General features: G+C 47.4%; 2 protein-coding genes and 1 long non-coding RNA gene across 5 annotated transcripts; 2 read left to right on the forward strand and 1 right to left on the reverse strand.

Annotated features, from left to right (window-relative positions):
* The first annotated feature begins 21,798 nt into the window (after positions 1–21,798).
* LOC122364241 lies at positions 21,799–22,513 on the forward strand. The gene is made up of 2 exons (XR_006253525.1): positions 21,799–21,874; positions 22,410–22,513. It is a non-coding gene; the product is annotated as an uncharacterized LOC122364241 (long non-coding RNA).
* Positions 22,514–25,406: 2,893 nt separating this feature from the next.
* On the reverse strand, positions 25,407–36,477 carry LOC122364257. Of its 3 annotated transcripts, none has more exons than XM_043334467.1 (3): positions 35,623–36,477; positions 35,189–35,341; positions 25,407–25,730 (listed from the first exon to the last, which is right to left on the reverse strand). In XM_043334467.1, the coding sequence occupies exons 2-3, from the start codon at positions 35,273–35,275 to the stop codon at positions 25,584–25,586; spliced, it is 234 nt and encodes a 77-aa protein (XP_043190402.1). In that variant the 5' UTR covers positions 35,276–35,341; positions 35,623–36,477; the 3' UTR covers positions 25,407–25,583. The 3 variants fall into 3 exon arrangements, 2 of the variants coding, with proteins under 2 accessions (XP_043190402.1, XP_043190401.1); XM_043334466.1 differs by lacking the exon at positions 25,407–25,730 and adding an exon at positions 34,111–34,831 and having other exon boundaries at positions 35,623–36,472; XR_006253529.1 differs by lacking the exons at positions 35,189–35,341; positions 35,623–36,477 and adding an exon at positions 26,430–26,472.
* LOC122364258 (lectin BRA-3-like) lies at positions 31,330–59,794 on the forward strand. Its single transcript, XM_043334469.1, has 4 exons — positions 31,330–31,435; positions 32,837–32,972; positions 45,525–45,639; positions 59,512–59,794. Exons 1-4 carry the CDS (start codon positions 31,390–31,392, stop codon positions 59,635–59,637), a joined length of 423 nt encoding a protein of 140 aa, XP_043190404.1. The 5' UTR covers positions 31,330–31,389; the 3' UTR covers positions 59,638–59,794.
* The last annotated feature ends 11,904 nt before the right edge of the window (positions 59,795–71,698 follow it).

Consider the following 71,698-nt stretch of genomic DNA (forward strand, 5'->3'; position numbering starts at 1 on the left):
TCACGTGACCAGTACATAATATATGATTTTCGTGACCTAGGATGACCTGGCCTTGACCTGAAAAATTCGAAGTAAAAGTTCGGTACCCTCAGGGTATCTAGGACATATATGAAGAAGTGCGTAAACCAAAAATGAGCCTGATCGGACTTGTCAGCCGGCGGTCAGAGCCTAAATTGTGAACAAGCGAAAATGCCGATAATTTTAACTTCGACCTGACCTGTGACGTCATCGGTGACCTTGAGGTCAATGAAAATGGGTTTCGTTCGACAGTTTTTGCAGGGCTATCAGACGCCGTTTGAATTTTGACGATCGGCCCAGTAGTTTCGGAGATAGGGAGGGGGGCTCTGAAGAGCTCGCCCCCCCCCCCCCAGTCACTCGCGTTATGGAAAATACCCCAGTCATGCGCGGGCTAATCCGTGATCAAGGTGGAAGTCCATTTAGGGCCCTTCATCGTGTTTCGGGATCTGCGAAGTTGAACTCATGATCAATAAACTTACAATGTCATTAGCTTGGCCAGTTTTGCACCCTGGTGTATGCAAATGGGGCTTTTGTTGCTACTAAATATGAATGTCGACCGGACGTGCATTCAGAGTTACATCATGTTTGGCAGTTCATGCAAAAAGTTCGACGGGAAACGCCATCACGGGCATATTTCTTTAGCTAAAACTACTTTTCTCATGTGAACTTCCAGAATGTACAAGGCTACCAAATGGTTGAACCTGTGAAATATGATGTTATTTGGAACTTGGTGACTTTTTGTGACCTAGCCTTGACCTTAAACACGTTACTTGGTACAGGCGTGAAGTCTGATGCTTTCAAGCCATGCTTGTCCTCGACAGTTACTCCTATGCGTGGATTGACCTGCAGTATTGAACCCGTTCTGATTTATTTTGCCCGTTCATTACTTTGACCTAACCTTTGAAGCCTCCAGCGAACCCGATATCAACGACAGTGACGTCCAACGCATTTCCGGTGGCATCGAGCGCCGATTGAATTATGAAAATTGGATGAATTGTTACGGAGGTTGTAACAGGGACCAGCAGGTAATCGCGTATTGGAAGATACCGCTATATGGAGCGTATGACAAGGTAAAGGTAAAAATTTAACCTCAGTTCAAGTTAATAAACTGACCTAAAAAATGTCATGCTGCGTATCAGTGGGATCAGAACACATCCAATGGGGTTTCATTGGTTCTAACAATAAACAACTTGGATTCTTCATGGATGTTAGAGCATGAACTCATTATTTATGCTCTAACCCTTCCACTCTGTGGCGCTGGTGATGGTGAATGTGATTGGGGGTATCAAATCATGCTTTCGGGACTTTAAAGGTATTGTGCCACCTTCCAATGATTTCCCATTTTATTTTTCCTAGGATAAGAAGCTTCTGTGTTTACCTAAAATCGCAAAAAAAATCAAAAATGGGCCTAAAATAGTGCTTTTTTCGCCTTAACCCGCGCCCTGGTGGGGTCTGTTTATAACGCGAGCTGGTGGGGGGGGGGGGCTATTTTTTGCCCCCCTCGTATCTCCGAAACTAATGGACGGATCCGCAAAATTCAAACGGCGTTCGATAGCCCTGTCAAATTTGTTGAGGGAAACCAAATTTTATTGACCTCGGGGTCACCGATGACGTCACAGGTCAGGTCAAAGATAAAATGTTTCACCGTTCACGGGGCTTCTAGGGAAAGCGCTATAACACCGAGTAAAACGCATTTTGTCGAAAATCAGCGATAAGACGTCAGTTGTCTAGTACATATGTTGCTATTAGAGGTCACTGGTCATACCAATCAGGTCACAGGTCAGGTCACCAAAGGTCACCAAGGGTCACCACATGAACCCAACTTTACTAAGGTTGTGCGATGCATGTTTTATGGCCAGTTTTTCATTTCCAACCCAATGGTGTTGGTTATAAGCCCATCAGGTACGGTTTAGGTCACTTTCTGGTAGAGGTCAGGTCAAGGTCAGGTCAAAAAAGGTCAAATTTCAAAGTTGATATTTTTGCATAAAAAGGGTATCGATTCGATGCAGCTCGTCACGGGGAGTCTAATGGTGGTCTTTGTTTTGCACTACGAGGTCTAGAACTGCTAAAAATTGAGTTTGAAAATTTGACGTCATCAATTTTGAACAGTTTTTTCGCTATAACTTCGCCAAAAAAAGAGGTATCAATCTAAAATTTGGTATGTGGATGGAAGGCGGTAAGGACTATCACATATATTCCGGTTTTTGCGAAATTCAAAAAACTTTTTGGATTTTTTGACTATTATATCCCAAAAATCTATTTTTTGATTTTTGGGGGTCAAAATCAAAAAAAATCAAAAATCCGAGATAGCAGTTTTGTAGCCCTGTCAATTCTACAGCTTTTATATCCTAAACATTTTTCTGTATTTGCAAAGCTATAGGCCTGACAGCTCTTCCCGCGAAACCCTTTTTTAGGTCGAAAACGGCAGAACATGACGTCACTCTGACGTCATTTCCGGCCAACCTATCATAGCTTTTGGAAAAATTTTTGGTCACAATGTGTAAAATTGATGTCCGGGAGGGTACTGAAAGTTTGGTGACGATCGGCGCAGCGGTTCTGGAGATATATCGAAAAGTCTGGAGGGGGGGGGGGGCAAAAAATAGCCCCCCCCCCACCAGGTCGCGGGTTAAAGTTTATCGGTTTTTCGATATGTATAACAACTGTAGTGGGCTGACCTGCAAACAGGCGTCGGCAACAATCGCGAATGCGGCGCACATGTGACAAGCAAAGGTCATTATAGAGTTACGACGTACGGGAATGAATTATCAGCTGTCTAATCGTAGACAACACAATGTCAAATTTAAACTGTAAGCCTGTATTGGTATTGTTTCTTTAATTTGGCTGTCGAACATTAATTTATGGTTTGAAATATTATTTTATGTAAAATAATTGATATGAAACAGCCGTCTCTAAAGTTATGGCCCCATCTCACCACATGAAAGTGGCAGAAATGACAATGATCAGCTGACGCATTTTTCTTGGCCGAAGTCAGAGCGCGCGGCCCGACGCACCACCACCGCACCACAAAGTATGAGCAGAAGCCGCGCCCAAAGCCAGGGCCCCGGTAACGTGAGGTAGCCGAGTCGGGGCAGCGTGCGCTGACCCAAGCCGGGGCCGCGGCTTTGGGCGCGGTCTACCGCATCCCCGCGGGCAGCCCCGGGCCCGCGGGGACAGGACACCGGGAGGACGCGCGGCCCCGGCTTGGGTCAGCGCACGCTGCCCCGACTCGGCTAGGTACCTCACGTTACCGGGGCCCTGGCTTTGGGCGCGGTCTACCGCACCACCTAACAGGCGTGTTCGAAACCGCAGGAGATGATGATGAACGGGTTTATTGAAACTTGATTGGATGAGCCTATCGGTAATAGCGATTTCAGTGTGTGCATTTATTGTTCATAGTGGTGTGAAATATGGTTGGGGTACGACCGACAACCCGTCGGGGCGAATTTCGCACTGGGGTACTCAAAATTTGAAGAATTTAAGACGTTTCCATGAGTTTTGAAGGTATGGATAAGTTCTAAAAATCCGGTTCTCCTTATCTGGGCCATTAACTCCATACGGTCCAGGAAAGCTGGCACACTACCTTTAAGGCTTGGGGGAGGAGGGCCCTGATCATCTGATCATTCTCACTTTGTTACTGCGTGGCAATGGCGGCCAGTCGTACCCTTCTTTATACTCACCCTAACGTCTGCACGACTTATACGCTTCAGATCACTATTATTGCTTAATTTTCACCTGCGAGCAAACATCTCGGCTATTTATAGACCTAGTTACACTCTGCAGCTCATAGTCATGCTCATGAATTGGCATGACTTTGGCCGTTTTCACGACGGCCAGCTGGTACACATTTGGTGCAGATTAGATGCAGATTTGGTGCAGAGTTGGTCAAATTAGATGAATTCGCCGGATAGCCCGTCGTGAAAACGGCTGTTATTTGTTGAATACATATACAATTGATTGGTCGATCGGTTTAGCGGCAGCGCCTCATTGGTCCATGATAAACGCTCACTGTTGTCAGCTCGACCTCTTATGAGATCAGTGATCAGTATCACTGGAGTCAGCTCGAGCGAGACTATTGGGTCAGACCAGACGTAACCCATGTCCGAAGTGCTCAAATGGGATTGCATCACATTCTTTGGGGATTCCTTTTTGCTGCGGGAACATTAGTTGAACATTTTCAAAAATGTCATTTACACTTTTCTGCAATATTGTATTCGAGAATTGGAATTTTTAATTATGCTTAAAGGTAGTGTGCCAGCTTTCCTGGACCGTATGGAGTTAATGGCCCAGATAAGGAGAACCGGATTTTTAGAACTTATCCATACCTTCAAAACTCATGGAAACGTCTTAAATGCTTCAAATTTTGAGTACCCCAGTGCGAAATTCGCCCCGACGGGTTGTCGGTCGTACCCCAACCGCATTTCACACCACTATGAACAATAAATGCACACACTGAAATCGCTATTACCGATATGCTCATCCAATCAAGTTTCGATAAACCCGTTCATCATCAGCTCCTGCGGTTTCGAACACGCCTGTTAGGTGGTGCGGTAGACCGCGCCCAAAGCCAGGGCCCCGGTAACGTGAGGTAGCCGAGTCAGGGCAGCGTGCGCTGACCCAAGCCGGAGCCGCGCGTCCTCACGGTGTCATGTGATAGCCCGGGGCTGCCCGCGGGGATGCGGTAGACCGCGCCCAAAGCTGCGGCCCCGGCTTGGGTCAGCGCACGCTGCCCCGACTCGGCTACCTCACGTTACCGGGGCCCTGGCTTTGGGCGCGGCTTCTGCTCATACTTTGTGGTGCGGTGGTGGTGCGTCGGGCTGCGCGCTCTGACTTCGGCCAAGAAAAATGCATCAGCTGATCATTGTCATTTCTGCCACTTGCGTGTGGTGAAATGGGGTCATAACTTATGAGACGGCTTTTTCATATCAATTATTTTACATAAAATCATATTTCAAACCATAAATAATGTGCGACAGCCAAATAAAAGAAACAATACCAATACAGGCTTACAGTTTAAGGCTCGACATTGTGTTGTCTACGATTAGACAGCTGATAACTCATTCCCATGCGTCGTATGGTCGTAACACTATAATGACCTTTGCTTATTGTCACATGTGCGCCGCATTCGCGATTGTTGCCGACGCCTGTTTACAGGTGAGCCCACTACAGTTGTTATACATATCTAAAAACCGATAAACTTTTAGGCGAAAAAGGCACTATTCCAGGCCCATTTTTGATTTTTTTTGCGATATTAGGTAAAAACAGAAGCTTCTTATCCTAGGAAAAATAAAATGGGAAATCTTTCAAAGGTGGCACACTACCTTTAATGCTTATTTAAATATCCATTTGACTAGGATTTGGGGTTTTTTGAAGCGCTGAGTTTTTGCAGCGAGCTTTTTCTCTTAGGGCCTGCGAGATACCCGCGGAAACACATATCTCTTCAGCATTGCGCGCCACACAGGAATGCGGCTGATTCACGTGCTTTTGTGAGCGAGGTGCTTCCCTCCGGGAGAAATTCGCCGTCCCCATATGCTTAACACGGAGCCGAGCGGCGGCTGACAGGTGGCCGGCTCTCGGGAGATCGGCAGCCGACACTCGAAAAATCGACAACCCGCCGCTGAATGCGCGTGCGAAGATGAGCGGGGTGCCGCCGTTCCGGAGAGACGGCTGGAAAATTCCACCGGCCGGCCCGGCGGCAGTGTGTTGGGCGGCGGGCGGCGGGGCGGGGTTTCCCCGTCCAGCGGCCGGCAGCGCTGAGCCGAGTCGTTCCCACGGTCTGGCGGCCAGCTGGGTGGGGGCGGGGTGGGGAGTGGGGCGGCCGATTGCCAGCCGCTTCTCCACGGGTAGGTGCTGCCACCTGCGCAGTAGTTCCACTGGCGGCCGCCAGGCCCGTGTGCGGGCCGTGCGCGGTAGTTCCGCCAGCGGCCGCCAGAGGTCACGCGCGTCGTGTCTAACCTGACGAAGCTACAAAAAGTTAGAAAACTTTGATAAGAGGGACGGTAAAGCCACAATTCCAACGCTGAATGTTGGGCAAAAGCAAAGGGATCCAACACAGCCATCTGTATTTACTGTATTTACCCTTTTCTGTCAGCGATAAGCCCCAGCAATCGCACCGCTGTAAAACTCGCAAGCTGTTCACCGTGCAGGGTATTGCATTATAACCACCCACCGGCTCTCTCTACGTATGTGTAATCGCTTAATAGGTAGGACGCTAAAACAAGTTAGAAATGATAGGTAGGTGAAACAAAATACAAATTGGGAACAAGTATAATTCAAATTACAAATAATTCATTGGAACAAATCAAAATTATCTGAGATCAAGGCAAATTCGCAAAGTCTTTGATCGACTAAAGACGTCTGATTTAAACGTCGGAAAGGAACAAGTTCTTTGCGGTATTTAGGCAAGTAAATACCAAGTACTTTGGCAGGTTTTCAGTACATTAGCAAGTTTTCAGTACATTACCAAGTAGCAGGTGATACAGCAAGCTGGCAGGTACTTTGGCAGGTTCAACAAGTTTTTCGTGAATATCTAAGCTTCTAGACGTCCGATTAACACGGGACGAACACCAATCGATCCCAAATTTTCTCCCTCATACTTTGATTGCCAAAGCGACGCGGAGCGAGCCAAGATATCTTGTTTAAATATCCATTTGAGTAGGATTGCGGGTTTTTTGAAGCGGTCAGTTTTTGCAGCGAGCTTTTCCTGTTAGGGCTTGCGAGATACCCGCGGAAACACATATCTCTTCAGCATTGCGCGCCACACAGGAATGCGGCTGATTCACGTGCTTTTGTGAGCGAGGTGCTTCCCTCCGGGAGAAATTCGCCGTCCCCATATGCTTAACACGGAGCCGAGCGGCGGCTGACAGGTGGCCGGCTCTCGGGAGATCGGCAGCCGACACTCGAAAAATCGACAAGCCGCCGCTGAATGCGCGTGCGAAGATGAGCGGGGTGCCGCCGTTCCGGAGAGACGGCTGGAAAATTCCACCGGCCGGCCCGGCGGCAGTGTGTTGGGCGGCGGGCGGCGGGGCGGGGTTTCCCCGTCCAGCGGCCGGCAGCGCTGAGCCGAGTCGTTCCCACGGTCTGGCGGCCAGCTGGGTGGGGGCGGGGTGGGGAGTGGGGCGGCCGATTGCCAGCCGCTTCTCCACGGGTAGGTGCTGCCACCTGCGCAGTAGTTCCACTGGCGGCCGCCAGGCCCGTGTGCGGGCCGTGCGCGGTAGTTCCGCCAGCGGCCGCCAGAGGTCACGCGCGTCGTGTCTAACCTGACGAAGCTACAAAAAGTTAGAAAACTTTGATAAGAGGGACGGTAAAGCCACAATTCCAACGCTGAATGTTGGGCAAAAGCAAAGGGATCCAACACAGCCATCTGTATTTACTGTATTTACCCTTTTCTGTCAGCGATAAGCCCCAGCAATCGCACCGCTGTAAAACTCGCAAGCTGTTCACCGTGCAGGGTATTGCATTATAACCACCCACCGGCTCTCTCTACGTATGTGTAATCGCTTAATAGGTAGGACGCTAAAACAAGTTAGAAATGATAGGTAGGTGAAACAAAATACAAATTGGGAACAAGTATAATTCAAATTACAAATAATTCATTGGAACAAATCAAAATTATCTGAGATCAAGGCAAATTCGCAAAGTCTTTGATCGACTAAAGACGTCTGATTTAAACGTCGGAAAGGAACAAGTTCTTTGCGGTATTTAGGCAAGTAAATACCAAGTACTTTGGCAGGTTTTCAGTACATTAGCAAGTTTTCAGTACATTACCAAGTAGCAGGTGATACAGCAAGCTGGCAGGTACTTTGGCAGGTTCAACAAGTTTTTCGTGAATATCTAAGCTTCTAGACGTCCGATTAACACGGGACGAACACCAATCGATCCCAAATTTTCTCCCTCATACTTTGATTGCCAAAGCGACGCGGAGCGAGCCAAGATATCTTGTTTAAATATCCATTTGAGTAGGATTTCGGGTTTTTTGAAACGCTCAGTTTTTGCAGCGAGCTTTTTCTCTTAGGGCTTGCGAGATAGCTGCGTGCACACATATCTCTTCAACATTGCGCGCCTCACAGGAATGCGGCTGATTCACGTGACAAACTCGGTGGCGGTCCCTCCGTTGCGGAGATTCGCCGCCGACCGCCCGACGACGGGAAAAACTGCCGAGTCTGCCGGCAGCTGCTGCCACCTGGACCGCAGTTGGGGCGGCCGGACCGGTGGCTGCTGCCACCTAGCGGTACAACCGCAGTCTAGCGCATACAAGACCGCAGCGTACACTTATCAAAGCATACATGGAAGTCGTAACATACAACGTTCAAAACATACAAAACAGACCAGGTAGTCGAAACATACAAAAGTGCAGTACCAAGTACATTTGCGAGTACCAAGCACTTTCGCAAGTACCAAGCAAGTACAAAGTACTTTTACAAGTACCAATCAAGTACCAAGTACTTATGCAAATACCAAGCAAGTACCAAGTACTTTGGCAAATACCGAGTGCTTATGAAAATACCAAATTTAAATATCCATTTGAGTAGGATTTCGGGTTTTTTGAAACGCTGAGTTTTTGCAGCGAGCTTTTTCTCTTAGGGCTTGCGAGATAGCTGCGTGCACACATATCTCTTCAACATTGCGCGCCTCACAGGAATGCGGCTGATTCACGTGACAAACTCGGTGGCGGTCCCTCCGTTGCGGAGATTCGCCGCCGACCGCCCGACGACGGGAAAAACTGCCGAGTCTGCCGGCAGCTGCTGCCACCTGGACCGCAGTTGGGGCGGCCGGACCGGTGGCTGCTGCCACCTAGCGGTACAACCGCAGTCTAGCGCATACAAGACCGCAGCGTACACTTATCAAAGCATACATGGAAGTCGTAACATACAACGTTCAAAACATACAAAACAGACCAGGTAGTCGAAACATACAAAAGTGCAGTACCAAGTACATTTGCGAGTACCAAGCACTTTCGCAAGTACCAAGCAAGTACAAAGTACTTTTACAAGTACCAATCAAGTACCAAGTACTTATGCAAATACCAAGCAAGTACCAAGTACTTTGGCAAATACCGAGTGCTTATGAAAATACCAAACAAGTACCAAGTACTTTGGCAAGTACCGATACTTTGGCAAGTACCAAGCAAGTACCAAGTACTTTTGCAAGTTCAGCAAGTTTTTCGCCAATATCGAAGCTTCTAGACGTCCGATCGTCACCGGGAAAACACCATTCGATCCCAAATTTTCTCCCGAATCTTTTTATGGCCAAAGCGACGCGGAGCGAGCCAAGATATCTTGTTTAAATATCCATTTGAGTAGGATTGCGGGTTTTTTGAAGTGCTCAGTTTTTGCAGCGAGCTTTTTCTCTTAGGGCTTGCGAGATAGCTGCGTGCACACATATCTCTTCAACATTGCGCGCCTCACAGGAATGCGGCTGAATCACGTGCGATTGTGAGTGAGGTACCCCCAGTTGGAAGATTCGGCTGTAGAATATGTAGTTTTAAATACGTAGTTTGACGTACATCTCGGAAAAGTGAGATACGGCCAGAAATGAGCGTGGGTCCCTCCGTTCTGAAGATTCTGATCGACGCCGATTGAAATAATTCGCCGTGCATATCTCGGCTTATTGACGACCGATTGACACGGGATAAACACCGATCGATACCAAATGGCTGTGGGGGGGGGGGGATAGAGTGGCAAGTTTTCCTGCCCGACGAACCCGGAATTATCCCGAGGGGGTAGGGATGGGAGTAGAGTCGGGGGAACGGGGGGGGGGCGAGTATTTAGTTATTCATTTGAGTAGGATTGCGGCTTTTGATTGACACGGGACAAACACCTATCGATACCAAATGGCTCTGGGGGGGGGGGGGGGGGATAGAGTGGCAAGTTTTTCTACCCGACGAACCCGGAATTATCCCGAGGGTGTAGGGGTGGGAGTAGAGTCGGGGGCGAGTACAAGTACCAAGCAAGTACCAAGTACTTTCGCAAGTACCAAGTACTTTTACAAGTACCAAGCAAGTACCAAGTACTTATGCAAATACCAAGCAAGTACCAAGTACTTTGGCAAATACCGAGTACTTATGCAAATACCAAGCAAGTACCAAGTACTTTGGCAAGTACCGAGTACTTTGGCAAGTACCAAGTACTTTTGCAAGTTCAGCAAGTTTTTCGCCAATATCGAAGCTTCTAGACGTCCGATCGTCACCGGAAAAACACCATTCGATCCCAAATTTTCTCCCGAATCTTTTTATGGTCAAAGCGACGCGGAGCGAGCCAAGATATCTTGTTTAAATATCCATTTGAGTAGGATTTCGGGTTTTTTGAAGCGCTGAGTTTTTGCAGCGAGCTTTTCCTGTTAGGGCTTGCGAGATACCCGCGGAAACACATATCTCTTCAGCATTGCGCGCCACACAGGAATGCGGCTGATTCACGTGCTTTTGTGAGCGAGGTGCTTCCCTCCGGAAGAAATTCGCCGTCCCCATATGCTTAACACAGAGCCGAGCGGCGGCTGACAGGTGGCCGGCTCTCGGGAGATCGGCAGCCGACACTCGAAAAATCGACAAGCCGCCGCTGAATGCGCGTGCGGCAGTGCTGAGCCGAGTCATTCCCACGGTCTGAAGTACCCCAGTTTGAAGATTCGGCTGTAGAATATGTAGTTTTAAATACGTAGTTTGACGTACATCTCGGAAAAGTGAGATACGGCCAGAAATGAGTGTGGGTCCCTCCGTTCTGAAGATTCTGATCGACGCCGATTGAAATAATTCGCCGTGCATATCTCGGCTTATTGACGACCGATTGACACGGGATAAACACCGATCGATACCATATGGCTCTGTGGGGGGGGGAGTAGAGTGGCAAGTTTTCCTACCCGACGAACCCGGAATTATCCCGAGGGGGTAGGTGTGGGAGTAGAGTCGGGGGAACGGGGGGGGGGGCGAGTGCAAGTACCAAGTACTTTCGCAAGTACCAAGCAAGTACCAAGCAAGTACCAAGTACTTTACGGCCAGGAATGAGTGTGGGTACCTCCGTCCTGAAGATTCTGATCGGCGCCGATTGAAAAGTCGCCGTACATATCTCGGCTTATTGACGACCGATTGACACGGGACAAACACCGATCGATACCAAATGGCTCTGGGGGGGGGGGGGGATAGAGTGGCAAGTTTTCCTACCCGACGAACCCGGAATTATCCCGAGGGGGTAGGGGTGGGAGTAGAGTCGGGGGAACGGGGGGGCGAGTACAAGTACCAAGCAAGTACCAAGTACCAAGCAAGTACCAAGTACTTATGCAAATACCAAGCAAGTACCAAGTACTTTGGCAAATACCGAGTACTTATGCAAATACCAAGCAAGTACCAAGTATTTTGGCAAGTACCGAGTACTTTCGCAAGTACCAAGCAAGTACCAAGTACTTTTGCAAGTTCAGCAAGTTTTTCGCCAATATCGAAGCTTCTAGACGTCCGATCGTCACCGGAAAAACACCATTCGATTCCAAATTTTCTCCCGAAACTTTTTATGGCCAAAGCGACGCGGAGCGAGCCAAGATATCTTGTATAAAGTCCAATCGACTAACTGGGTGTTGTACCTACCCATTTTCATAAAGCGACTTTTGGTGGGCGTGCCAAGAGGGGAAAATCGACCATCCGTAGGCTGGGGTTGTGCATGGGTTATTGTTACTGAGCTGGCGTCATTTTTGACGGCCACCTCCACATCTTATCTCTGGCACAGATAGTGACTTTAAATAGCCAAACTTACGAATTACCATGTACTGTGTTGTGTGTAGTGTGTAATATGAGGTTAATGACTGATGATGATGCTAATTACTTTAGGGGCGGCTGCGGGAGAGTTTCATAATTAATCATTTTAATCATTTTCATAATTAATTAAGTTTCATAATTAATCATTTAACATCCTTATGAGTTAAAAAAATAAAAACGTCTTAACATTAATATTACTAAAACAGCGCTGTTCCTTTTTTATATATTTGAAGGGAAGTAAATAGTCCCCCCAACGTATGTTTCGTGTTTACTAATGCTTAGGATAAAATTTTGAAATAAGTGCAAACAATGCCTACAATTGTTTTGGCCTAAGAATGTAAAAACCACGAATGCTGAAAATAGAACAGCATTTTTTATATATCCTCGTTCCTTTTCTTGTTATTGATACAAAATAATTTCCCGAGACTGTAGCAATGAGATTTTGACCTTCGGGTCAAATAGGGTCTCGACTTAGTTTACGCAGCTCGCAATCCAACTCTTGCACCTTAGCACCTAGCGCTAAAATTTGCTTACGTTATTTCTGGCCGTCATTTAAAAAGAATAGAATGTCCTCGTTGGCATGTGCCAATTGAATATAAGATATACGTCATTCCAATTTGGTGATGCCATCTTCATGACTTTAGAAGGTGTTATGCAAACGTGGGTGAGGAAAAATGGCCCTCCGGTAAGCTGTTGTTGCTGGATTTAGGCGCATAGCCTGCCCAAGTCACCACTAAACTGCGAGTTTAGCAGCAAATGGCGATCGATTTCCTTCGATACAACAGCGGGCTACACCACCATGGACTATAGTGTAACTGACAGTGATTGGGGTGACTGACACCTCTGCTTATATACCGATGGGTGCTGGTGGCTGCGCGCCCGCATATCTGCGTCCAAACTGGAAGGGAAAACATCCTCGATTTGAATTTCTTGATAATCGATTGCAAAGCATTGTGGCGATGTATTTCCTCGCATCATTAATGAATGTTAAATTCTTTTTGTTTTGCTCAGAACTTAAAAGATTGTGAAAGCCATCCGCCATACATGCACTGCACCGCAGTTGTTGCAAAATCACTCCAAAGTGTTTTACGTCTATCTAACAACATTGATACTAATTAATTCCTACGAAGTTAAACAATGAGCGGGGCACGTCGTGTGTCTGTTTGGCTGACCTTTCCGGGTGGGGGTCAGGGCCCGTCTTGTCAGCTGATGTTTGACAATGGTTTGATGACTCAGAGAGCGTCACCAGCTCATGTGGGCGTACCAAGAGGGGAAAATCGACCCACCGTGCACGGCTGGGTCGGTGCATGGGCTATTGTTATGAAGCTGTGGTCATTTTTGACGGCAACTGTTTTCTGGTTAGATCCATTTGTACCAGAAGTCATTATTGTTTGCAGAATAGTGCATATTGCATATGGCTTTTATATTTGAAAGTCGTAAAACGTAAACGATATTTACTGCTATTGAATAGGCAATGATAAGCACACTGAAGCTGTCAGGAAAATGCGATTATTATTGTCAAATATGATTTAGTTATCTAGAACATATGGTCAAAGGAGAAATTTTATATTTCTTCCAATAAATCAAATATTCCCGATCGGACGTTCAGGAAGGCCAAAGTCTGTGCTTTCTGGGCTCTTCGGAACGCGGACTACACCATTTTCGATGCATTTTAAGACAAATGAAGTCCGATTTAAAACAGTTGATTTCTGAAATAAAACAATTGACAGGCGGGTTAAAACACGTGACATTCAGCTTAAAACAACTGACATGCTATTTAAAATAAATGACAAGCAAATTAATATAAATGACATGCAATTTAATCATACAATTATACTTCTTAAAGCTATGTTGAATAATCACGTTTTGGTGCAAATAAAATAAACAAAGTGTTCGACTACATATTTGCAATTGACAGTTCGTAGAACTTTAACATATGCTTCATTGGATTAAAAATTCAAAATGACTGATTGGCGTTAGAGCTCCCATACGATGACATTGAATCCTACACTACACTGTCCTTCTCCGTCTTAACCCGCGCGTCCCGCTGGGGGTCCTGGATTTCCACACCCTGCTGGGGAGGGGGGTGTTTGATCACCCTTCCCCTTCTAACTCGGCTCCTGGGCCACGTAGCGATACGCGGAAGGCAGTGTGCGAGAGACCGACAAAACAAAATGACGGAACTACTTCAGTCACTTTTTGCTCAAAGGTCAGTCAGGTCACCAGAGGTCATTGAAGGCCAAATGTTGCAGATTTTCAGGTCAAATGTCAACAATTTTTAGAAGCCGACACATAACTCGGGAACCAAGAGAGCTACAGCACCGAGGAAAGGCGCATTTGATAGCCCACTTAACGCTCTCTCTGAATATTTTTCCCATATTTGATCTAACGTCAACGTTCTAGCCTGCAGGTGGCAAAAACTGCCAAAATGGACGATTTTGGCGGATTTTTTGCACTTACTTTTGACTCAAGCTTTGCACGAGCTAAACTTTACCTGCATCGTGTTCCTCTCGTCAAGACGCATCGAATGAACTATAAGTTGACCTTGAAACGTCAAATTGAAAAAAATGACCTCAGGCCAAGGTCTTGACCTGACCGGAAAGGGTCATGTTGCGTATCAGCCGATTCGTATGGTGGAGCTTACAAATCTAAGGCGTTTTCATGACTCTAACATGCCTCTATCCAGAGTTATTGGCTAAAACCTGCTAGATACCCTTCGTGACCTGACATGACCTATGGGCATAAACAGGGGTCACGGGTGCTATGTATTTTTATGTTCATTGGGTCAACTGTCAACGTTATTTGTAAATTGTAATTCGGTGTTTGAAAGTGTTTGGAATGACTTTCGTCCAAAAGAGGCGTCTTTCAATTTTCTCCCTACAAATAATCATGTAGTAGATTGTCGAACACAATATTTTTGTTCATTTGCAGTAAAACATAATTATTCAGCATAGCTTTACGTACCTATATTTGTATGATTGAATTGCATGTCATTTATATTAATTTGCTTTTCATTTATTTTAAATCAAGTGTCAGTTGTTTTAAGCTGAATGTCACGTGTTTTAACCCGCCTGTCAATTGTTTTAATTCAGAAATCAACTGTTTTAAATTGGACTTCATTTGTCTTAAAATGCATCGAAAATGGTGTAGACGTCACTTTGTCTTTCTACCATTGAATTTTACATTATAAGCTCGTCGACTAGTAGAAGATATGTAAAAGATCACTAACGTTAAAAATGTAAATTTGGTTAAATATTAGGTACAATAACAGAAGTCCGTCAGTCGCTAGCTGAATTTAAAGGTAACGTCAAGAAAAGTACGCAAAAAATAAACTGTTTAATGATAATGGAGTGATGTTTGAACTTTGAATACATTTTCATTTTAACATCTTTTGTCATTTTCTTCTATTATGTTTACTGTACTCGTATGTTCAACTATCTTGCACAAATTTGTGTTGTGCAATGGTTGACTTTTGTGGCTCCTATCACATCAAAATTGTTTGCAAGAAATTTTCTTTACAAAAGCAGACGTCGCACATGAGCGAGTAGTGAGACGTACTACTTATATATCTATGTGACATTAACGCAAATATCAAAATTGTATTGCATTCGCCTATTTAAAGTTATTTATCGGTTTCACTAATTGTTGTCGGCGAATTCAGCGTCTTTTCCATTTCATTCGTTTTGTCGTAAATCATAAATGAAGGACATGGGTCGTCGGTTACATATGATGTGTATGACTTTGATTTGCGGGAAAATAATTGTAGAGTTCCTCGTTTCCGACGAAGAAAGCCAATCCGTCGTGACCAGGTAGATCCGGTAGAGACCTTTTTGACTGGTGTTTCCCAATAATTATATAAGGTAGGTTGATGTCATTTCTCGCCAACTTTTTACGTTTTACGAACACTCTCGAGTACTACTATGATAACGGTGAAAGTGTTTTGCGTCTTAAATGCATATGCAATCGAATATGTTTGGCATTGTCGACTATGTACGACTAGTCTTCCTAAAATATGTACATCCTTGTAGTAGATATCCTTTCATAGTATCAATAGTATACGCTTCTTACATAATGAAGTGCGTTGTATTCCAGAATCGCCTTTTCTATTCTAGAACTTCTAACTGCTTTACCTGGCAGATGCCTTGTCCTTTAGGTCACACAAGGCCGTTTATTAATGCTGTCTTTGGAAAAAATGTGCAAAAACCATCGGCGGATTACTCCTAAGAAAGCTTATTACGGAGCGAGCGAAGCGAGCGGAGTCTTACGTAGAATAACGGAAATTTCTGAGTATGAGCGGCCGGCCGGCCGGCCGGCCGGCCGGCCGGCCGGCCGTGCGGACGCTTTTGCGAGGCTTATATCTCAGCAACCACTTGACCGATTTACACGCGGTAATTTTTGTAGGGTAGCTTCATTCCTTCTACCAAGTATTGGACTATTCCCGATGCATGTGGGTGACCCCTTATGCACGTGCCACGTGCAAAACGAAGAGGTGTCAGTTTTGTAATTGTTGCAATATCTCGGTAACTACTTGGCCGATTGCGCTGAAACTTGGCATGTAGGTAGGCACCCACTAGGCACTGCATATCCATGTGCCAGAGTTGGGGTGCTGTTGCACGTGCGCACGTGCAGGGGTCGTTTCCAGATCTCGAGAACGGCTGGACCGATGGCGCTCAAATTTGGTACACGGTTAGGGACCAGTTAGTAGGGTGCCGTGCACAAGTCAGTTGGGACCCATTTTGCACGTGCGCACGTGCAGGGTGTCGCTCTCAGATCTCGAGAACGGCTGGGCCGATTGTGCTCAAATTTGGCACATCGCTAGAAACCGGTCAGTAGGGTGCCGTGCACAAGTCAGTTGGAGGTACCCCCTCGAAATTTCGCACGTGCAAGACTCACCCCCTCGCTCGCTCCGTTAGTCGCCCCAAAAGGCGCTATACTGGTTTTATTACGGAGCGAGCGAAGCGAGCGTAGTCTTTCCTTAGATTAACGGAAATTTCTGAGTATGAGCGGCCGGCCGGCCGGCCGTGCGGACGCTTTTGCGAGGCTTATATCTCAGCAACCACTTGACCGATTTACACGGGGTAATTTTTGTAGGGTAGCTTCATTCCTTCTACCAAGTATTGGACTATTCCCGATGCATGTGGGTGACCCCTTATGCACGTGCCACGCGCAAAACGAAGAGGTGTCAGTTTTGTAATTGTTGCAATATCTCGGTAACTACTTGGACGATTGCGCTGAAAGTTGGCATGTAGGTAGGCACCCACTAGGCACTGTATATCCATGTGCCAGAGTTGGGGTGCTGCTGCACGCGCGCACGTGCAGGGGTCGTTTCCAGATCTCGAGAACGGCTGGACCGATGGCGCTCAAATTTGGTACACGGTTAGGGACCAGTTAGTAGGGTGCCGTGCAAAAGTCAGTTGGGACCCATTTTGCACGTGCGCACCTGCATGGTGCCGCTCCCAGATCTCGAGAACGGCTGGGCCGATTGTGCTCAAATTTGGCACATCGCTAGAAACCGGTCAGTAGGGTGCCGTGCACAAGTCAGTTGGAGGTACCCCCTCGAAATTTCGCACGTGCAAGACTCACCCCCTCGCTCGCTCCGTTAGTCGCCCCAAAAGGCGCTATACTGGTACATATATGTGGATTGTGGAATACTAATTTCACTAGGAGAGGAATAAGTTTTATCCCTTTCCATGTTGTTCCCGGAAAAACTATTTTGTAAATAATTCTTTTTTAAAATCCATTTGTTGTATATGAACGTCTGTTGATCTGCTTTATCATATTTTGACATGATATTTCGATTTATGAAACAATTTCCTTACTATTGATCAATTTAAAGTTTAAACAAAATTGACCGAAAATTGACCGAAGTGATTTCGTCATTATTTTTGACGCTCTTTCGAACGCCGCCTTCCGCGTATCGCTACGTGGCCCAGGAGCCGAGTTACAAGGGGGGGTGTTCAAACACCCCCCCCCCCCCCAGCAGGGCGTGGAAATCCAGGACCCCAGCCGGGCGCGGGTTAATGCACGTTACAGGGTTCGTAAATGAGAAGTTACACGTATTTTTTATCATGATCTGATGACTCGTGAGTCTGATCTGAGTATATGGATAAAGATGACGCCAGAGAGACATGAGGAAGCACCATTAACATTTTCCGCGAATGTCCCGCAATTCACCTGTCTTTGAATCTTTTGAAATAAAATCCAAGATGACACATTTGCTCCCGTGTCAGGCCAGCTATTTCTTTTGCAGTCGGATGATGTCAAAAAAGAGGTAGTCGATTTATAGAAACAGTTTATTTTCAAAGACTATTGATGATATGGTAATCATTCAAGTAAATGGTAACCATCTTTTGTAAGGTTTATCTCATCTACATCGATTACATAGATACGATTGATACATCAGTTGATACGGCAAGCTGAAAAATTGCGCTTACCGATCAATGGAATGCTATGACTTGGCCCAGCATTGTCTTGCTGCGTTATGTTTAGGCGAGCACAATAGCTCAGAGCGGGTAGAGTAGATTATATAGCTCGTTGGTAGAACTTCCACCACGGTGTCTTAAAACGACAGCACCTGTTAACTGCTACATATATTGATAAACGTCGCTCGTGCTATAGATTATTACATCGTCCCTCTGTATGGTGCAAAGTATATTTGTATGTTCGGTGCATCCGCTCAGCCGCGTAGTCTGTATATTTATACGTTGGATGGTGTCTTCCGGCATCTCAGTCGTCTATCAAGAGCCGCTGCCTCCCTCCGCCGCCAGCAAAGCCTATCTTGTTTGTGCCTCCCTCCTCCCATGGACGGGGTCAGGCTCAGTGCTTGGCAGGAGCAGCGTACCAGTCGTCGTAACTATAGCCGTCGTCGTAACCGTAGTCGTAAGCGGAAGTTACGCCCACAAAGATGGCGACCAGCACCGCCATCAGCATCGTAGAGATCTGGGGAGGAAACGATTAAAGATCAGCGATACGAGATCTGGCGAGTTGTAGATCAAAGATTAGACATCTAGGGAACAAGTGATCATAGACAAAAAATCTGGAGAGCCAGAGATCGGAGATCAGAGATCTGGAGAGTTGGAGTATGGAGATCAGAGATATTTGGAGTTGAAGATCGGAGATCAGCTCTGGGGACGAAGACACCGTATATCACAGAACTGGGGAGCTAGAGATCAAAGATCTGGGGTCGGGTCTATAGCATGCAGCCTTTGAATTAACGCCATAGGCAAGCAACGGTAAGGTATATCGAACATTTCAACTATTAATTTGCCAATTTAATTTCACAGCAAAAGGCACGGAGGCGATTTGTATCACAATCATGAATCAGCAATCACAGTTACAATATGATAACATTTTTTTGTGTACGCCAAGGAACGTTCCCCAATTTACCTTACCTTGCGGAAGCAACAAACAATGGATTGAGTTGAACAATTTTTTATCAAAAGCAAATCGGCAACATTCAACCCATGACACAAAAAGATAATTGCTGCTCGTTAACAGTCGGCTCCGAATATAATTGCTTATTGTTTCGCGTGTTACTAGCCGAAACTTACCGAATACTCCATCGTGTTTAGTTGGTGACTGCTCGCAGTATAATAGCGAGCGACTCAGTACTAACATCGTTTTATACCTTCTTTCCTGCTACGCCCTAATTGGTTATCCGCTAAGAAAGTCCGTCGGCATAACATTACCGCGAAGAGGAAAACCGAAAGTACGTCAACAGTAAACATCGTCCTACACGTAAAAGCATGGCATGGCTGATTCATCGTAGCTTCTAAGTGCGTAGGTTTTATGATTAACTTGTACGTCGTGCAGGTAGGATTTTAGTGATGTCATTTGTAGGTAAACAATGATATGACATCACACTCGTGTGCGCAGCTTTGTTTCAAGTCGTCACTTAGTGGCAATTAGCTCATTTACCGAGGGTGGGGTGGATGCTCGCCCCATAAAACCACTATTCTTACTTTACGTCCAGCTGACTGCATCGCATATTCACATACTCGTATCATCATCATCATCATTTATTTCGTTTGGAAACTCCATGCACTCACGGCTTTTCAGTCCAAGTGTCATACAGTAAATAGGTAGGCACATATATAAAGCTAAAATAAACACTAAAGCTAAAAGTAAAAACCATGAAAAGCATGGGACTTAAAAAGTAAAATGCATATCGGTACAAATGACCGAAAACTACGCGCACAGTGACTAGTCACCATTGAGTAATTTTCGACAACGCCTGCGACAAGTGGCCGACGTGCGTGACGACCGAATGTCTGCTGGCAGCGAGTTCCAAACGTCACAGGCGCGGTAATAAAAGAACTTGCGAGCATGTTCGGTGCGGACCCTCGGCAGTTCGAGCTGCATATTCTCAGTGGCTCGAGTCTGTCTGCTCGACACGTCGCTGCGTTGTACAAACCGCTCAGAGAGGCACTTCGGTGCGTGAACATTATTCAACAAGTAATGCACAGTACTGCAGTCATTCTCCGCCACCAGCCTGTCTATATGGGGCCAGCATAGCTCTGCCAACAGAGGCGTCACATGAGCCGAACGTCGGACTCCCATGACGACCTGTGCACAGTGGTTTATCACCTTCTGAATACGGTGTCGCTGCACGACGCCACATCCCGACCACACAGACATACAGTATCGGATGTGGGGAAAAATTAACATCTCCACGATCATCTGCTTCACGTTTCGCGGCAGGCCGCGAGCGGATCTGGACAGTCCCCCTAGTGTGGCATAGCATCGGCGGATAACCGCGGTCACATGCGATTCAAAAGTCAGTCCGGAGTCGACTACCACACCGAGAATCTTGGTCGCTACGGATGGACGAATCGTCGCACTACCAAACTTAACAGTAAATTCTGTGTCGAGTCGGCGCCTTTGTGACTTTACAACAACAAGACCTGTTTTGGTGGGATTGATTTTCAAACAGTTTTGAACAAACCAGTGACTCGCGATCTCTAAAGTGCTCTCTACATCTGATTTGAGTTTTGGCATGTGCTTTGGTGATGCTCTATGCAAAAACTGAACGTCATCGTATTATCTATATAAATTATCGTATTATCTATATAAACTCTCATCTGATAATGATGAGAACTTCATGGTACTAGATCAGCTGAAGAGAAAATGGAAGGGGGAGACGAATCAACATTTATTTTGTTTAAGCGCCTTACCCTCGCACAAACGTTGTGATTTTGTGGGTATTCCTTCGATAGCTAAATAGTTTCGCGGGTATCGAATTTGCTATTGCTTCGTCTATGCGAAAAAGAAAGGGGGAGAGAGAGAGAGAGAGAGAGAGAGAGAGAGAGAGAGAGAGAGAGAGAGAGAGAGAGAGAGAGAGAGAGAGAGAGAGAGAGAGAGAGAGAGAGAGAGAGAGAGAGACGCGACGATTGCGTGATTGCGTGATGAGAGGCTGTCAGGACCGACGCACAAAGATTTCTTTCTGTAATGGTGGGTCTTTCCCTGCAAGACCCGTTGTACGTGGTCTGTTGAACAATAGCATGTTTATGCTCGAACTTGTAGTTATTACCAAGAAGTGTGTTCCACAGTAGATGTATTATGAATTGAGTTTATGTCTGCTTTGCATGCCTTGTGGCGTACGCTCCCAAAGTTTCATGCGCGATTGTATAACGCTGTTGCAATATATTTCAACAAGCTTTATCATTCCATTGGCGCTGCTATCGTCGGGACTGTGTGGTATATTCCCAACGCTAAAAACATCTGTCTTTTTAGTAAAGTACGCGCACGTAATATTTAACCGTCTTCCTAATTTGGTTGTTGAAACAATGAAGCATCGAACCGGTCTTATGCGTGGATTTTACCGCAATGAACGCAGCGAGTTGTTGAAATTTTGTGACATTGCATGTTTCGCAATTATCTGCAAGGAAAACACGGCCGAAGAGTATCGTCAAATCCAACGGCGTAGCACCTTCTCCGCATCTTAGTACAGCTTCCAGGCGGGCATTCCTCGCCTTTTCCTTGTCAGTTCTCGACTATTTGCGTATATTTTCTGTTAGGAAAATCATCGCAATGCGTTTGTGTCGGTATATAACGTAGATAGATGGTCGAGTGAGCAGTTAATTGTTTCAGAGCTACTGCAGTTGAAGCATCATGAATTTCTCGGTGAGTGTTAGTATTAGTGACCGTGATCGGCGCCCATCTGGGCGATTTGTCCTGTGTCTCTGAGACGTCTGTTCAGTGTAGAAATAAGAGGTCTATCCATTGCTTAGATGAGAGCTCAGGTCTTCCGAGCCCCGAGCGGTTTTGTCCAATATCCCTGAGGGCTAAGAGGTCTGTCAAGCATCTCATATAACTCTGTTCAATATTTTTTAGGGGGAAGACCCCTCACAGACTTTGCGCTTATAATAGTGGTCCCAATGGTGTAGGTACATATACCTTAGCGCTTATTGATGCACAATATCCTATGTGACGGCCTGACGGGCTATGTCTCTTTACCATATGTATATTGATGCTCCGACGGAGCATGCTCCGTGTCCCTTTGCCGTACACTGCCCCCCCCCCCCTCCCCCTTGCTCCTCCCCGGTCAGCTCCGCACCGATGCGCGGTACTTTCTAGAGGGACCGTACCGTGTCCCGTTTGGTATACAGTGACGCCCCGTACCGTATACTGACACCCCTGTGTCCCCCTCCGCGGTCAGATCTACGCCCTGCTGGTGGTGCTGGTGATCGCCGTCTGTGTCGGCGTCAGCTCCGTCTCGGCCGACTACGGAGACGACGGATACTACGGCGGATACGGATACGGGAGGTACTACGGACGGGGATACCGGAGGAGCTACTATCGCCGGGGACGCTACTACGGATAAGCGGCCGTATTACGGATGAGGACCCGTATCGACGGGATTGTTATACAGTCTACACTGAGATGGCTCCGAGCACATGAAACTCTGGGAAGAGACCCTGGCATTCAATTGTCACCAGCGACCAGCGTGCAATAATACGACAGCACCCAGTGTGTGACTGGAAACATGGCAACGGCGTGCAATACCTTTCCGCCACGGGTCTCAGAGTTAACACGGCACGGAGTTTCAGCAGTGTTTGAGCCTGAGCTGTATATTTATATGAATATATTTTAACCGGAATTTGCAGCATTTGTGTATGCCACTGAGCGGAGATGCAGATTGCAGATGTTTGATGGTGTCGCGTAAAGCGCAGCTATTTACCTACTTCTTCGAGACGTAGGATGATCTTAGTAACATTATTCGAGAGATAAAGTCAACATTTGTCAGTACTAGCCATTACATATCCTTCAAGATTGACAAACGATGGGGCTTAAGTCTTATTTTGAATCGATGAATACCACTATTAAATAGTAAAGTAATCTTGAATACCACTACCTTTTCTTCAGTTTTAAGCTGCACTTATCCTCGAAAATATTGGTCGTTGGTTTGATACGTCATTTACGACATGATACGACATTCGTTTGATACGATTTACCCTCATTACCGGGCTGGTGAATTTTTCAACAACCCACAAGAACCCGTAACGTCCCAATTGGAGAACACATGATGTTTATGTCAGCATATGCGGCAGTAGTACGTAAATTGTTTCCAAAATACGCTAAACGGCTAAAGCGCTCCGATTTACCCAAAGATCGGATTCTCGTGGGAAATAGTCCGTCTGAAGTGAAGCATTCAAAATACAAGATAAGCAACACCAGTCAGCTGATAAAAAATCAAAATTATTAGCATAACAAGGAATAAGACTTACATACGACGCCATTAATTATTGGTGAAATGGCCCGCAGAAAACTAATACTCTTACACTTGCATGTCAGGAACATGAATATGAGACTACGCCATCTTTCAGTAAGATGCGTTCTCCGGTTCTTGAAATTCCTACGCAAGATACAATATGTGCATAACGATTAACGATAACTTTATACGAGCTATTTACGAAACAAATATTGAATCAGCGAGATATCTATGTACTTCTTAAAAAGTCCCACCTCCCTTATGCGGTGAGGGCTAATATGTGTCAAGTACGATCACACATAATCTTTGGAACAGTCAACTGAAATATCAAAGTTGTTGAACAGATAAGTATTATATGAAATATATTTTTACATTCACTCTCGCCAAGGCGCCAAGATCGCCAAGGCCATTTTATTTTCAGACCTGTTTAACCCGGCCGGGGCCGGGGGTAATCCCAACCACCGCAGCCCGAGGGTGGGCGTTTTTCGCCCCCCCCCCCCCCGTCTAGCTACGTAAATAAAGGCGCTACGGAAACAACAGCGATACCAAACGAACAGTTGTTACGAGACGATTTTAAAGCACCTAAAAATGTTGACCTCAGGTCAACTTTCAAGGTCAGAGGTCAAGGTCGAAGGGAAAAAATCCGGCACATGTGTAGTGACCTCAAAGTAAGTGCTCCAGAGGACGGTGGGATGCACAAAACCGGCTAAAATGGGTGTGAAGCGGAAGAAAAGGATCTGAGAATTCCGATGATGTGATACACATGTATGGTTAATGAGCCAAGGTTATGCTTAGAATTGACCTCAAACTTTGCACTTTTTCGTACATCTCGCGTGCTAGCTTCCAAGATTCAGGTCCCTATTTGTGGCTCATCTTACGATACAAGGCTGCTCAAAAGTCAAGGTCACCGAAGAGTATCCTTGCTAGAGGCTATTCCACTGATTCAAGTCAGCGATAATATTGAAGACAATTTTGCCATCCTGAGGCTCTAAATGAATGTTTAGAACAAAATGGATGGATATTCGTGTTCAGCAGCTACGAGTCCATCATACACGACCTTTCATGTGTCAAGGTCAACGAAAGGTCATTCGGGGTCACATGAGGTCAACATAAACCTTGACCTTTTCCAACCAAAATATATGTCATTCGACGTAGCCTGACGAGACGAATGCGTTGGTACCACTGTTGTAGCACTATGGCCATTTTTGTTGAAGCTTTTTGCGGAAAAGTAAAATCTCAGCTCGGGGTCATTAACCTGACCTTTGACCTCAGGTCACCAAAATCATTTTGTATTTTTCCCATGGTTAAAAGCTACGCAAAAGCTCGTAATTTGTCTTTATCTCTAATACTCTATTTTTAGCTGCTATTTGAAAATCACGTCTGTGACACCGAAATTTGCCGTGCAGTGGTCTAGCAAAAATCGACCCGGTGACGTCATCAAGGAGGTTATGTCCAATTTTTTTTTTACTTCAGAAGATGTCAAATTGATGGGGGAAAAGGTACTGAAAGTTTAGCGCTTCTATCCTTAAGTGTTCGGGAGCTATCGCAAATTTAGCGGCCCTGGTGGCGCAGTCGGTAAAGGCGTCGACCCGCGGTGCGGGCGGTGCCGGGTTTCGGGTTCGATTCCCGGTTCCGCCCGTTCCGCGGGCGTCGTCCCCGGCTGTGCCACCAGGTGTGGGGTAGGCTCCCACTTCAGCCGTAGCCTGGGGGGTGGGGGAACAAGGGCCAGGAAGAGGAGGAGCCCTCCTGTAATTGGGCCACAACTGTGCCCGTTGGAGGGAGGCCTGAATAAAAAAAAAATACTCACCGGGGGGGGGGGGGCAAAAACGCCCCCCCCCCCCGGGACCGCGAGCGTTGACTCGCGAGCTGCAGTTCTTTCCAAATGGCTAATTATCACCGTTTTCCATTCTGTAGCACCTTACATACGCTAACAAACCACAGTGATAGTTTTTCCAGTTTATTTGGTCAGGTGGTCGAGCGTTTCACGGCACCAAAAAATGCCTTATCGTTCGATATAGCACGCTCTGAGTTCGCTCCCGGTGGTGTGGGAGTCGGTGACAGCCATGGAGTGTCCAGTGGGCAGCCTGAGTGGGTCGACATCAGTCCAGCTGAGGTCGGCGTCTATCCCCTGCGGCGGTAGTAGCTGCGGCGGTAGCTGCGACGGTATCCGCGGTACCCGCCGTAGTACCCGTCGTCTCCGTAGTCGGCCGAGACGGAGCTGACGCCGACACAGACGGCGATCACCAGCACCACCAGCAGGGCGTAGATCTGACCGGAGGGGGCACGGGGGGTGTCAGTGTACGGTACGGGGCGTCACTGTATATACCAGACGGGACACTGTATGGTCCCTCTTGAAAGTACCACGCATCGGTACGGAGCTGACCGAATGGGACACGGGGACCGTCGGTACACGGTAAAGGGACATGAATCGTTACTAAACGGCACGGGATCCGGTACCTCACTATATGGTGCAGGTATGTGATGTGGTACGTCACTGGACGGTACGTCACACGGTACAGAGCACCACACGGTACAAACATTGACACTTGCTACACGGCACAGGAAGCCACGCGGTACAAGATGTTCACTTGCAGCGTTTCCTAGCCTTAGGCACAAAAGCCTTTGGGATTGACCTTAATGCCCCCCCCCCCCAAAAAAAAAAACATAGCAGCTTGACCTTACGTTTTGACCTTAGATATTGACCTTAGGTATTGACCATAGGTCTTGAGTCTTGACTTTAGGAATTTACCTAAAATCCTTATCTCAGACCTTGACCTTAGGTCTTGATCTTAGGCATTGACCTTAGATTTCGGCCTTTGGTCTTGAGCTTAGGGCTTGACCTTAAAGGTAGGACATGCTTGACCTTGAACGTAGGTCCGAGCCAAGCTGGGCAAAACACCAATAACCGCACTGTTGTCCTATAAACGTTCAATCCGCTGTGTACAATGTCCGTACTCGACTACTTACAGAGAAGTTCATGATGTGAGGATATTGAAGAGCTGCACTGGACAACTATCGTTCTGGACCCGGACCAGCCTTATATACATATGAACCGGAGTCCGGACATTACCTGGGCAATTTCGGAGACAAAACGGACGCCCATCAGAACAATCTGCGGAAAACGTAAAACCAGTAACCGTCGGCCGGCCGGCGTTCGGTCGTAAACACTAGGGTGCCGCGGCGTTCGGCGAAATTGGACAGAATCGATTGGTGAATCGGTGTGTGAAAACAGAAGAAGCAATTAGGATGGGCTACGGTTGGGCGTTAATGTTACTGCATTCTACGGCGGTGAATATATGCTTTCTACAGGGACAGATGCCATTCTCAAGTCTTTTTTATATTGAAAGAATCTAAGAATGCTTAGAAGGATGATTATACAGCTGCATTCCATTCTGATAAAGGTCATGCTTAAGTGTTTCCTAATGACAGTCGCGCCTGCTATTAACCCGCGCCCCGTAGGGCTACCGGCGGACCCTACCACCCGTAGGGGGGGGGGGGCCGTTTCGGCCCCCCCTAAGATCTCGGAAAGTTACCGGCCGATTTTTAAAATTCAAACGGCGTTCGATAGCCCCACCCGGGAACTACCTTGTGACCAAATTTCATTGACCTAGGTCAAACCAATGACGTCACAGGTCAGGTCAAAGGTCAGATTTTCACCGTTCACAGGCAATTCAAGAAATGTGCTGTGAAAGCGAGTAAATTGGTAATTTATTGAAAACCATCGATGGTAAATTGTTCGTCAAACACATACTTTGCTATCTGAGGTCACTGATACCAGGTCAGGTCACAGCGAGGTCAGGTCACCGGGGGTCACAATATGAATGTGTCGTGTGATACATGTTTTATGGTCCATTTTACATGACAAATGCGATTATGTGGGTTAGGCAGCCTTTGGGGCCAGCCTAGGTCACGTTTTGGTGAAGGTCAGGTCAAGGTCAGGTCAAATTAGGTCAAATTTCAAAGTTGATATTTTTGCATAAAATGGGCATCGATTCGATGCAGCTCGTCACGGGGAGTCTAATGGTGGTCTTCGTTTTGCTCTACGAGTTCTAGAATTGCCAAAAATGGAGTTTGGAAATTTGACGTCATCATTTTTGAACAGTTTTTTCGCTATAACTTGGCCAAAAAACGAGGTATCGATCTGAAATTTGGTATGTAGATAGAAGCCGGTAGGCACTATCACATATATTCCGGTTTTTTTCGAAACTCAAAAAACTTTTTGGATTTTTTGGCGAATATATAAAAAAATGCTTTTTTGATTTTTGGGGGCCAAAACTCAAAAATTTCAAAAATTCGAGATAACAGTTTTGTAGCCCTGTTAATTCTACACCTTTTATGTCTTGATCATTTTTCTGTATCTTCAAAGCTGTAGTCCTGACAGGTCTTCTCGCGAAGGTCTTTTTTCGGTCGAAAATGACAGAACATGACGTCACTCTGACGTCATTTGTGGCGAACCTATCATAGCCTCTGGAAAAATTTTTGGTCACAATGTGTAAAATTGATGCCCGGAGGGGTCCTGAAAGTTTGGTGGCGATATCTCCAGCCGTTTAGGAGATATCGACCGAAAAGGACAGGGGGGGGCCGTTTCGGCCCCCCCCCTACGGGGCGCGGGTTAACTACTTAGTTTAGTTTATGGCAAAAGTTGCACTCATAGTTGCACACCGCACGGCGTTCATGTTTTTCTTAAGTTTAAATGTGTCTGCCATAAGCCATTATTTTGTCTTATTTGCAAAAAGCTTCCTATTTCGCTCGTACCAACAGTTTTTTCCTTGTCATTTGACTGAGAACCAACCGGTTAGATCGGACCTTATTGAAAGTTAATTCAATGAATTCCACAGTTTGCGATAATAATGGTGTCATTTAATGCATTAGCTGTTAAACACTTTGACTTAATATGGCCTAATGCACATTAGATAAATGACAGATGTAAGTAAAATTAAATAAAGTATACCTATATAACATATAAGTAATATATCCTGTGAAGGTTTTCTTCTAGTGAACCGAAGCAGGAATAGTGAAGAGTGAATTCTGGATAATTTTTAGTGTACAAATTAATTATGTTCAATGTCCTAGCCAGTATGAACGGATTTATTTGTCCGCGCTGAATATTTAACCAACAAAAGTCGGGCCAATTTCGTCTTATTGTCGTCAGTTCCCGCTGGGCGCCCATTGTTGAGCGCCAAAATATCGCATTCATTTTGTATCATGTACTGCGACTGTAGCCACTTTCCTAAGTCCACAGAACGGGGAAGGTGAAAAGAACACTAGTTCTGCCGTGGACAGACCCACTCCATTGTCGCATCTTTCAGGCAAAGCTGAATACTACATCGATAAGCAATGTTTCCGATCTACCACCTTCCTTGTTTAATAGCGCCCACCGAATCGCAAACCAGTCAACCACAGAGCAAAACCCTGCCGGTATAAGTGGCTTGGACTGGAGCCGCCGGTGCTAAATTTCGTTCCTGTTTTATCAAAATAAATAAATAAATAATTGCAGTACTCCATTTAAGAACCAGCCTTGAAGGAGCCACAAATGTTAGTCTTCTGGCTGGGAGCCACGATGTTAAACTTCGTCCTTATTTGATTTGAAAAAATAATTCAATACTCTATTAAATCATCATTCGACGAGCATTCCGCCCCCAGTACTGGCTGGCGAGGAGCTACTACTCTCCTTTGGCCGTGACCAGTGTGAGGTCAATTGAGCCTCTGTCAGGTCGTGTCCTTGGGGCCAGCCACAGCTGATAGGATCGCCGTCCAAGCATTACCTCTCATGTGCACGGAGAGTATGTTTGGCTTCTGTCAAAAAGAAAGAATGAGAAATACAGCACACATCGACCGACATTTGGTGAAGAAAGCGTAGGTAGACGCATGAGAACTTTGGAACTGTGTACTTATCATAAATCGCGCTATTTACGAATAGATGAAGCTTCAGTTATTACCGAGGTAGCATATTTTCGGTTACCGAGCCATCGGCTATCGACTGACATCCCTCCCCACACGAAATCCGGAATAATGAGGGTGACATAAAGCCGGACACAGGGTCGCGGGGCGTTGACCTACGGCCGGATTTTTCTCAGAAACAGCGCAACACTAGCAAACTGTCGCACATGGCATCCCAAGAACATTCGTCTCATTTACGTCACTGCTTGTCAGCGCGACGCCACGTGTCAAACTCTTGACACCCGTGAACTTCAGACTTCTGCTGACAACGTCCTATAAAAGACACATGTTTTTACAGCTTGACACTAAGATACGAGTGTTTGTCGTTTAACGTGCAGACTGGAGATTGGAGAAAAAAGCTAAAACAGGCAAACCATGTCCCGTGTGGTTCAGTTGGTAGTTCTTCTTGTGTCTGTTGTGTACTGCCATGCGGCGCTTGGATTCGGAGAGGCCATAATTCACCCAGGTAATACGATACCCCGACTTTGTAAATGGTCATCAAGCACCAAAAATATTTGTCTCTAAATGAGATACCTGACAGGCATATATAATGCCACGGCCCACGATATCTGAATCTGTGAATTCTTACAGATAAAATCACTTTACATCCGTCAAAGCGTTACTTCTTCCCTTTCTCAGGTCACTAAAATGAATGCTACATTTCCGCGCTGTCCCAGCCGTATTTGAAGGAAGGAGGAAAGGATTATCCGAAGAGCATGTGTGGAGAGTATACTTGTTTCAGACTGGGCGACGGCAAGCTGTACTATCAGTTTGAATCGTGAGTATTCCAGTCTTTGTACATATCTTTGTATCTCGCAGTGAACACAGTGCATGAAATGTTAGATAACTGGGGATCAAATAAATAAAAATTAACCACATTTTGATAACTGAATGCAATATTTCGTATGACTGTCAGAGAAACATACCTGACAGTCATACGAATATTTTACAATGTGTTAATATTATAATAATGTTTTAATTATTTTTCAAATAACAATAACTGATTGATCAGATTGAAAAAGAATTAGAAACTGTGTCTTCATATTTAACGAATATGTGATGAAAAGTGAGCAAACATTACAAAGGTGCTGACTTTTTCGATCGTTTCAGGTGTGGCAGTATCGATTGCCCGAACGGTAGCACCGTGAACGCCTCAGCTATCTTTCCCGGCTGCTGTCCGCAATGCTCGTAGTGCCAAACGAAACTGAAACTTGGAACGTCTTTGTGAAGAGAATGGCATGTCGACGTCCAAGTATCCTTTCTCCTTTCTTGCAAGTCTCCCAACTCCTTTCTTGGCCATCTTATAATCTCGGTTGTGAGAACATGTGACATAGTGCGACATCTATGTATGCCCAATGAGTCTTCTTCAGATTGGATGAAGGACAGTTGAGCTATAGCATCATGTTGTAGGGGGCGAAGCGACATCTAGATCTGGACCTCAGCCTGGTGACTTCTATAGTCAGGCCTCAAACCTGCATTGCGCTGTATCTGCCTCAAGATGTCGCTACGGTGGTGTGCAATGTGCAATGTGTCTGTTGAGAAATATATCTGGAAGTGGAAAGACACGTAGCCATATCATTATCCATTGCAACTTTGCGCGTTGTTGTAACTAGAAATGCATTAAAAAAAAAAACAGTATCCGAAACAGTAAACAGGCTTACGACGGGCACCTACATAGCACGTAACTCAGCCAACACTCATTTAGTTTGTTAAGTTAATTTTTAAGTTTTCTATTCTAAAAAAAACGTCATATTTTCATCGATTTCGGGCGCTGCAGTATGAGGTAGCCATATCATGCAGTGTGAGGTAGCCACTTGCCCCAAATGCCCCTCCGTGTGGATCCGCCAGTGCCAACACCTGTCCAGTTCCCATGGGACAGATCTGTCTGCAGATGATAGCACTAACCTGATACAGTGCCTAGCTCAGGGCAAGGACATCGTACTTTTCAGACAGTGGCCGGTTGCCGGACGGATCGAGATCTGTCACGATGAAGTCTTCATTGCTTTTTACTGCATTTTTGGCTCTTATTTCTGGTAAGTCAATTAGCTACCGGATGAAAGGAAAGGAAAGTAAAAAATGATTCAGAACCCAGCCTAGCATCGATTATTGCTAGATGAAACTTTAAACAACGCAGTACAACTCAAGTGCCTATATCATAATGATGGCTTTGCTTTACATCGTCGAGTGGAAACTCCTAAGCACTTGCGCCTTCTTGCTTGTAGTTTGAGAAGGTTTTATAATAGTTAGGTAGCCGTTGTATTATTAACTATGTGAACACTACTAGTCTGAACGCACTTTTGCAGACAAGAGGCCAGTTTTTACTGACAGTAAAATCACCGGCTGCCGGTATTTTCAGTTCTTAAAGGGACACTCCCACCTTAACATTAGTTTTGAGTTGAGATAGCCAAATTGGTGGCCATGGCCTGCAAATACCGGTTTGGGCACTCACAACATCGACAAATGCTTTAATTCGGAGATATGGAATTTCAAACTTGCAGTTTTCGGATTCTAAGGGGCTAGTGCATTGGTATGCCCCCTTAGAATTTGTGACGTCAGCGGAGACCTAACGATTTTTAAATGTTTGACTAAAACGTTTTGTAGCACGCGGTGGTATATGCTGCTAAGCGCGCAACAAATGCCGCACTTTCAAATAAAGTCGCTAGGAACAGCGGAGATTCCAAAAAGTAAACAAAAGTAAAAGTCTAATATCTTGAAAACCGGTGAATATTTTTCGATGAAATTTGGTAGATATTCGTTTTTGCTCTTTCTGAACCTAGCGACATCACTTTCATGCCAATTCATTAACTTTTTTGAAGGTGGGAGGGTCCCTTTAAGTCTAAACAATGGAAACCACACCGAAAAATAACTGATGATATGAAAACATTCAGCTATAATGGCATAGATTTAGCTACCATTTTCAACATCAGCGGCTATTTCTTTTGCGCGGGTAGTGGAATTCAGGGATGCCATGCCGAAACTGGAAGCAAAAAAAAAAAATAATAACCGCAGCCGGCGATATTTCTGCTGATAAAACTGCTGCTCTATAGGGAAATATGCGATGGATATTAGGCGTTTTCACAACGGCCATCTGGTACACATTTGGTGCAGATTTGGTGCAGGTTGGGTGCAGATTAGGTCAAATTAGGTTCATTGTGTTTCTTTAAAGTTGTTAGTATAGGTTACACAGATTATAACCATCTGTGTAACCCATACTAACAACTTTTAAGAAACACAATGACCTGATTTTTTTTCTTTCAAATTACCAGACCTTATTTTCAATAAGACCACAGAAGTAAACTCATGATATGCAGATATTTCTTGTAAAAGAGATTTGATGCAGATTTGGTCAAATTAGGTGCATTCGCCAGATGGTCAGTCGTGAAAACGGCTGGTGCCGGTGGCTGACCGTACCCTATGTTCTATCGTGTTGATAGGAGCTCACTCGACTGACTGGGTTCAGTACGAAAATAGTTTGTACACGGCCGGCTCCGGAAATGTCACCTGGTCGGACGCACGCGCTGCCTGTCGCAAGCTACACCCCCGGGCTGACCTGATCACCATACACAGCTAGTAAGTGTGGGCGGATCGAGACGGGTATTTTTTTTTACACAGGGGGAGAGTCAACTGACAATTCGTGAACGATTATAGCTCGGCTAGCCGACGCCAATCGACCGATAGACTAAACACATGGTCGATACTTCTATTCAGTCAACAGCTTTTGAGAACGATACTGCGCAATCTAAGCGATTTGATTTGCGCAACCAATATGAAACAATTTGAAAGTCATGGTAGTTGGTAATATATATTACTGAACGGCTCTGGGAAAGAAAAATGGAAACCGAGGTCTTTAAAAAATTGTAGGCACGAGGCGTAGCCGAGTGCCGGAGATTTTTTGAAGACCGAGGCATACCGAGGTTTCCATTTTTCTTCCCAGAGCAAGTTCAGTAAATACATTCATGCCCGGGGCTGGGAAAATTTAATGGTGTCACCGAGATTTTTAATTGAAAGTACCGAGGGCCGGTAGGCCCGAGGTACTTTCGATAATACGAGGTGACACCGGTGACACCATTAAATTCTCCCAGCTCAGGGCAGGAAGCTATTTCCCATACATGCCTAACATTATATGGAGCGTTGCAAATGTCACGGAATATATAGTCTACGACATGGAATGGACAAAACGAATTTTTCCTGTAACTGCTGAGTTTTTGGCTATCTGACAATTTTAGGTGTTCTGCTGTGGCTTTGGCACTTCCGTGCTGATGAACGAGATGAGTTATATCAAATTAAATACTTTTGTTTAATAAAGTTAAGCGTTCCTTTGAGCATAGTTAACGTTGTATCAGTGAAAAGAAATAACCTCATGCTCATTAATATCGAAATTAAAATTGTTAATCAAAAATACATTTTCGTGAATGTCACTTCGGTCGGTGACATTCACGACACGGAGGATACGAAACACTGCTTAGCTTTCCCATCAATTCTGCATATTAATCCACCGACGAAGTGACATTCACAAAAATATATTCTGGATTAACATTTTTAATTTCGATATTAATGAGCATGAATTTATTTCTTTTCACTCTTATAAATTAAATTACTATGATAAAACTCAAAAACCATGTATGGATGTATGTGAGTCTGTCTCTGTTGGCGGGTTATTGCTCCGAAACTGTGCGAACTGCGCCGGTGAAATTTTCAAAGTCAAAAGCCTGCAAAAATTGGTTGTAATAAAATTTGGAGCGCGCACGACGCTCGGTTTCCACAGTTGGAGGAGCATCTTTTGCTGCATTCGGCTTGCATTCGGGTAGGTGCTTTCATCACCAGTGCTTTCATCGCCGGGCTACCAGACGCCGTTAGCAGCACAATTCGGGCCGACACGCGCGCAGAAGGCATGGATCTGGCCAGCATCCTGGCGCGGGCAGTGTTGAGTGACGAACGTGTTCTCGGCAGCAGCGGGTGTGAGACGCCAAGACACCGGCGGGTCGGTCAGACCAGCGGGTCGCCACGGTCCACGGCGGACCGGGCACGGCGTTATTAGACCTGCAGCAAGACCGGTCACCTCGCCAGGAGCTGCATAAACGTCGAGGAAACAGCGTCAGCGCGAGCGCCGTCTCCCAGTCAGTAGCTCGCGCACTTCCGGTCGTGATATTTACACGGAGAGCACTGTTCTTGTGGTGTGGTCGGCCTATCACTTATCTCCTCCGTGGCCGGATGACTGCGGCCGGCGGCGGCGTGGCTGAAGCGGCGAGTAAATGATCTGAAGAAAGGCTGGGATGACACCACAGATGATGTCGAGCTGTGTGCGCAGGCCAGCTACTTCACCGAGCGTGTGACCCGTGCCGGCCCAGCGCGCTGGCCGTGAAGACTGACGGGCTGTCCTCTGGCGTCCTCTGTGCATGGTGGCGACACTGCGATGCAGTACCTGGACTCTGGAGGGAGAACCGAAACACCAATCAGTCCTCCAGAGTGTGCCGTCGGTTACTGCTTAGAATAAGTGGTTGAAAAAAAAAAACACCGACGAATGTTGTGCTGACATGATAGTCAACAGAGAGGAACGGAATGGCGATTCTACTGCCGCGGCCCGCGACATTTTTCTTCCGCTAGATGGCAGGAAGAGCGAGCGTCTGAAGTTATGCTGTACCGTAAAGCTTCAGAGATCGAGAAGCTCCGCCAGCAGTGCGGAAAATGGCTCCAGATATGGAGCTGTTGAAGGAGCTGCCATTCGTGGTTCCGAATCTAACGGCTTTCAAAATGCAGGGCATGCTTCGGCCCTGTCTTTCACCTACCAGTGAAATGTGCGCGCTCTTGCTCGACAGCGTCAGCTGGTACCGCGGTCGCCGCATCGACGGGTCTGGCTGGCCCCTCGCCGGCATCAGGGGCGACAGGAAAACCACCGTCACTCGCCAGTGTCGGGGCAAGCTGGTGTGCCAGCACCGAACCTGACAAAGGCAAAGCACGTGTCTGCATGATGGGTAACGAGTAGCGAGTGCCATGTACCAATTTCCACCTGGGCCGAGCTCCATATTAAACCCGCTATTAAGTTCAGAAACAATAAACAGCACTTCGACAACGCTGTCCGTTTTTCTTCACCTCTTGTAACAAAATCAATTCCAGCTAAACGAAAAAAAAACCGCTTCACGGAGCAGCGATTCCCGTACAACGCAATTTAGCGTGAGCATCTATCTGCCAAACTGCACGATCATTTCAATGAACAACTTACCGGCCCCTGTCGGTGTCGTGGTTACTTCCATGTAGGCGACAGCAGCCAGTGGCTGGTCCAGGGGGCTGGCGTCTCTGGCTATAACTGGGGCAGAAGAAGCAGCAGCTCCAGAAGCAGCAGCTCCACTGGCGAAGGATACCATCAGCCGGTTGTCCTTCGCTTTTGCGGTGCCGGCCGGGCTGGGTCGTAGGCAGCCACGGATGCAGACTTCTCGGTAAAGTAATCTTGGCCTTCTCCGGTGTCTAGACAGTTGCGATTTTGATATCGCCTTTTGGCAGTAGCCGCAGCGAGCCGCGCTGGGCCACATCACTTTTTAAGCTCACAAATTCGCGATAAAAACGCCAATCCGCAAACTCATTCATAATCCTAATCAAGTTGAAGTTGAAGTTAAAGCTATCCATGGAAAGAGGCCTCTTGCAAAGGTCCTGTGACTTCCATTCCTTGCTTTCACTTTTACTTTCTCTCCACGATATTCCTTCGTTTGGATGTGTTCAACTTTGTGGCTGATTTTGACGATGCATCAGGCAAGCTAATTCATTGCTTGAACTGAGATGTTGCCCAAAGCTGGTCGATTTCTTTCTTAAATTCGCTAAGGGTTGGAGCAGTAGCCACTCTTTCTGGAAGAGCATTCCAGTCATTTAAAGCCCTCAGTGTCACATGGTTGCGTCTTTCTCTGGTTGCAGCTTTTTCCTTGTATATTCGAAGACTGTGAATCACAATAAAAAGTACAAAAGAAATCAAATGAATGAGAAGATTAACGGTAAATCGCCGTTACCAGTACTAAATAAACCGTCGATTCTACCCTTGAATCACTACTGCACAAGAATGTCGAATTTTGTTTAGGTTGTCGAGTTTTGTTCGTGGTTTTGCGAAAAAGATTTGATTTTCTAGCGCGAGAACACTGTGTGCGTTGATCATACGGGCGCCTCCTTGCTTACTTTCGAGTTGCACGTTTAACGTGGTTAAATCGCGATCTGTCCATTCCATGTCGTAGACTATATATTCCGTGCAAATGTTATGGAGAAAACCAAAACGCCCCAATTTCAACCTTGTTGAGTCTTTCGTGGCTAATGGCTATGGTTTGTTGCGAAATAGCGTCAAAGTTTGAGTTTTATATGGTGATGCTTCACTTTATTCATGACAAATAATAAAATCCTTGCATCAAACACAATTTAGATAGGTATATCATAAGCCAATCAAATAAAATGGACGATAGATAAAATGAAGTTATAAGGAGCAGAGTGATGCTCTTCAACTTAATGATGTGACGTCATTCATAATGACGTCATATATTTGAGAGGTGCAGGAAAACGTTGAGGGGTGCAGGAAAACGTTGAAAGGTGCAGGAAAACATATTTTCCTGCATGTCTCGGACAGGGGCGCGGGAACTACTTTCCGACTGGGGGGGGGGGGGGGCACACCATAATAGAGATTAACCTAGGGTACCCCCAAATCTAGTTTTCTGACCGGTTTTAGGCCACTTATTTTTCACCCCTCGGCTTTTTCAGCAAAAAAAGAAAACATTTGCAAAAAAAGTGTGGTATTCCGTCTCAAAGCTGTGGGGGCACCGCCCCCACGGCCCCAGAGTTGGGGGGGGCAAGCTGCCCCCACTGCCCCCCCCCCGGCTCCCGCGCCTACTCGGAAACCAATCAGCATTGACTTCTTGTATGTTTCAAAAGTGCAGTATAATGCACGTGCCATTTTAATGCCTGGCTTTCTCGATTTAAACGTGCAATGTTGTATGTATGGGAAAGATATTTCCCATACGTCGTTTAATATCTAGGGGAGAGCGGGGCCAGTTGAAACACGGGGTCAGATGAAACATGGCTTTATTTTCAACAGTATGCAACATATGGCGTTGCCGACACCACTGCGCATCCGCGCTCGACCACTTCCTTTGTCAACGGCGTTTGGGCGGCAAACGGACGGTAATTTTGATTTGACACTTGTTTTTGTGTTTTTGAGGGGCGTTTGGGAGAAATCGTTTTTATGAATATTTTGTGATATCTCATATAGCTTTGTTTGCTGAAAGAAGAACTCCTGGCTCCGGAATAACACCTTATTTGGCCCTTCATTCAGCATGATGCCGTCCCTCCAGCTCGTTTGACATGTGCTTTACGGCGCGTGCGAGATGGCGGGAGCGGATGGGGTCAATTGAAACGCTTCTCTGAGGGTCAGTTGAAACAGGGCCACAGGCCGTTTCAATCGACCCCGGTGACCTTTGCAATGGTTATTGTTCAGGGGCTGTAAACATTAAAGGAAATAGTCCACCTATGAAATGAGCTTTTAAACTGAAATAGTAGTTTAATAGAGCTCAATTTTTGACCCCTTTTTCACCAGCCTTTTGCTTGAAAGCACACTATAGCCTCAGATATTTCTCATTTTCCTCATCCGCCCATTTTACCATAGTCTATGTACTTTATGTCACCTATTATGAGGAACTATGCACTTTTAGCTTTCCAACGACCTATTGAATGTAGCATTTGGAAAAGTAAACCGGACAAAATATCTCCTTAAGAAAGTGGCCTTAAAGAGGAAAACATCCCATTGTTAAGGATAGGTGCAATTGACCCCATGGGCTGGTTCAATTGACCCTCGCATCGGGGTCATTTGAAACGGGCGTAGAGCTGTTTTATAAGCTTGCGTTTGGACGCAAAATATGTTTGAAACATAATTTTACATATCTTAAAATAAAGCCAAAAGAGCATATTTTTTCATGGCATTGTGCATTTTTCGATATGACAACTAGATCTCGCTGTGCATGTCAATATATAAAAAGTGGTTCAACTGGCCCCGCTCTCCCCTATTCAGAAACTCACAATTTAATTATTGAAATCACCTTTTTTAAGATTTTTATCAAAAAATTACCAGAACTGTAGGTCATCAACCCGTGCCGGAAAACAGTGCAGGAAAGATCACGTGCAAATGTTTACCGCACGGCTAGGATAATGCTAAAGGGATGTCTCGGCGTATGGGAAACAGTGGGTACTGGGTACATTCTGTCACTCTCCTTGTTGTAAATAGTGTAGACGACATCTAGCGGCAGGCATTGAATTAGCTTGGGAGACATCTAGCGGCAGGCATTGAATTAGCATTCATTCGAGTTCGTGTCGTGGGGCGGTGCGGTCGCCGGTCACGACCAAGGTCACGACAGTGTCGAGGCCTTGGTGTCGAGCATTCTTTCGTCGTTGGTTTTCGTCGGTCCCTCGGGACGAGCTGAGCAATAACGCACCTATCGTTCGTCGTTATCTGTATTGGACGTCAAACCCAATACACTCGGGAAGTCGAAATTATGTGTGAAGTTGAAGTGGCGGTGGTTGTGCGCCGGTGATGTTCCGCAGAAAATATAAGCACACGTAGTGAAGCAAGCTGAGTGAGCCGGTCGTTTCGTTACATTGGAAAGGACTCTCCCTTCTGGGAGAGTCCTCCCAGCCTTTGAAGTCAACAGAACTTCAAACACAAGGTCACTGCCGCTATAAGTTTGTGTTAACGTACACTACAACATATGGATATCGACCGCGAACTAACTAACATGATAGGTACACAGACGGTTCAGGTCTAAACGCCAAGTAATCCGACTACAGGCGGCTAATACGTGAAATTATACACTAGTGACACTCTACCTCCAAGAGCGACAATGTATCTCAAACGCTAGCCTTCAACGAAACACGTCTTAAGTGCCATTCAGCACGAGTTCTCGCAGGCGAGGCAGACAACTTAACACAATACGCAAGTCCAACTAGAGTACCTGCTTAGCCTGTGGGCGCTACATTTGACCCGAACGAGTACTGATCTCAAGCAAACCAAATTTGGTTCTACACTCACGGACTTTACTCCAAGCCCGATATAAACAAAGGAACCACCACAGTCACAGGCGACACCGGACCAAACACAGAATGGACACATATACGTCACCACCGCATTTAGTAAATGCTGAAGACAGTGATCGGTCCCGCCCTGCTGCCAGTATCACTGCACCTCCAAATCGTGGAGGCGTTGGATAGGACGAGTTTTCAGCCCTGAGGAGGTCCGCACCTCGACTGATCTCACTCGCCCGTCCCTCCCCATGTGAAGCTTCGTCACTACTCCGTGAACCCACCTCATCCTGGGCACCTTGTCTTCCCGAAGCAGGACAAGCGATCCGACTGCTAACCTGCCCCGAGTCCGGAACTTACCGACAACTGGCGGCAGTGAGCGGAGATATTCTGACGACCAGACCGACCAGAACTTGTTGAGCCGCTTCTCACGCACACGAGCTCTCTCTGATAGCTCTCTGGGATTCACAGAACCCGGGTCTTTCAAGACCCGTGTGGGAAAACCCGTCCCTCTGCCAGTCAGGAAGTGAGAGGGCGTCAGGGGTGGTGCTGCTTCGAGCCCGTCACCGACGAAGGTTAAAGGGTGAGAGTTTATGCAGCACTCTATCTCGAAAAGGACTGTTTCAAGCTCTGTCCGTGAGAGACACCGTGTCCCAAGTGTCTTACGGAGTCCTGACTTCACGGATCGCACGAGGCGTTCCCACCACCCGCCCCACCACGGCGAGTGAGGTGTGATAAATCTCCACTCCGGAGCCAGGTGTCCAAAGAAACGCTGCAGCTGTGCGTCAGCCCCCTTGAAAGTCGGCGCGTTGTCCGAGTAAACGACTCTGGGAACACCGCGCCTCGCCGAGAATCGTCTCAGCGCCATCATAAACTCTACCAATGACAAAGCCTCAGTCATTTCAAGGTGTACCGCGCGTGTGACAGCACACGTAAACAAACACACATAAAACTTTTTGCGCGGGAAATCGACACTGAAAATCGGCCCAGCGAAATCCACCCCAGTAACTGTGAATGGCGGCGACTCAGTCACTCTACAGTCCGGCAAGGGAGCCGCCTCCTCATTACACGGCTGCGAATCGTGCCGCTGGCACGACACACAGCCACGTTTCACACGTTTTGCGAGGCAGCGCAGACCCAATATAAAATAGGCCCCTCTGAGCGTGGCTACCATCGTGTTCACACCAGCATGACTCAGTAGGAGGTGTTGTTCTCTGACCAAAGGCTCGGACAAGTGGCCTCTGGGTAACAACACTGGGTACTTCTCCTCGTACTGTAGGTCAGACATTTGTAGCCTACTGCCCATTCTCAGCAGACCATCGTCACCCACGAAGGGGGCCAATCGGAAAATGCTGGAGCCCTTTGACACTTTCTTACCCGTCTCCAGAGCGGTCCACTCCTCGTGAAACTCGCTCCGCTGCTCCTGACGCAGCAGCTCGCGCTTGGCCTCAGCCAACTCGATGGAGGACAACTCATGACGCCTGGAACTCTGCTGAGGGCAGCGACAGTTTTCAATGAAGCGACGCACCCATGCTACGACTCGCACCGCCTTTGAAAACTTTCCCCAGCGCTCTACCGGAAAGACGCGCTCAGGTTGAGTCACAAACAAACTAACATTGCTGATTTCCTCAGACTCTTTCAACATTTCTCCCCTGACAAAATCAGATGAAACGAGATCTCTGTCCGGCGAAGATTCACCGGAGGGCAGCAGCGCCTCGCCGACACAGCGCGCGCCTCCCGCGCCGCCGGCGCTGTCACACGCCGCGGTCTCCCGAGGAGACTCGGCCGGACCCGGAGCCGATACCAGAACGGCCTCGTCGACCGGAGTCTCGCTCACCTTCGACTCGATCTGTCGTGGGGGGTGACCCGCGGTCTCCGACAGCCAGGCAGGCCCCACCAGCCACACATCAGACGCTAGCAGCTGCTCCGCCGATACGCCTCGAGTCGTCAGGTCTGACGGATTGTACTCCCCTGGCACGAACTCCCAGTCAGCAGGGCTGGTCAAACTGTGAATCTCGATCACTCGGTTACGCACGAACTGCTTCCATCTTTGGGGATCACCTCGTATCCACCCAAGGGCGACCATGGAATCAGTCCAGCACTTACAAACTGTGCTGTCTGGCAGACACAGAGCGCGGCGGACATGAGTCACCAGTCGAGCGGCGAGAAGGCTGCCTAACAGCTCTAATCTCGGCAGACTCACTGTCTTCACCGGCGCCACTCTGCCCTTCGCCATCACCAGTGTGACACTGTGCGAGCCATCTGACAGCGGGGAACGGAGGTACACTGTAGCACCGTACCCACTCGGGGAGGCGTCGCCGAAAGCATGTAGCTCCGCCCCCGCCTCTGCGCCACTCCAGCCCTCGACTGAGTAGGAGCGAGGGACTTTGAACTGCTTTAGCGTCTCCAGACCATCTAACCATCTGGTGAAGACTGAGTGACTTTCAGCGGGCAACAACTCATCCCACTGCAGCCCCTGCTGCCACAATGTTTGGAATAGGCACTTAGCCACCATGGTGAATGGAGTTAGAAACCCCAGAGGGTCGAAAAGTCTGGCCATAAAGCTCAATACTACACGTTTGGTCGGCACGACATCGTCAGGAATCGAAACACCTTCGAACATGAACACGTCCTCCTTCGGAATCCAACTTAGCCCCAGCACTTTGATGCTCTGGCCTTCCCCACCAGACAATAGCATTGTGGAACAGCAGAGTGCTGTTTGACCTGCATTTGGCCAGACACATGCCAGCATCAGCCACGACAGACTGAGCCTCCGAAAGGAGACTACGGGCTTCCTCCTCAGAGTCCGCCCCTGACAGAAAGTCATCGACATAGAAGTTAGACTGCATCTCGGTCACCGCACGTGACGCGTCATACCTGGCGAGGTGATGACGGAGGGTCGCGTTCAGAAGAAAGGGACTGCTGCACGTCCCGAAGCTGACCCTGGTCACTCTCATCACCCGTTCTCTGCCGCCGCAGAGCCAGATGAAGCGATGCACGTCTCGATCTTCTCTCCGAAGTCCAATCTGGAGAAAGGCTTTGACGATATCCGCTGTCACGGCATAACGCCAGCGCCGAAACCTTAGTAGGACATCGACCAGGTTAGGCATCAAACAGGGACCCACCTCCAAGCAGTCATTTAGACTGACACCGTTCGGACCACACACGGAAGCGTCAAACACGGGGCGGACCTTCGTGGTTTCACTGCTCTCCTTCACCACCGGATGGTGAGGGAGATAGAATGTGGGGTGAGAGACCACAATCTCCTCACTCGGGACCTCCTCGATCATCCCCGACTCCTCCAATTCACTCAGCGCAGCATCATATTTAGAGCGAAGGTCGGGATCTCTATCAAGTTTTCGAGTCAAACTCCTGAGGCGGCACCTCGCGACCGGAAGGTTACTCTGAAGCTCAGGGGCATGGTCACCCTGCTTCCAAGGCAGTGCGACCTCATACCTGCCATCGCTGAAGCTGACTGAGGACTCGAAATCCTCCAACACCTTCGAACTGGCCGGCTCCTCATCAGAACGGATGCCGACGCCTTCCAGACTCCATAGGTTACGGACGGCGTCCTCGTGCAGATCACCAAGAGTCAGCAACTGACACGATGTACTGCCTGCAGCACAGAGTCCAGAGGAGGTCACGCCAGACACGATCCAACCCAGTGAGGTCTTCTGGGCTACTAGTGACCCTTCTGAACATCGAATGAAGCCCTGCTGTACAAGACTCCAGTACACGTCAAGACCGACCAATATATCCACAGACATCTCGCGGTTCTCACTGTAGCTGTCAGCCAACTCAACCCCTACGAAAGAGGCAAGGGCTGTGCGAGGGACTCTGGGTCGCTGCAGGGGGGAACAGATCACTGGTACTTCCACAGCAGTCAACAAACACTCCACAGGTTTGGACAAGTTGGCTCCACTCACACGGAGCCCCCTCACAGCCCTCTCACAAGTGGATTTTCCCCCACCAAAGGCTGCATACGAGACAGACTCAGAGCCGAGCCATGTAGCGCCCACCTTTTTCACCAACTCTTCCGACACATAAGTTCTGTCTGACCCTGTGTCGAACAACAAAGTCGCTAGGACTGAGCCATGCGCTCCATGTACCAACACTCGAGCAGTGGGGAGCACAACACATTGATCATCACCACTGTTACACGACAGAGACACACGAGTCTCTGAAACCTTAGGACTAGTAGAGCTTGACACACCAGGGGGCTCTGCTACCCTCCCCTGACTAGTCTTCCCCTTCGAAAAACAACACAGCTTGTGGTGGCCACTGCCACACAGCTCACACTTTGACTGGCACTCCCTCGCCCGGTGTGACCCGGACAAGCAGCGAAAACATGCCCCAGACTGCTTAATCAAGTCGTGTCTCTGCGAAACTGAGAGCTTGAGGAGCTCATGACACTCCACTGACCTGTGTGCCTTTCCACAAAATATACATACCCCTGATGATGCAGTCAGAGCGGCTCCAGATGGAGTCCGCGCCTGTCTCACACAGTCCCTGAGAGGCTGGTTCCTCCCAGCCGGTCGAACATCCTTGTGAGGCTGGCTCCTGCCAGCTGCTCGGACGTCCCGGGCCGGCTGAGTTGTTCCCAGCAGCTTGGTGAATGCTCCGGACCTTTCCCTCCTCTCAACTTCTGCTGCCAGGAAGTCCATCAGTGCATTGAGGTCCGCTTCTTTGCCTGGGCCAAGACGGGCCCACTCCATCCTCAAGTCAGGGTTCAGTTTACTGAGGATCATAGGAACCAAGAAAATGCCGTACTTATCACCAGTGACCTCAAGGGCTGACAGGCTACGCACATGGATCAGGACATTGTCAATGAGGGAGCGAAGGGACTGGGATGTTGAAGACAGAGGACCAGTGATAGCTAGGAGCTGCTGAACATGATTGAAGATTATCACTTCAGGCTTCCCAAACCTCTTTGACAATAAATCGCATGCTACTTGATAGTTCGCTGATGTGAGCGACAGACCAGCAACACATCTTGCCGCCTCACCTTGCAAGCATGACTGTAGGTACTCAAACTTGACCACGTCTGGCAACTCTCGTTCACCAACAGCTGCACCGAATCTCTCCCAGAAGGGAATCTATTTAAGTACATCCCCACCAAAGCTAGGGAGATCTAGTCTCGGGAGCTGAGGGCTCAAAGCTGACACAGATGCTGAGCTTACAGCTTCAGGCACGTTACCTTGTCTGCCATCAGAGACAGCAGCAGCTACCATCTTGTCAGCTCTTTCAATGGCTTCTGTCACTTCATCTCTGAACAATCCAGCCTTGATTATATCTTCCAGCATGTCATCTTCAGATTCGAACAGAACTTCCAACTCCAACTGGATGCTGTCCAGTTCCTCCAATCTGCTCTTAAGTTCACTGCGAACAGTCTGTATCCTTGTAACATCAACATCCCGTTCACAGTCATCCAGAACCTTAGAGAGCTTGTTCTTTGTTCGGCTTACCCAGGCCTTGGCAGCTACTCGTCTCTTCTTCGCTTTCTCAAGATCTGCCATATCTCAAGACAAATGAAAATAAATTGAAATGCACACTCGAATAGCACACTGAGTAAATCAATCCCGGTCTTGTCCCGGGTTTCGGCACCAATGTAACGAAACGACCGGCTCACTCAGCTTGCTTCACTACGTGTGCTTATATTTTCTGCGGAACATCACCGGCGCACAACCACCGCCACTTCAACTTCACACATAATTTCGACTTCCCGAGTGTATTGGGTTTGACGTCCAATACAGATAACGACGAACGATAGGTGCGTTATTGCTCAGCTCGTCCCGAGGGACCGACGAAAACCAACGACGAAAGAATGCTCGACACCAAGGCCTCGACACTGTCGTGACCTTGGTCGTGACCGGCGACCGCACCGCCCCACGACACGAACTCGAATGAATGCTAATTCAATGCCTGCCGCTAGATGTCTCCCAAGCTAATTCAATGCCTGCCGCTAGATGTCGTCTACACTATTTACAACACTCCTTTTACCTAAACGTGACTCCGGGAACTGTTTACGTCCACCGCGCCTGCCCAGACTGCTTCCGCTTTGTTCACTGTTTTGTTCGCTGTTTGCAGCGGCGAGCTAGACTTCGTGGCCGGCATGTTTGGTGAAGACATCTGGATTGGGTTCAATGACATTGAGACAGAGGATCGCTACGTCTGGGCCAACGGAGCTACAGTAGACTTCACGGTAGGTCAGAGGCTATGTATCAGGTCAGAGGCTATATGAAGGGTCAGGGCTAATATCCCGGCACCGCCTGGGCTATTTCCGTACCCACGACCGCCTGAAGGAAGGGGTCGGACCCCCCCCCCCCCCCGCTATCTCGAGAACCAATGGTCGTATCGAGCCCCGCGAGGCGGCATTCGAAAGCTCTCTACGAGGCCTTCCCAAAACGCTCCTAAGATTTTTAGGTTCGGGTTAACTTTCGGGTCAAGGTCAGGTCAAATGTCAAATTCCGGGGTTTCTGCATGATGAGGCTTACGGACCTCGGCATATATAGCTCCTGCTCGAAACTCAGCCAAATTGACCTCAAAGTCAAAGACTTCGTTTAGATACCTTATGATACGTGTCTTATTAAGTACAGGTCAAGGCAAGGTCAGGTCACAAATGATCACTTTGAGACTATTGACAAGAGTTGTAAAATGTCTTTAGGGCTATATTTTACGCTGAATTTGATCGTAATAGGTACTTTGACTTCACATCTCAGCTACAATATCAATTAATTGGAAGTCAGTTAGGTCAGGTCAGGTCAGGTCACGGAAGGTCTCTTCCTACTACCAATTTACTTTTTTAATTTTTGATATACAAATGCACTTTTCTACACCAGAATTACCACAGAAATCAAATGCTACCATTGGTTTTCACGTGCGACGCTCGGAAGTGCCTAAAACTAACGAAAATACCTATGACGTCACCATGCCATATACATGCTGAAGGTATTTCTTGCAAATAGTGGATCAAAAATCATGCTAGAAAGTTGAAATTTGCTTCACATGAGCCGTTTTCACGACGGAACTTTCGCAGAGGAACCTATTTGATACCTGAAAAGTACCTACTCTTTGGGGCCTTAACATCCCCCAAACTGAAATATGTTATGTTCAAAATAATTTTAGAAGTTTAAATCCGGGCATTCTTTGCCCTCAAATCACTTATTACGAGCGAGCGAGCGCAGCGAGCGAAGTGAGTCTTTTCAATATAACGGAAAAGTCTCAGTATGAGCGGCCCGGCCCGGCCCGGCCTGTAACGCTTTTGAGAGGCTTATATCTCAGCAACCGCTGGACCGATTGGCCTGCGGTCTTTTTTGCTGGGTAGCCCCATCCCTTTTACCCCGTAATTGACTACTTTTGATACATCTCAGTGACCGTCGTGGCACGTGCCACGTGAAAAGTCAAGGGTGTTCAAGCTGTTTTGCAAAAGTAGTGATTTTGAGAGGCCCATATCTCAGCAGCCGCTTGGGCGATTGTCTTGCGGTAATTTTTGTAGGGTAGCTGCATCCCTTCTACCAAAGGTCGGATACTCTTGATCTATGTGAGTGACCCCCACTGCACGTGCAAAATGCAAAAAGAAGAGGTGCCAAATTTGTTCCCATTTCAATAACTCGGTAATTACTGCAGGGCGATTTCGCTGAAACTTGGCATACAGGTAGACACCCACCAGGCAATGCATTTCCATGTGTTGCGGTTAGGGTGCTACTGCACGTGCGCACGTGCAGGGGGCGTTTCCAGATCTCGAGAACGGCTGGGCCGATTGCGCTCAAATTTGGTACACGATTGGGGACCGGTTAGTAGGGTGCCGTGCAAAAGTCAGTTTTGGACCCCGTTTGCACGTGCGCACGTGCAGAATGCCGCTTCCAGATCTCAGGAACGGCTGGGCCGATTGCGTTCAAATTTGGCACACCGCTAGCGACCGGTTAGAAGGGTGCTTTGCACAAGCCCGTTGGAAGTACCCTCTCGCCCTTCCGCACGTGCAAGGCTCACTATCTCGCTCGCTCGTTCTTCGCCCAAAAGGCGTTTTACTGGTTTATTTACAAACACAGCAATTTTCGGTTCTATAGTTCGTTTTTTTTTTCAAAAGGACGCTGGCTCCAAGTTCCTTATCGAAGCTCTCACGTGAGTTTTGGCAGCTTCAGCGTCTGGCCAAGAATTTCTTACCGAAAAAATATTCGATTTCAAATTGTGCACGGTAAGTACCCGGAATTTGTGTCTTGAAAAATTAGCATACTATGATGACGTCACTGGTGGCAGTAGGCACCCAATGTCCGCACGATGGGACAGTTTCGATAATTTGGGGGAAACTTCGTTTTTCACTGTTGCCGAGGTTATAATCGAGTAAGCGGTTTCGTCCATGATAGTTATACGTTACATTGCAATACAAGTTCGACAGCATGACGTCACCACTGTTCTCATATCTGGTTCCAAAACGCACGTATGGAGATTATTGGGAATACTTCACATGTTAAAATAAGGCGACGTTCGAGTTTCTCAGGTTCAGTTTTTGCTCGTTTTGCTCGCTAAAACGCGTGCTTTTTCAAAAAACATACTTGGAGCCAGAGTCCTTTTGAAAAAAAAAACGAACTATAGTAGCCCACCTTTCGACTATGAGGTATCAAATCAGCGTGGCAACTTGCTCCCTCGTTGCTCCCTCGGGTATCTAATTCCGGAATTCTTAAAAACAAGGAAAGTATATATCGAATTCTCTTTTCTACCTATTCAGTTATGTTTTAACCCGCGCACCGACGGGGGGGGGGCGGATATCCGCCCCCCCTGAGGTTTTTCGCGAATAGCGGGAAAACCGCGGCGCGTAGCGCCGCGAAATTTGGTATGACTATTCCCTTATCAATTTTACACATGGTGTGCAAGTTTGAACCTCCTACCTTTCAAGGTCAGGTCACCAGGTCACTTTGAATGACCCAACCTCAAGTCACTTTTTTGCAACTTTGTCACCGTGCCAGAGCTACAGTAGATGTCGGAGGCCTTTGAAAGTCGCAGGATGTTATTAGGTCATTAGTAGCTACAATTTGTATATCTCGGAATTTTGATATCGGTGACCTAAGGTCAGGTCAATTTCGCGACCTCCCCATTATAAGTCAATGGGGGAAAAATCAACTCCCTGTTTTTACCACTAAAACGGGTCGGAATGGCCCCATATACCATACATGACTTCATATACGATCAACCTTCACTACCTTGAGGTCTGTTTTGCTGTTGGGCAGCTGTGAGGTCATGTGACGTCATCAAAGGTCACCAAAGGTTTTTGGCCAATAACTCCGTACAGGAACAAGATACAGACGCGTGGATGGTCTCATTGTGTTCAGCTCGTCAAGACGCATCGAATGATATACATGATGACCTCAAGGTCACGTGACCTGAGGTCAACCTTTGACCTTGACCTTTCGAGGTCAACATATATATCATTCGATGCGGATTGACGAGAGGATCACGATGATGCCCTTAGTTTGTTCCTATCTTGACTAATTCGAAAGTTATTCGAGAAAAACTCTCTCCATATTTAGCGCCGCCATTTTGACTTTTTCGACCCCTGTGACGTCATCTTTGACCTGAGGCCTCTTGCACCAAACTACCTAGCTAGGTAAAATCGAAAAACCGGTTTCAGAATAATATAATCTAACGGTGGTAAATTTGTTTGCAATAGCCCAATACATAATCCTATATGTGCTTGCTAAATTTTGCATGCAAATTGTTACATTTGAGACTTGGACTGGGTATACGATGCAAAATAATCCAAGCATTGGTGCAAGAGGATTTTGGTGCAAGAGGCCTCGGACCTGAAAATGACCTTAGTAAAAATTGTAGATCTTGACCGTGCGTATCCGATGCCGTTTACCGCTTGTCGCTATCTTGCTTCGTTCTCGAGATCTCAGGGGGGGGGGCGGTCATCCGCCCCCCCCCGTCGGTACTAAGTTGGCGCAGACCCCCGTCGGTGCGCGGGTTAACCCGCGCCCTGCTGGGGGTCCTGGATTTCCACGCCCTGCTGGGGGGGGGGGTGTTTGAACACCCCCCCTTGTAACTCGGCTCCTGGGCCACGTAGCGATACGCGGAAGGCGGCGTTCGAAAGAGCGTAAAAAATAATGACGAAATCATTTCGGTCAATTTTTTGGTCAGGTCAAAGGTCAGGTCACCAGAGGTCATTGAAGGCAAAATTTCGCCGATTTCCAGGTCGAATGTCGAAAATTTCCAAGAAGCCAACGCATAACTCGGGAACCAATAGAGCTATAGCGCCGCGGAAAAGCGCATTCGATAGCCCTATTAACGCCCTTTCTAAGTAATTCTCTCAGATTTGACCTAACGTCAACGGTTTTGCCTGCAGGGGACAAAAACTGCAAAAATAGCCGATTTTTTCGAAAACAGTTTTTCTGCAATAACTTTTGACCCAAGCCTTGTACGAGCTTACTTTTACCAGCATCGTGTTCCTCTCGTCAAGACGCATCGAATGAATTATAACTTGACCTTGAAAGGTCAACTTGAAAATTTGACCTCAGGTCAAGGTCATGACCTGACCGGAAAGGGTCATGTTGCATATCAGTCGATCCGTATCGTCGAGCTGAACACATCTAAGGCGTTTTCATCGCTCTAGCATGCCTCTATCAAAAGTTATTTGCGAAAAACTGTTAGATACCATTCGTGACCTAAGATGACCTCAGGGCATAAACAAGGGTCACGGACACCATTTTCAAGTTCAGTGTGTCTAAACCACTTGTAATTCGTTGTTTGGGAGTGTTTATAATGTCTTTCATCCAAAAGAGGCGCATTTCAATTTTCTCCCATTGACTTATAATGGGGAGGTCGCAAAATTGACCTGACCTTAGGTCATCGATATCAAAATTCTGAAATATACATTTTGTACATGCTATTGCTCTTAGCAATCGCTGAAAGTTTCAAAGCGATCGGTCACTCGGTGTAGCTATGACAGACATTGAAATTTTTTATGAGGTGAGGTCACTTCAAGTGACCTGGTGACCTGACCTTGAATGACCTTGGTCTGAAATTTTCACAACATGTGTAGAATTGATGTATGATAAGGTGTACCAAAAACGGCGGCGCTCCGCGCCGCCGTTTTTGAGATATTCGCGAAAAACCACAAGGGGGGGTGTTCAAACACCCCCCCCCCCCCCAGCAGGGCGCGGGTTAATGGTGATTACGAGCGAGCGAGCGCAGCGAGCGAGCGATTTCATACTGAATCAAGGGAAAATCCTGAGTATGAGCGGCCGTCCGGCCGGCCGGCCGTGGGGACGCTCTTCAAAAGCTAATATCTTAGGAACGGAACATCCGATTGACAAGGGGTCTTCTTTACTGAATGTCACTTGGACGTAAAAGTTCTGTGGTGTGATGGCCACCATGCGTTCTTGCCAACCACCGCACGTGGCGCGTGGTAAAGTTGGACATTTTTTAAGAACCTCCAAAATTGCAACCTCAATAACGGCACAGCGGGTGGGCCGATTGAATTGAAACTCGGTACACAGTTAGGTCCATCAGATAATTCATCTGCATGTGTTAAAGGAAATAGTTCACATTTTAACATGGGTTTTGAACTGGAATAGCAGTTCCGTAGCTTGGGCTGAGACGAGCATAAATCAGGAGCTTTTACGGCCCAACGATCACCCTAGGCAAAGATATTCTATTTCTCGTCCCGAAAAATGTGTGTTGCGTTGAGGATGTGTGCCTTGCATATATTCGCATCCAGTATGAAACGAGCATGGGTCCCGAAAATTCTTCAGAAACTAGAGAAATTATCTACGAGAACTCTAGAGAAATTCGCTCCAGTGAGGCGCTCCAGTAACAAAATCACGAGCAGATCGCCCAAATGCCGGTGGCCGCGATAATTTCTCTAGTTTCTGAAGAATTTTCGGGACCCATGCTCTTTTCATACTGGATTGCGTGTGCCTTACAGAAACTGAAAAGTTCTTCCTATATCAAAAATATAGAAAATAATCTTTTGTTGTAAAAAGGTTTATTTTCTTTGCTGATCATTTTGAACATAAAAAAATCACAAATCCATTGCAAAAAAATAATTTCGTGAAAGTGAACTATTTCCTTTAAGGTTGGGGTGCTACAGCACGTGCGCACGTGCAGGGGGCGCTCCCAGATCTCGAGAACGGCTGGGCCGATTGCGCTCAAATTTGGTACACGGTTGGGGACCAGTTAGTAGGGTGCCGTGCAAAAGTCAGTTTGGATCCCGCTTGCACGTGCGCACGTGCAGAATGCCGCTTCCAGATCTCAGGAACGGCTGGGCCGATTGCGTTCAAATTTTGCACACCGCTAGCGACCGGTTAGAAGGGTGCTTTGCACAAGCCCGTTGGAAGTACCCTCTCGCCCTTGCGCACGTGCAGGGCTCACTATCTCGCTCGCTCGTTCTTCGCCCAAAAGGCGTTTTACTGGTTAAAATATGGCAAATTTTTCAGTTACATTTCATATAAGAAAAACACGCAAAACAATGAAACAAAAATGTAAAAAGTAAAACTACGGCGGATAACTACCTTCAGGTATCTAATTCCGACCAACAAGCACTTCAGTAGGATATGACGTCATACAAGAATGGTGTTGAAGGCCGTTTGCAGTCCCGGCCGGTAGGTCACGTGAACGCCGGGGACCTCGGGTCACGCGGCGGCCGGGAGTGGGACGCGGGACGTGGTCGCGGGCGGACGCGCGGGGCATCATGCTTTGCTTTGCTTGCTTTGTCAGCTTAATATAACTTACGATCGCATACGAGTGAAACCCAAACACTGCTCAGTGCCCTTAGAAATTGAGTTTTGGAAAGCTCAAGTCCCTATAGCTCCTCAGGTCGGCAACAGTTGAAGCCTCATCTGAACCCATCTGAAAAAAGCGAGGGTAAGGAACCTTGTGTTGCTTTTTCTTTTACCGTCATAATTATCTCAGATCATCATAATTTTGGGTTGCCACATTGTATGGCTCACTACATTCGTGTAAAACTTGGGTGAAGGCTGGTGACTCAAAGAAAGGTGAAGATATATGATGTAAGATAAAAACACCAAAACCACCCAACGTTTCGTGTTATTCACTTTTTCAAGGGTGATATGAAGGCTTTTGAACACTTCGAGTGGATTCTTCAGACTAGCTTCGGTGTCTGCTCTGTTGGCTAGGAAAGACGTTAATTTGTAGTATGTGTGTATGTATATGTCAATATGTCATGCAAGGCAGAGGAAATTTGTGAAAAAGTGCCCGCGCTATATTCGAACGAAACCGAAAAAACGTACTTTACTCTGTAGGTAAAATGTGTCATATCACCCTTGAAAAAGTGAATAACACGAAACGTTGGGTGGTTTTGGTGTTTTTATCTTACATCATATACGAATTAATTTGTCCAATTCAAACAATCAAAGGTGAAGATATTTCTTTCAGTGCCTAATCCGTGAAATATCCCGGTTTTACAAATCTACACTTTTTATTTTCTCCACGATACATTTGTTAAAATTGTTAAAATTTAATCTACAATTGTTAAAATCGGGGCTTTGGTTTTATGTAAACTAGATCATAAAGTTTACTGTAGTTTTGAGTAAAACCTGGCGGATGAAGAAAATAGTGATTTTGCTGATTTGCGGAAATTTGTTGCTTTCCAAATCAAGTTACTTATGCCTATATTTCATTCAAAATTAGGAGGCATTATTACTGTTTTTTCTTGTAACATGAACTGAGTTTGGGTACAGTGCTCCGGAAACGTTGTGGAACTTTAAGCTAGCTAGAGCAGTTTCCATAAAAATTGTTTAGATAGTTGACATGGCTTGTTGACAACTGTTTTGCTGTTTCTAAAAAAGTGAAAAATATTTTCCTGCGTTAAGCAGACAAGGCATGTTATTCTCATAAGCTATCGAATGTGTGTGTGTGTGTTTTTTTTTTAAAGCTGTCAATTGTAACTTCAGTTACTTCTTGTTTAATTGTCGGAACGCCTCTTGGATGTAGGGCATTGTTTCAACTTGAATATTTGTATGTTGGTGACCTTAAGCCCTAGTGTAAAGACAAAGAAACCAGACTGACCTCCAGATGATGTGAAGACGATGCTGTAGTCGACGACGATGAGGAGAAGACGACGAAGAGAGAACGACGAAGAGAAGTGTGCACAAATTTTCGGGCCGAAAATTTGTGCACACTTCTCTTCGTCGTCCTCTCTTCGTCGTCTTCTCCTCATCGTCGTCGACTACAGCATCGTCTTCACATCATCTGGAGGTCAGTCTGGTTTCTTTGTCTTTACACTAGGGCTTAAGGTCACCAACATACAAATATTCAGTTACTTCACTTTAGAACATATTGCCCAGAATGCGTCACTGATCATGAGCTGGTAGTTATATCATATCATATGTAGCAAATACATAAATGAGAATAGTGTGTCATGAATTTTTGTGCATGCTTCTGGAGCATCTGTAATTACATCAAAGGCTCGGCTCAAGAGAGAGTGTCTTGCCGACCAGCTTATGCCCAACCCTTTCTGTCCGCAGAACGTCTTCCGTCGCCTGCGACTCCCGCACGCCGTTTGCGCCCCGGCCGTCCGTACCGGTCTTCGCGCTGCGAGCCGCGCTGCTGGAGTTCGCGGAGGCGTCGTGGAGCTCCCATCGGGACGGCGTGTGATGCCCGCGTCGAGCTTATAAGCCGTGAGCTTCGATTGGCGGCTCACGCGGTCACCAGCTGTATGTACACTGTACAGCCTCGGCCCCGACGACCTCGCTAATGGCCGAGACCGGCATACCCCCGGCATGGGTCCGCTGTCCACGGTTCGTCGGAAGGTCATCTCAGGCTCAAAAGAAACGGTATATACCATTCGAAAGCTGACGGTGAGCTGAATCCAAAAATGTAATTTTTATCAAAATTGATCGATGGCCTTTTTTGAAAATTGCGTTTTTGTTAAAACTTTATAATTTTTTATTCAACGGGCTGTCCCGGACATTCTTGAAAACATAAACATGTATTTTTGAGTTCCAGTGAAAGCTGAAAGCCAAAAGAACAATATTTAGCGAAACAATATTTCCAAGCATTAATATGCGTCTCCCACAGCCGACAATAAGGCGCAATCTCACAGCTCAGTGTCACGATGGACCAAAGTCGGCCACACAGAAGCGTGAAATGGCACTTATCGACTCGCAGACTCGGCGCTCTCAGCCCGCCTGACCGGCCACGGTAAGGAGGTTCGGCTGTCGTTCTACTAAACGGGCATCATATTTGTTAGTTTAACGTTTAAAGTCGGTACTTGAGTTATTCAGGATACATGAGCAGAAGATTCATTGCTCTGTCATCTTCACATCATGCATTAATTTGCATTTGTTCATGTCTACTTTGCTCAATCGAACCTGGTATCATGCCCATATAAGGAAAATTGGCCGCGCTGAAATGTCAGAGGTTGCACCGCCCTCAGCTCGGGTGGAGTGGGGGTAGCGCCCGGTGGGGCAGGGTAACCTTTGACCGGTCGCACGGCCGAGCAGCTGTCACAAGTACAGCCTCTGACAGTGATACCCCGCTCACTTCCCCTGCGCGGGCACTGAGCGCAGCTGGATGGAACAAAACATGTATAAGAAAAATGTAAATTAAAGTATGCTGTAAATCAAGCAGAACAATGAATTTTCTTTACAGGTATCCTGACTAACTTTAATAGCGATGTGGACAATTAAACTCATAAATATGACATTTATTTAGTAGAACGAGAGCCGAACGTTCTTTCCGTGGCTGGTCAGGCGGGCCGAGAGCGCCGGGTCTGCGCGTCGATAAGGATCATTTCGCGCTTCTGTGTGGCTGACTTTGGTCCATCGTGACACTGAGCTTTGTGATTGCGCCTTATTGTTGGCTGTGGGAGACGCATATTAATGTTAGGAATTATTGCTTCGCTAAATATCGTTCTTTTGGCGTTCAGCTTTCACTGGAACTCGAAAAAAACATGTTTATGTTTTCAAGAATGCCCGGGACAGCCGGTTAAATAAAAAATTATAAAGTTTTTTTTTTTTACAAAAACGCAATTTTCAAAAAAGGCCATCGATCGATTTTGAAAATTACGTTTTTGGATTCAGCTCACCGTCAGCTTTTGAATGGTATATACCGTTTATTTTGAGCCTGAGATGACCTTCCGATGAACCGTGTGTCCGGCGCAGCGCTGGCCGCCCGCATGTTACGTTTGGTTTGGCTGTATCGCTGCCCAGCGGGAGCGCGCTCCACGCTGCGGTAGAGGTACACGTTGCGACCCGACTGAGGACCGCAACCGGATGGTGAGACGTCGGCCTCTGCGCCCTGGCCGGGGCAGGCGTGACCGACGTCACAGTGGAGGAACGCCCAAACAAGACCAGCCCACCGTCGATGCAGCATGGAAATATCATGTTCTGCCTGGACGTCGGACCCGGCGGCCGCAGAGCACCTGCACACGTGCGGAGAGGGGCGCTGGAGGCCACTCTGGAGCTTCTGCCATCCCGCGGCGCGGCTGCTGGCAACACCTGACAACGGCGGCAACGGAGGCGGTTGGGAATAGCTGCAGCAATGGTGATGGCGGTGATGGCGACATGGTGGTTTGGGATTTCATCTCAGCGCGGCCGCCGCCCAGGCGCCGCTGCGCCCGGCTGCTCAGCCACCCACCGGATGGCGGGGTGGCCCTTACTTCCCTCACGCCCGTTCGGTCTGCGGCCACGTTCTGGGGTGGCGGTCGCGGGGTTAGTGGCGTTGGACTTCGTCCTTTATCCAGACTGCACCGTACCATCTGAATGGATGGATCTGCCAAGAAAGATGACATCCAAGGCGGCTATGAGGCGATCACAAAGCTTCACCAAGAGCTTCTCCTTCATGGGGCCGGCCGGCCGTTAACCCTCGCCCGCACATGGGGGGGGGGGTGGTTACCACCCCCCCCAGGCAGTCTTTCTGCTCTGCACTCAACATTTTTGGAGCTAGAAGGCTGATTTTTCGTATAGCTGCTCGTCTATCCTTTCTTGATGTCCACTGAAAATTTCAAGAGTCTGTGATTTTTGGTTTCGGAGATATGACCTTGTTTTTCAGGTCATGTCATGACCCAAATGGCCAATTCTCAACATCTTGCGTTTGCCATGGGCCTTGTGAGCTTTTGACACCCTGATTTCGGCCTTTTTTGCCAGTCTTACCTCCCACCTATCATGGAACATGTTGTTCGACGATGTACAGGGGTCAAGGTCAGGGTCAAGGTCAACCTAGGTCATCTAAGATAATTGCGTTTTAGGCAAGCTGAATTTACTTTTTGTGAAGTTTTTTGACTGCATTTTTTGTAAAAGCTTCTCAGATCATGATTTCATGTGATATGGACCCAAAAACAATCGGTACACACATCAGTATACACACAGACACACACAGACATACAAACACATATAATTGACCTTGACCTAACTTGACCTGAGATGACCTCAGCAGCAAAATTCTGGTCGGATAGTGTGACAAAGAGGTTCTAGCTGGTTTGGCACCGGAAAACAGCATCGTCATCGGTATTTGATAAGCAGCGCACTTGATATCCAACGGTGACCCAAAACAGCAACATTTTTTAGTTTGACCTGACCTGGAAGGTCAATGACTGACCTGAGAAGGTAAAACTGGGTATCATTGGATTCGTCTCTTCCCAAAGAATCTTTTTGGTCTCTGCTAAGCTCTATCTCCAACAGGAACGAAATGGCGCGGGGGGGGGGTGGCAACCCCCCCCCCCCCCATGTGCGTTCTAGGATGGGAAAATGGCATGTGCGGGCGAGGGACGGGTAGTGGCAACACCGGCTGCCGAGTGCCAACAGCTGCGTGCGCTGGCGCCGACGCGTTGTGAGCCGCGCTGCTGACGCCCAAGCTGCGATATCAACCATCTATGAATAAGTGGCAGCGGTGGCGGCTTGTCAGTTGTCAACGTGCCTTTGCAGACGTTGTGAATAGCCCACGTTTGAATCGCATGGTTGGCAACACCACGCAAGCTAAAGTGGGCTTCCTTGATGAACCTACTTTTTAAGCATTGTAGCCTTTGTAATTTTGGATGTTTTGCTGTAGGTATTATTTTCATAGGCACTCACGTGCTTTGAATCGCGCAATGCAATTGAACCATGGTAAAGACAATGATAAATGAACTGAGAGCTGACATGCCCCATGCTTTGTGTGTGTGTGTGTGTGTGTGTTTTTTTTTTTTTTTGGCGAGTCGATAAAAGTGGTTTTGGACACTGGATGAGTTTTTAGGGGTGTGGTGAGGGGGGGGGGGTGTAATTCCACAGACCTTTTGTCATATTCACTAATGCAGTACGTCTGTGCGGTATTTAGTTATCGAAGCATTCTTTGAAAGTCGTGAATAGGGCCACTGAGTACCTATAGCCGTGATATTCCCCCACAAAAACTTCTTTTAAATAACCGGGGATAGGTATGTATGAGCAGATACATACATATAGATACATGAGCAGAGTAAATGCTATTACGAACGCCTATCACAATGCTGAGCGAATAGGAAAATCCATAGATGCAGAATTATGCCGCGTTATGGGTGCTCGGGCGCAGCCAATCCAACGTTACCCCAGCGGTGACCTTGACCCGCATCGTCTGTCTCGGCTCCAAAGCCAAACCGGCGTGGAATTGGGAGTGCTCGAGCACTCATGGTCCAGCGCAATTCTCCAGCTAAACCCATTCCTGATACACATTTGCTTGCTCATAGTCATGTAACCCCGGTAAATTCACCCAACTTTCATATTGGTTGCTCCATAGACAGATGGCCACAGAGATCAACTTAAAAGGCCATTGTTTGTTGCATTCATTTAATGGAGATCAAGATCCGTGATAGGCCACAAGTCGCGTGACATCATACGTGTAACAACCAATGACGTCGGCCTGCAAAACCCAATGGAAGCGGCTAGCAGCGTGCAATAAAACAGGGCGCTGCTTTCTAAATGTCTGTCGTGCGCCATAAATGAATATATTCTTTGTAGCGTGGCAACTCAGTATTTTTTGTACTAGTATTTAATAATTTCATATTTTTATACTTGTCCTTACGCTTTATGTTGATATTAGTGATAAATCCTTAGATAAAGTAAATCAATGTGATATTTAATAGAAAAATAGCAAACTAACGCACCATTCATTCGAAAGCTGGGAAAGAACTACTAAAATTCCTGAGGAACCAAAGGATCAAACAGGTATCAAATAGATGCCTGCTATTCCGTCGTGAAAACGGCCATGATGTACTTATGGATCTCTTCAACATATATTCCGTTTTTTTTTAAAGCTTTTAAAATTTTGAAGTTATGATCAATTGTTAAAAAATTAAAGTTTTTTGAAATTTTAGGGGCCAAAAACACAATTTATGAAATGTCTGAGATATTCATTTTAAAGACCTTTCAAAACTGCATGTTTTGTTTTGTTTTTATTTTCGTTTTGCTTCAACCCTCGATTTTTGGAATTTTTTTTTCTAACATTTACCATTTTTTACGAAAAATGTCATTTAGTTACGTCAGTAAAATGGCTATATCAAATATATTTTTTAATGCAAAAATTACAAAATGCGTAAAATTGATTAGAGAGAATGTATAAGGAGTTTCAAGCTAATATCTTTAACGGTTCATGAGTTATTCAAGAAAAACGGAGGGGGGTTCGGGTCCGACCCTTTTACGCGGTCGCGGGATATATCTGGTCAAAGGCTTTATGTCATGTTAGAGGCTTTATATAAGTCAGGTCAAAGTCTACATATGTCGGGTTTCAGTGACTGACCATGAGTAGATGGGCGACGTAATGAGCAACCACAGTTTTCAATGTCGGAGTTTCAGCGAAAAAAAAAATAAAAGCCACAAATCCAGTGATGTCTATCTATGAACACATATTTCGAAGACATACCATTCGAAGGTAGATAAGTGCAGCAATCAAAACACTTTTGTGGGTTTTAGCGCTTCCCGGCCTCTAGTCTTTAGACGTGAGAAGTGAAAGCCTCGTTTTGGGCGGATCTTTTTAAGCTAAACTGAACTGAATTTTAAACATTCCAACTGAAAGACATCTTCTTTAAATCATAACCTGAACTGGTACCTTATTATTTAGGCACCTAGGTAGGTACTGGAATCGAAAACATCAACACTCTTCCTTTTTTCAGGTGTGGGCGGAACGCGTCGACAACACAGCGAAAAACTGCGTGCATATGGACTCGGGATACTCCGGCGCATGGGTTGAGGACTATTGCTCTAACTCTCTCACTTTTGCTTGCAAAATAGAGCTTTAGGACACTGGCTCTGTAACAGATGAAGCAGTGGCTGCGGTGTTACATTCGGACGGCTTCATTGGGGAGCGACCCGTTTTCCAAGGATATTTGTACCGTCCTTCATGGATTCCATATGCAAGTGGTGGTTCAAATAGATTCCTAGCATTGTAATTACTCAGATGCTTTTTTGCGTTTGACCAGCATTGACTGAAAGGGTTGGGACGTTTATCACATTTGCTTGACGATTGTTAATCGAACAAATGTCAATTTTAACTAATTTTGTGACACAACAACGCTCCACTTTCTGTCGAAAAGTGATTAAGCTGCCCCTCAGCCTCAGGCACGTAGCCAGAATTTTGCTCAGGGGGGGGGGCACAAGTCGCGGCCTAGTGTCGTACCACCCCCAAAAATGGAAAACTCCTCGGATTTGGCCCATTTTTGGGGGGTGGCGCAGCTGTTTTTTTGCCATTAGGGGGGCCATGGCCCCCGTGCCCTCCCCCTTGATTACGCCACTGCTCAGCCTTCGGTTTCGGGCGAAATGTTTAAACAGGGACCTCGGTCTTGGACTTGAAATCCCGTCACCGCGTTCTACTAGGGTTGACTATTAACCCGGCAGTTGCTGTGGTATTTCGCCACCTACCGTTTGCTGGGGGGGGGGGGGGGCGTTAAACACGCCCCAAGCCGATAACTCGAGAACGAATAGACGCAGCGAAACGCACGAGGCGGCAAACGAAAGAACGCGACGAGACGCTTCAGATGAGTACTTTAAAGTTGAATTTTGAGGTCACAGGTCGGGTCAAGGTCAGCTCAAACACCTGAAATCGGGCTTTCAGTAGCATGGACTTCAGGACTTCGCAATGGGCGCCTCTCGTCATAAACTCTGTCAAAACGGTGCACAATCCATCATTTAAGGTCTACAAGAGTGTCAGCTCCATGTAGGGGTCAGTCAAGCATAGGTCAGGGTCAAGGTCAGGTCAACCGGGTAGGCACATGTCCCCGAAAATCAAAACTGATGTTCGCAGCCTGTGACACATGTTTTATGGGTAATTTGGGGCGTAGAAAACGATGGTGACATTCATTTTGTCATGTGTGTACGTGTTTGGCTCAAAAAGTTCAATTTAAGAAATGCATGCATCATGGTCGTGAAGTAGTCACGAGAAATTGCCAAGGTTCAGTTCAAGATTTTGGAAAATGCGGAACGATAATCAATAATCGAAGATAGCCATTTGATTGTTAAAGGTATTGGCAGTCTAATGGCGTTTACGGCATGTCTGTATGTCTATTTTGTGATTTTATATGATTTTTTTTAACATATGCCGTTTTTGGTCGAAAACTCAGAAATCATGACGTCACTAAAACCTCGATATCTCAAAAATTTTCCGACCGATTTTTTTGAAGCTTTTTCACAATAAACTCAAATCAATTCTTTACAGGTACCTACCCAAAATTTGGCGCGCCTGCGGCGCGCCGTTTTTATGCTATGGCCCGGCGAAAAAAGTGGGGGCGCTTAACCCCCCCCCAGCAACTCGCGGGTTAAGTAACGGAAGTGCCCTCAGCAAAGATAGGTTTTTACCATACCATACCATACCATACCATAACGTATTCGAGAATTTTGGTAGGCCACTTGGCCTGATGGTCCCGTTCTCATCGAGCATTGCTTAGATCAATCAGGAATTTGGTGGCGGATGCCATGCCAGTGGGCATCCAGGCGCGCCTTGAACAGGCCCAGGGAAGGAGCTAGGACGACCTCCGAGGGAAGCGAGTTCCAGTCGCTAATCACTCTCGTGCTGAAGCAGTGTCTCCTGGCCCTCACTTGTGCTTGGTCCTTCCTAAACTTCCATGGATGTCCTCTTGTTCTCTGATCCAGTGTTGGGGTGAAAAAGTCCTCGTGGCGTACAGTGTGTCTAAAAAGAATGTACCGTCGCCACTACGTGGCGCTGGTGTCGCGAGCCGGTAGTTGGCTGAATCCGCACCAGACCACACATTCCCAAGCGCTAGGTGACAGCTGCGCAGCGGCCGGTAGTAGCGTAAGCCCGAACCTTCGTGACACGACCCCGGGGGGGGGGGGAGGGAGGGGAGCGGGCGGGGCAGCGCGTGTAGGGAGGGGTGCTCCAGCAAGCAGGCAGTTGTCGCGGCCAAAGGTCAAGGGGTCACACACCAAGCGAACGGACGCTGATGTGGGTTCGTGGGGATCATGAACTTGTGTGTCTTGCGATGCACGGGTGATACGCCAGGTCTAAGCCAAAGGATTCAGGGGAGAGCTGAAGAAAAACACCTGGTCAACTACGGCGAATAATAGTGCTGAAAAATGGAAAGTATGGGTCAATGCAAGCCTTCATGACTATAAACAACTTTCTGAGGACGCAAAGGCCAGCATTGAATAACGATATCCGGATCGAAATTAGCAATGATTTATAATTAAATGCCGAACTAATAGCGCTGCAAAACCCTCCTAGTAAATTGTCAAGTCGGATTATACCCACTTGAATTAAACTATCCTAAATAAAATTGTTAATTAACTTTCTAACACTGACGTTCTTTATCATACGATAAGTATGGGGTTAACCAAGATTCAGCATCTTCCGCGTTCAAACAATCACCTGTAAGGCTAGAACATTAATGGCCATGTAAAAACATGATCGGGATTTGATTAACCGGATTATAAGTCGTTTTTTTTTAGTCGGGATTTGATAAGTCGGATTTTTTTACGCCAACCGCATTTTTAAGTCAAGTCAGGTCACTGATCTATGACGTCATAAATGAGCAGTCCTAAAATGAACTGTGTGGAACTATCCTAAACTGCCCTCAACATTTAAGGACTGTGTGCACAGTCCTAAAATGTTCCAACTTCGCAACACCCTCAGTGCAGAGCTTTCATAGGGAGATGAAACTTACAGGATCTTATAGTATGATCGAGAGGTCTCACAGCTTGTATAAATGTATATCTCGGATTTTCTGAAGGGTCGCCTGAGATCAGGTCAGTCTCTCACCATTAAAAGTCAGGGGAATATGGAAATTGCTAGTTTGGTCCGGAAATGATATACAACTATTTCAAATTCTCAAGCGCACGGAATCGTGATTTCATGCGCTCCTTGCAAGGTCTGATGCTTCAATTTTGCTTTGTTGATCTTGCGTGACGTCATTTATCACGTAACTAAGGCTATCAGTTTTTCGTCAATAACTCCCGATCAACTAAAGCTACCGAGTCGATAAAGCCACTAATGGACATGAAAAGACCTGCCGAATCGATTGATATGCAATATGACCTCCTTTGACCAGCTTCGTGACCTGACGGGCTGTGACCTGACCTTGACCCGAGGTTAACACCTTAACTCTCGCCCGTATTGGTGTTTTTCCAGCCGCAAACGTATAAGGGGGGGGGGGTCCTTTGGACCACCCTTGCCGTTTCGCCCCTGATCGAGCTAGAGCTTCGCGGAAAAAACGAGCGTGTTGGCCGTGACGAGAGGAAGTCGATGATACCCAATTTTAAGGTCCTAGGTCATCGGTTGACTTTCCAGGTCAGGTCAATGACCCAAAAGTCGGGAAAATCGGGACCTGTTAGAAAGTCGTAAAGCGTGGCTGCTATGGGATTTTCGGGGTACTGATCACGAATATCATGTTAGTTTTGATCCCCAGATGATGTCTTCATGCATTTAGGCCAGGTCGGGTCAGGTCAGGTCTGGTCAACCAGTAAGGGTATTCGTAGTAGGTGGCAACCGCCTCTGACAGCTTCGCAACATGTTACGAGGGCACCAAAACTACTTCGTAAATGTTCATATGGCTGCTAAATTCGAATACAGCCCCTAAAACTGGCCTAGAAACATGTAAAACTCGAAAAAGTGAACCGAGGTCATCAAAGGTCAATGACCTGACCTGACTTTCCGGTGACCTTGACACCCACCCTAATGCATGGAAGCAACATCATATCCCATGTTTGAACGCTTAAAGCCACGAAAAGACTGCAAACGCGCCGCTAATGCGAGCCGACATACGCCGAATCGCGATTCCGGCCAAACATGGTCTCGAAAAGTAGGTCGCAAGTCAAAGGTCATTAAGGTCAGGGTCATGACAATTTCAGGGTGGGTGTAAAATTGATTAACGCGAGGGTACTGAAAGTTTCGTCGCGATCGGCCGTTTTTTACGCGAGTTATTCGCAAAAAAAACGAGGGAGGGGGTCCGTTCGACCCCCCCCCCCCCCTCTATACGGGCGAGGGTTAAGTTGAACTCACCCAAGATTACTTTCTCACCCGAAGAAAAAGTATACCATTCGACACGCCTGAGCTAGACAAACACGATGCTGCTAAAATCGCGGATCTGCGATCATTTTTAGCGAAGTTATTTACCAAAAACCGAGCCTGTGCCTTGGGCCACTTGACCTGACCTCCGAAGTCATCGGCTGACCCTGGTCCTTAAATCGGAGACCAATCGCTGCATTTCGTAACGACGCACACGATCGTTTCTTTCGTGAGGCTCTAGCTCAATTAGGGGCGAATCGGCGAAGGGGGTTGTTTCCTCACTTCCAACCCCCAACGTCCCCTCGGTATTCAGAAAACCTGAAGGTCCGGTGAGGGTTAAAACGTTTCTCCTGAACGAGGAAGAAATGTAAAAGTCAAAGCTCTATAGACGTCCTGTAAAAGTGGCCATAATAATAAATTCGTTAGAAATAAGATGCTTTTTAAACGACTTCCTCATATAAAATCGGGTGCTGGGACCAATCTTATAAACGCTTTAGAATGGACAGGGCGTCATTGGCTAAAGTTTGGGTGCAGAAAACGGCTATTACCTAAATGCAAAATGGTTTTCATGCATTTCAGTCAATTGTATATTGTCGGTCCCAGTGGCCGAGCTAAAAAAAAAAATCGGTAGAGTTTTGCATCTTTTACGCCCTAAGAAAATACACCATCTATCGAAGTGGGCGGGCTTATTTGAATGGGAGGGCGCATTATGCACGAATCGTGTGCTTTCGTTTATTTTGGACTGTATTTTACCACATCCACTGCTGGTATCACTATTAATATTATCTAATGCCGTGAATACGACAGCATTCCATTTATAAGATTGGGCCAATGGAGTCGCGCCCCGCGAGCTCGGTTTTCCGCTCGGCCGCTACAGGCCAGGAAGTCGGGCTTCGCCTGAGGGCAGGACAAAGGTCAGCGAGGGAGCGCGGGGTCAGCCAGGTATCGCCCAGTGCCGAGCGGATGCCGCTCCCTCCCCTCTCTTCCCCTCCTCTCCTCTCCCCACCTCGGTATAGATGGGGAGGGACCGAACTGCCAATGACATGCGAGCGGTCAAGGCCGCTCGCGCGGCAGCGACCCTGGCGGCCGGGTACCGCAACTGGGATTCAGCCAAGTTACCGATTCGCCTCCTGTGGGAGAGCCAAACCAGGGGACATACTTTTTAGATATACTGTACAGTATATCTAAAAAGTATGTCCCCTGGTTTGGCTCTCCCACAGGAGGCGAATCGGTAACTTGGCTGAATCCCAGTTGCGGCATCCGGCCGCCAGGGTCGCTGCCGCGCGAGCGGCCTTGACCGCTCGCATGTCATTGGCAGTTCGGTCCCTCCCCATCTATACCGAGGTGGGGAGGGGAGAAGAGGGGAAGAGAGGGGAGGGAGCGGCATCCGCTCGGCACTTGGCAATACCTGGCTGACCCCGCGCTCCCTCGCTGACCTTTGTCCTGCCCTCAGGCGAAGACCGACTTCCTGGCCTGTAGCGGCCCAGCGGAAAACCGAGCTCGCGGGGCGCGACTCCATTGGCCCAATCTTATAAATGGAATGCTGTCGTATTCACGGCATTAGATAATATTAATAGTGATACCAGCAGTGGATGTGGTAAAATACAGTCCAAAATAAACGAAAGCACTCGATTCGTGCATAATGCGCCCTCCCATTCAAATAAGCCCGCCCACTTCGATAGATGGTGTAGTTTCTTAGGGCGTAAAAGATGCAAAACACTACCGATTTTTTTTTTTTTTTAGCTCGGCCACTGGGACCGACAATATACAATTGACTGAAATGCATGAAAACCATTTTGCATTTAGGTAATAGCCGTTTTCTGCACCCAAACTTTAGCTAGTGACGCCCTGTCCATTCTATAGCGTTTATAAGATTGGTCCCAGCACCCGATTTTACATGAGGAAGTCGTTTAAAAAGCATCTTATTTCTAACGAATTTATTATTATGGCCACTTTTACAGGACGTCTAGAGAGCTTTGACTTTTGCATTTCTTCCTCGTTCAGGAGAAACGTTTTAACCCTCACCGGACCTTCAGGTTTTCTGAATACCGAGGGACGTTGGGGGATGGAAGCAGTGGCGCAGCCAGGGGGGGGGGGGGTCAGAGGGTCAGCTGACCCCCCCGAAATTTCTGTCAGGGGCCCGCTCGAGAAAGAGAGGGAGAGAGAGAGAGAGAGAGAGAGAGAGAGAGAGAGAGAGAGAGAGAGAGAGAGAGAGAGAGAGAGAGAGAGATAGAGATAGAGAGAGAGAGAGAGATCCTAATCTACATAATCGGACGGGTCCGCTTCGAAAAGTGCCCACTGGGACACCACGGGTGAGGGGTAGGCCTGAGGCCCCCGGTGGATGGGTCCGGGCCCCCGGGAGAACGGGCCCCGGAGCCCCGGGTGGACGGAGCCCGGGCCCCCGGGAGAACGGGCCCCGAGCCCCGGGTGGACGGGGCCCGGACCCCCGGTGGATGCGGCCCAGGCCCTCGGGAGAACGGGCCCGGGCCCCGGGTGGACGGGGCCCAGACTGCGGGTGGATGGGGCCCGGACCCCCGGGTGGACGGGGCCCGGGCCCCCCGGTGGATGGGTTCGGGCCCCGGGAGTACGGGCCCCGGGTGGACGGGGCCCGGACCCCCGGGAGAACGGGGCCCGGACTCGGAGCCCAGGTGGACGTGGCCCGGGCCCCCGTGGGGATAGGGCCCGGGCCCTCGGGTGAATGGGGCCCGGGCCCCCGGGTGGATGGGGCCGGGTCCCCGGGAGAACGGGGCCCGGGCCCCGGGTGGATGGGGTCCGGCCCTGGGTGGACGGGGCCCGGGCCCCGGGTGGATTGGACCCGGGCCCCGGGAGAACGGGGCCCGGGCCCCTGGTGGACGGGCCCCGGAGCCCCGGGTGGACGGAGCCCGGGCCCCCGGGAGAACGGGGCCCGGACCCTCGGGTGGACGGGGCCCGGGCCCCAGGTGGATGGGGTCGGGGCCCGGACCCCCGGGAGAACGGGGCCCGGGTCCCTGGGAGAACGGGACCCGGGCCCCTGGTGGACGGGCCACGGAGCCCGGGTCCTCGGGAGGACGGGGCCCGGGCCCTCGGGTGGACCGGGCCCGGGCCCTCGGGTGGACGGGGCCCGGGCCCTCGGGTGGACCGGGCCCGGGCCCTCGGGTGGACGGGGCCCGGGCCCTCTGATGGACGGGCCCCGGAGCCCCGGGTGGACGGGGCCCGGAGCCCCGGGTGGACGGAGCCCGGGCCCTCGTGTGGACGGGGACCAGCCCCCTGTGGATGGGGCCCGGGCCCTCCGGGTGGATGGGGCCCGCTAGGGTGACCCGCTTGCTCCGCAACGCGAATAAGGGATATTTTCGATCGGTGGGCGTTTGGTTGGTCTTGTGTCCGTGGGTCATGTATACATTTCGGTCGGTTGTCTTTTGACGGCTAAGCATTTTGGTTTGGAAAAAAACATCCATCGCATCGAGGTGCTCGTGTCTGATAACCATACGTCTACTATAGAACTTGTCAAGTGTATTTTATAGCATAGGTTGACGTAGGTCATTGAAAAATGAGAGCCATAGATGAATTGCCATGTAGAGGTTTGAAAAATTTATATTTTTAGAATACTGTTGCTCGTCTCGCAAAAGCGATGATTGGATCTTGGACAAAATTGAAGCTCTTTCCAACGTTGCCATTTTTAATTGTCAAACGTATCAGGTTATGCAGCAAAAGCCGTGTAATTAAGTAAGTCCTGAACAAATATCATTTTCTCCAGCGATTTGTTCCACATTGTTTTTAATCAATTATCTTTTCACAAATTTTCCTTGAGAGGCGGTACATTTTTCTTGCCAACAGGCGTTGTTTGAACCCGCTCCGTCTGACAGTCACCCGAAAATAGCATTAAGTCCAAAATCCGTCCGAAACGTCAATTTTTCAAGCATAAGTGCCCTCACGGGTGCACGTGGCGCGTGCCATCCCTGCACCGCTCACTATTCGATAGCCCGTTCGATCCTCATTGTTCCCCATGCCGATCGGACCCACGGTTACCGAGATACTGCACGGGGACCGGACCCGTGTCGGTCAAATTTAGCCATTTTCGCCCAATTTTGCAAGCCTGTAAAGTCTATGACGCGAATTTGCACTTATTGAGCACGTGCCATGTGCTCACCACCGGCCCGATCGAGCTGAGACCCCTCACAGGCACGTTCCCCATCCTTGTTCTATAAGTTGCGCAAAGTTCAGCGCACTAACGTAGGTGCAAAGGTCTGGCCTGTACCTAGGGTAATTGTACCCGGGGTACCCCGGGATAAGTAACACCATGCCGGGACCACGGTGACAGACAGAATCTACGTCACCAGTCACCACATCACCACACCACAATTCAAACCTGGCCCAAGGCAATACATGACCCATGTGAGCACGTTAACCCTCGCCGGCTCAGGCCATTTTGCGTCCTTCGACGGCACAAGGGAGGGAGGGTACGACCCCCTTCCTCGCGTTTGGCCCATGATCGAGCTAGAGCTTCGCGGAAAAAAACGAGCGTGTTGCCCGTGACGAGAGGAAGCCGATAATACCCAATTCCAAGGTCCTAGGTCATTGGTTGACCTTCCAGGTCAGGTCAATGACCCAAATGTCGGGAAAATCAAGACCTGTTAGAACGTCGTAAAATGTGGCTGATATAGGTTTTTTGTCGGGGTGCTGATCACGAATATTATGTCAGTTTTGATCACAGATGATGTCTTTATGCAGATAGGCCAGGTCGGGTCAGGTCATGTCAGGTCAACCAGTAGTGGTCCCGCCGGGTATTCGTAGTACCTACGTGTCAACCGCCTCTGACAGCTTTGTAACATGTTACGTGGGCACCAGAACTACTTCTTAAATGTTCAAATGGTTGTTAAATTGGAATTCAGCTCCAAAAAAGCTAGCCTAGAAACATGCATACCTAACTTGAAAAAAGTGTACCGAAGTCATCATAGGTCAGTGACCTGACCTGACCTTCAGGTGACGTTGACATCCACCCTTATGCATGGGAGCATCATCAAATCACATGTTTGAACGCTGGAATCCACGAAAGGACTGCAAACGCGCGGCTAATGCGAGCCGGCATATGCCGAACCGCGATTCTGGCCAAACATGGTCTCGGAAAGTAGGTCACAGCTCAAAGGTCATTTGGGTAAGGGTCATGAGATTTCTAGGGTAGGTGTAAAATTGATGAACGCGAGGGTACTGAAAGTTACGTCGCGATCAGCCGCTTTTTACGCGAGTTATTAGCGAAAAAAAATTAGGGGGGGTGCATCAACCCCTCCCCATGCGAGGGTTAAAACCAAGGCTATAGAACTCCGTTAAAACTTCTTGTGAGCGAATTCACGTAATAAAGAAGAATAAAGGCACAATCTACTACAGCAGCCAATATATGGCTTAGGACAGGCACATGGGACTACTTAAATCTTGTCCGACAGAAGCAGGCAACAGTTCTGATTGCATTATATGCTATGCATATTGCGGAAAGGGCACATTTCGGCCTCGGAAGATACGAATACATACGTCATAGTAACATATTTCTGTGGTGGTCAATTTGCGTAAAAATTGAACACCGGGTGATTAACTACCGAGCTATTGTTCTATCCAAATTTTCTGATTCAAACTCGCTCAGGGTTATCGTGCAGGTAAAGGGGGCCCGCTCAGCAGAATGCGTATGAAATATGGAGAGATTCTGAAAAATGGGTGGGGGGCCCGTACACTAGGGGGCCCGCTTTGGAGGCGATGACCCCCCCGAAACGAAATCCTGGCTGCGCCACTGGATGGAAGTGAGGAAACAAACCCCTTCGCCGATTCGCCCCTAATTGAGCTAGAGCCTCACGAAAGAAACGATCGTGTGCGTCGTTACGAAATGGAGCGATTGGTCTCCGATTTAAGGACCAGGGTCAGCCGATGACTTCGGAGGTCAGGTCAAGTGGCCCAAGGCACAGGTTCGGTTTTTGGTAAATAACTTCGCTAAAAATGATCGCAGATCCGCGATTTTAGCAGCATCGTGTTTGTCTAGCTCAGGCGTGTCGAATGGTATACTTTTTCTTCGGGTGAGATCAACTTAACCCTCGCCCGTATAGAGGGGGGGGGGGTCGAACGGACCCCCCTCCCTCGGTTTTTCGCGAATAACTCGCGTAAAAAGCGGCCGATCGCGACGAAACTTTCGTTACCCTCGCTTTAATCAATTTTACACCCACCCTGAAATTGTCAGACCCTGACCTTAATGACCTTTGACCTGCGACCTACTTTTCGAGACCATGTTTGGCCGGAATCGCGATTCGGCGTATGTCGGCTCGCATTAGCGGCGCGTTTGCAGTCTTTTCGTGGTTTTAAGCGTTCAAACATGGGATATGATGTTGCTTCCATGCATTAGGGTGGGTGTCAAGGTCACCGGAAAGTCAGGTCAGGTCATTGACCTTTGATGACCTCGGTTCATTTTTCGAGTTTTACATGTTTCTAGGCCAGTTTTAGGAGCTGAATTCGAATTTAGCAGCCATATGAACATTTACGAAGTAGTTTTGGTGCCCTCGTAACATGTTCCGAAGCTGTCAGAGGCGGTTGCCACCTACTACGAATACCCTTACTGGTTGACCTGACCTGACCTGACCCGACCTGGCCTAAATGCATGAAGACATCATCTGTGATCAAAACTAACATGATATTCGTGATCAGCACCCCGAAAACCCCATAGCAGCCACGCTTTACGACTTTCTAACAGGCCCGATTTTCCCGACTTTTGGGTCATTGACCTGACCTGGAAAGTCAACCGATGACCTAGGACCTTAAAATTGGGTATCATCGACTTCCTCTCGTCACGGCCAACACGCTCGTTTTTTCCGCGAAGCTCTAGCTCGATCAGGGGCGAAACGGCAAGGGAGGGTCCAACGGACCCCCCCCCCCCCCTTATACGTTTGCGGCTGGAAAAACACCAATATGGGCGAGAGTTAAGGTGTTAACCTCGCGTCAAGGTCAGGTCACAGCCCGTCAGGTCACGAAGCTGGTCAAAGGAGGTCATATTGCATATCAATCGATTCGGCAGGTCTTTTCATGTCCATTAGTGGCTTTATCGACTCGGTAGCTTTAGTTGATCGGGAGTTATTGACGAAAAACTGATACCCTTGGTTACGTGATAAATGACGTCAAGCAAGATCAACAAAGCAAAATTAAAGCATCAGACCTTGCAAGGAGCCCATGAAATCACGATTCCGCGTGCTTGAGAATTTGAGATAGTTGTATATCATTTCCGGATTAAACTAGCAATTTCCATATTCCCCTGACTTTTAATGGTGAGAGACTGACCTGATCTCAGGCGACCCTTCAGAAAATCCGAGATATACATTTATAAAAGTTGTGAGACTCTCGATCATACTATAAGATCCTGTAAGTTTCATCTCCCTATGAAAGCTCTGCACTGAGGGTGTAGCGAAGTTGAACATTTTAGGAGTGTGCACACAGTCCTAAAATGTTGAGGACAGTTTAGGACAGTTTCACACAGTTCATTTTAGGACTGCTCATTTATGACGTCATAGATCAGTGACCTGACTTGACTTAAAAATGCGGTTGGCGTAAAAAAAATCTGACTTATCAAATCCCGACTAAAAAAATCGACTTATAATCCGGTTAATCAAATCCCGACCATGTTTTTACCTGGCCATTAATGTTCTAGCCTTACAGGTGATTGTTTGAACGCGGAAGATGCTGAATCTTGGTTAACCCCATACTTATCGTATGATAAAGAACGTCAGTGTTAGAAAGTTAATTAACAATTTTATTTAGGATAATTTAATTCAAGTGGGTATAATCCGACTTGACAATTTGCTAGGAGGGTTTTGCAGCGCTATTAGTTCGGCATTTAATTATAA

The sequence above is a fragment of the Amphibalanus amphitrite genome, unplaced genomic scaffold (genome assembly GCF_019059575.1).
Source record: "Amphibalanus amphitrite isolate SeventyFive unplaced genomic scaffold, NRLGWU_Aamphi_draft 000664F_arrow, whole genome shotgun sequence".
Taxonomy (NCBI): domain Eukaryota; kingdom Metazoa; phylum Arthropoda; class Thecostraca; order Balanomorpha; family Balanidae; genus Amphibalanus; species Amphibalanus amphitrite.

What these genes read in the sequence shown, in the direction of transcription:
- LOC122364258 (XM_043334469.1), top strand. Translation starts at nt 31,390, where the DNA reads ATGAAGTCTTCATTGCTTTTTACTGCATTTTTGGCTCTTATTTCTG. An exon ending in CTGATCACCATACACAGCTA is followed by an intron (nt 32,973 to 45,524) that starts GTAAGTGTGGGC and finishes CGCTGTTTGCAG; the next exon opens with CGGCGAGCTAGACTTCGTGG. An exon ending in GAGCTACAGTAGACTTCACG is followed by an intron (nt 45,640 to 59,511) that starts GTAGGTCAGAGG and finishes TCCTTTTTTCAG; the next exon opens with GTGTGGGCGGAACGCGTCGA.
- LOC122364257 (XM_043334466.1), bottom strand. Translation starts at nt 35,929, where the DNA reads ATGTGGCCCAGCGCGGCTCGCTGCGGCTACTGCCAAAAGGCGATATCA. An exon ending in CACGACACCGACAGGGGCCG is followed by an intron (nt 35,342 to 35,622) that starts GTAAGTTGTTCA and finishes TGCCTTTGTCAG; the next exon opens with GTTCGGTGCTGGCACACCAG. An exon ending in AGAGCGCGCACATTTCACTG is followed by an intron (nt 34,832 to 35,188) that starts GTAGGTGAAAGA and finishes TTCTCCCTCCAG; the next exon opens with AGTCCAGGTACTGCATCGCA.